Source organism: Odocoileus virginianus, chromosome 8 (genome assembly GCF_023699985.2).
Source record: "Odocoileus virginianus isolate 20LAN1187 ecotype Illinois chromosome 8, Ovbor_1.2, whole genome shotgun sequence".
NCBI lineage: Eukaryota > Metazoa > Chordata > Mammalia > Artiodactyla > Cervidae > Odocoileus > Odocoileus virginianus.
Genome location: NC_069681.1, coordinates 22339805 through 22411893, shown reverse-complemented (window position 1 = coordinate 22411893; position 72089 = coordinate 22339805). Strand labels below are relative to the sequence as shown.

The 72089-nt window shown below is 37.7% G+C and overlaps 1 protein-coding gene and 1 long non-coding RNA gene across 5 annotated transcripts; one reads left to right on the top strand and one right to left on the bottom strand.

The window, feature by feature from the left end:
* Positions 1–36726: 36726 nt before the first annotated feature.
* Positions 36727–43368, bottom strand: LOC139036297 (uncharacterized). The gene is made up of 2 exons (XR_011489020.1): positions 43169–43368; positions 36727–37781 (listed from the first exon to the last, which is right to left on the bottom strand). It is a non-coding gene; the product is annotated as an uncharacterized lncRNA (long non-coding RNA).
* Positions 43369–43376: 8 nt separating this feature from the next.
* On the top strand, positions 43377–70862 carry UFM1 (ubiquitin fold modifier 1). 4 transcript variants are annotated; one of them, XM_070471314.1, is made up of 6 exons: positions 43377–43705; positions 43782–43838; positions 48391–48448; positions 50033–50072; positions 69469–69555; positions 70779–70862. In XM_070471314.1, coding segments are annotated over exons 1-6 (246 nt in total). In that variant the 5' UTR covers positions 43377–43703; the 3' UTR covers positions 70781–70862. The 4 variants fall into 4 exon arrangements, with proteins under 4 accessions (XP_070327415.1, XP_070327414.1, XP_070327413.1 ...); XM_020878212.2 differs by lacking the exons at positions 69469–69555; positions 70779–70862 and adding exons at positions 51454–51486; positions 52921–55003 and having other exon boundaries at positions 43607–43705; XM_070471313.1 differs by lacking the exon at positions 70779–70862 and having other exon boundaries at positions 69469–70743.
* The last annotated feature ends 1227 nt before the right edge of the window (positions 70863–72089 follow it).

Sequence of the window (72089 nt, the reverse complement as noted above, 5' to 3'; positions counted from 1 at the left end):
AACTGCAAACTTGACAGAGAGCATGATAAAGCCAACCTAAGAAGTTAGAAGACTTCAAGAGAAGAGAGAAGGAGCTGGAAAGTGAAAAACCTGAAGATCTTATGGTCAGAGATTGATATACTCTATGTGAAACATCTTCACGTGGTAATGAATATGTTTACTTTAACCAAATTGGAGGGCTAATAAAATCTAGAGGAGCACATGAGCTGATAATGTCAAGAATTGATGGAGTCAGGTTTTTAGCTTTGTTTTTAATAGACAAAAGAAACACAACTTCATCCCATAAGCAATATTTTGAAAAGGCTAGTTCTGATGAGGCATCCTAAATTCTAGTTTATATTTAGAAGAATGTGAAATCACAACTTAAAATTAGTAAAGTAGCATTAATGGTGATAAGTATAAACAAGCTTAAATTTGAGCATCACAGGTGTAAGTATTTTGCTACTCATCCAACACATTTTATTTCAAGCACAATGTCTAGTTCAGATTTGATACAATGTGTTATTTTCATCCATAATTCTAGTTTCTAGTCTTCAATTACAAACAGTTTTATAAATGTAAATTACCCAAAGAATGGATTTTTCTTAATTTAGGATGAAGTACTTATCCACTTTACAAAAGAGTAGACATACACTTTTCTTAACGAGAATAGTCATGGAACAATTTAAATGTCACCTTCTGGATATCAGTCTAGTTCCAGTGAACCAATAAATAGCTCTTTAAATTGCCAATTTTCAGTTCATTGACTTTAGTCTTATTTTTCACTTTTCTTTCTCTGGCAGAGGTTCTCAGATTATTCCATGGGGTCCCTGAGAGCAATATTATCACACACATTGAAGCATGAAAAATTCACTTTCTATGTCTTCAGTCCTAACGAAATCATTTAATGGGCACTTTGTTACAGTTATGGATGTGATTAGCAAACTACACTCTAAGTTGGTTTCAACTGCATGACTACACAAATCTATATAATGGAGGGATATCATTTGTTATCCCTGTTATAGGACTTTCCTGGTGGCTTAGACAGTAAAGAATCTGCCTGCAATGCAGGAAACCCTGATTCGATCCCTGGTTTGGGAAGATCCCCTGAGGAAGGGAATAGCTATCCACTCCAGTATTCTTGCCTGGAGAATTCCATGGACAGAGGAGGCTGGCAGACTGCAGTCCATGGGGGTCTCAAAGAGTAGGACCCGACTGAGTGACTAACACTTTCATTTTATCATCTGTTATACATTCATCAGTTAGATCTCTAAGTGTTCTATAGAAAGTGTCCTTTATAGAAATTACAAAAAAACTTATGTAGAATAATTCAAAATAAGAAAATGGAAGTATTTATATTTTAAAGTTAAATCTGATACATGCAAAAAGTTACAGTAGCTTTGCTTATTTATAACCAACAAAAACTGGAAACAACCCAAAGGTCTTCAACTAGTCAAAAACTAGTCAACAAATAGGGCTTCCCTGGTGGCTTAGTGGTAAAGAATCTGCCTGCCTCTTCAGGAGACATGGGTTTGATCCCTGATCCTGGAACATCCCACATGGAGCAACTAAGCCTGTGTGCCACAACTACTGAAGCTCAAATGCCCTAGAGCTTGTGCTCCACAACAAGAAAAGACACCACAGTGAGAAGCCTGTGCCCCACAACTAGAGAAAAGCCCACACAGCAACAAAAACCCAGCACAGCCAAATAGATTAAAAAAAAGTCAACAACAGTTGAGTCACTCAACCATGTCCAACTCTTTGCAACCCCGTGGACTGAAGCACTCCAGGTTTGTCCATTACCAACTCCCAGAGCTTGCTCAAACTCATATCTACCAAGTCAGTGATGCCATCCAACCATCTCATCCTCTGTCATCCCCTTCTCCTCCTGCCTTCAAGTCTTGCCCAGAATCAGGGTCTTTTCCAGTGAGTCAGTTCTTCACATCAGGTGGCCAAAGTAATGGAGCTTCAGCTTCAGCATCAGTGCTTTCAATGAACACACTATAGTACAACTACCTAATGGAATAGCATTTAGCAAGAAAAAAGAGCAGGCTAGTGATATACACCACATGGATGAATCTACAATACAATCTGGGATGTTGAAGAAGCAAAACTCAAAAGGCTGTGTGGTATATGATTCCATTTATATTACATTCTAGAAAAGGCAAGACCAGGACAGAAAACACATCAATGTTGGCTAGAGAATAGGGAATAGGGAGTGAGGTAGAGCACTTGATGAAAAAGGGACAGAGAGAATTTTTGAGAGATGATAAAATTGCTCCATATCTGTATATATGAATAACTTTGCTGTTCATCTGAAAATGGCATTGTAAATCAATTATATTTCAATCTTTAAAAAGAAAAAAATATACACACCTGCTCCATGTATGGACAGTGATGCTGGTTGTCCAGCAGTAGACATTTATCAAAGTTCATAGAACTCTATATGACCGAAGAGAGTGAAGTTTATTTTGTGTGACTTATACTTCTATAAACCTGACTAAAATAATGAAAAACCTTTATTTTAAAATCATGCAGTTCTTGGTATGATGCTCTAAAAAGGGAACAACATCACATCTGTAGCTTTCTTCCAACTGTGTTACCTCAATCTAATGAGGAAAACATAATGACAAATTAATGGGCATCCTACAAAGTAACTGGCCAGTACTCACCAAAATATCAAAACCATGAGAGAGAAACTCAAGAAGTGTCACAGTCTTGAAGAGGCTAGATCTGACAAGTAAGTGAACTTTAAAGTTCCGAATGCTGGACAAGAACATGTATTAGTAGGTCAATTTGCAAAATTTAAAGAAAATGCATAGAATAGTTAGTAATATTGTGCTAACATTAATTCTCTGGTACAGATCATTTTACTGTGGTCATGTAAGATGTTATCATCAGATAAATCTGGGTAAAGGATAGGGCAACCATGCACACCATTTTCAGCTATTTGTGAGTCTAAAATTATTTTAAATGAAAAACAATAAATGTAAATGGTCTAGAATTTCTCTTTCTTGGTAGAATGTATTTGACAATGGCATTTAAAAATTATTTCTTAAAGTTGTCATACAGTTGTGAAATCAAAAAACACTAGATGACCTCAAATACCAAACAGGACAGGGAAAATAACTCCTTGTATGAGCTGCTAACAGCTGGCCCTTTTATTTTTGAATATTTGTTTATTTATTTGACTGCACCAGGTCTTAGTCGTGGCATGTAGAATCTTTGATCTTCATAATAATTTAGGGTTTTTTTTTTCAATAGCAGCATATGGACTCTAACTCCCTGATTAGGAATCAAACTCAGTTCCCCTGCATCGCACGTGCAGAGTGTTAGCCACTAGACCACCAGAAAAGTCCTTCACTGGTTTACCTCTTCAGCAAACTGGGCATTCCTGGACATGAGATGTGAGCAAACTTTTTTTAGACAAAAAAATGTTCTAAAAGGAAGACAGACCAATGGAGATTTTGATGGCCATTTGGGCTGAATCTAGTGGATGGTCAAATATATCACTTATTTTATCAACTAGGACATTTGCTGAGTCTGAGGTGGCAGAGGAGACTGGGAAGGTGAGCCTAAAATGTAAAGTGAAATCTCTCACAGTCTTGAGGCAGAACCCCTCAGCAGGATTCTAGGTGTCTGTACTGTATTGTCCTCTAAACATTTCCAGAGATTCAACACTTTTTCTTTATATGCCACAGACCTCTCTAATAGCATGAAATACTACAGGTATTATGGTCAAACCAAGTCCCCTGGAAATCCTGAACATGTAACTGAGGTCACACCAGAAAGAACTGCAACAAATCCACAAGAGTTCTCTCCCTCAAGGTATTTGTCACATTTTGAATCACACCTGAGAGTGTCTTCAAAGCTAACTTAAAATATCCAAAGGTCATAACTTTCCTGATGGGAGAGGCAGGAGCTACTGTTTTTTCTGTGAATGGATTCAGACAGTCAGTGTATTGAAAGAACACAACAATAAGATTCGCCCGAGGAAACCACTTAGCACCAAAGATAAACAGAAAATTTTTTTTATGATCACAGGAAAAAAGATATTTTACCTTTAAAGAAGCAATGATCCAAAAAAAAAAAGAAGCAGCAGCAATGATCACAAGAGTGCAGAGTTTCAAGTGTACTTGAGGCATAGAGTAAGAGATCCCCACAAGCTGGGCAATAAAACAAGACTCAATAAATTTCAAACAATTGAAATTTCTGACTATAATACAATTAATCTAGAAGTAAAGAACAGAAATACAGCTAGAAAAATCCCTAAATATTTGTAAGTTAGATAACACATTTCTAAATAATCTAAATAATAAATGGACCAAGAGAGTAATCTCCGTAGATAAAAGAAATATAGTAATTGCATGATAACAAAAATATAGCAAAGGCAACATTGTGCAAGGAGTACTCAAAAATAAATGGATATATACTAAAGATGAAATATCAAAAGCCAGTGATAAAAGTTTCCATTTTATGAAGCATGGTGAAAGCATAGCAAATTCATTGCAAAGAAACTTAAACCAAGGACATAGTATGGAGAATAGCAAAGCAAATTCACAAAAATAAAAGCAAGTGTACAACAGAGGAAAGAATAAGACATATACTTCATATGAAAAATGGCAAAAGACATTCAGTAAGAATAAGACATACTCAGTATGAAAAATGGCAAAAGACTTGAACTGAAATGTCACAAAAGATGAAACCTAAATGGTCCAGAAACATGAAGAGTTGCTCAACTTCTTCAGACAAGAGTGAAATTCAATTAAAACCAAAATGTGACAAAACTACCCACTTATTAGAATGACTATAATGGAAAATGTAGAAAAGAGTATCTAATTTTGATCTTGTGGAGTACTGGAATTAGTTCAACAGCTTTGGGGAAAGTTGTTTGACAGCACCTATTAAGGCTAAGCATGTGCATGCCTATGATCCAGAAAATTCCACTCCAAAACAAATACCAAGCAAAAATGCATCTTTACATTACAAAAGTAAGAATAAATCTCCATTACCACACTATTTATCATAGCCAAAAACTAGAAATAAGCTCCAGATCTGTCAACAGTAGTATGAATAAATAAATTATTCATGTTGTAGAATACTACAAAGCATTGAGGATGAATAAATCAGTTACATGAAGCAACATGAACATGTAACAGGATTTATAAACATGATACTGAACAAGGAGAACCCATCAGGATACTTATTACATGATTGCATATATGCACTGCAAAATCCAGCAAAACTGAACACTGAGTGTTTACATGTTCATACACTGAAACCAAAATTTTAAAGAAAAATGAAATATTACAAAATCTAAGACTGGCCACGGAGAAAGACTTGGTGTGCTCAAAAGTACTAGTATTATGTCAGTTATCAGCCTTGGTCATGGTTTTAGTAGCATTCTAATTGTCCTTTAAAGTGCTTAAGATCTATTTACTCTTTCACAAGTATGGTATATTTCACAGTCAAAAACAGTGTTAAGAAAGTGAACAGTCTTCTACAAAAATAGCCATACTTGATACATTTTCAAAGTAAAAATCACATCTTAGTTGTATATGAAAGGAAATTTAGAATGCCTTTCAAATCTATTCCAATTCTATGATACCATTATAAAAGGTCTTCTTGCTACCAAAGTTACTGTTTAGAGAAGGACTGGATTGAAGTTTTAACCAGAAGGAAATATTGATTTTCTATAGGTTTTAATCAGAGCTGAAAATTAGATGGGAATTAACAAGCTTCAATGTGACAAACAATAAGAAATTAGTATTTCCTAATGAATAGAGTTTGAGGCAGAGATGATAAGATTCAACAGATAAGATAGGGCATGATTATGGAGATCAAGAACCTCTTCTTGGACTTTCGTGGTTGACTCAGAAGGTAAAGAAAAAGTGAAAGGGAAAGCCACTCAGTCATGTCCGACTCTGTGACTCCATGGACTGTAGCCTGCCAGGCTCCTCTGTCCACGGGATTCTCCATGCAAGAATACTGTAGTAAGTTGCCTTTCCCTTCTCCAGGGGATCTTCCAGACCCAGGAATTGAACCCAGGGCTCCGGTAAGGCAGGCAGATTCTTTACCCTCTGAGTCATCAGGGAAGCTCTTCTCAACTCAGGAACTGACACTTTATCTGGCACATGCTGTGAAGTCACTGAACCCTTTGAAACAGAGAACTGCTGTGGTTGGATGCGCATTTTAGGTAAATTAAGCTGGTGGCAGTGTGGAAGCCTAAATATGAAATGCTAAACAGCAACAGATTTTCTCATTCTAAAAGAGGCTATAAAAGCTAGAGTGATAATTTCTCTTTAGATTTTTTGAATCTGTATAGTTTAACTTTCAAAGACTTAGTAGTGCCAACAGAATAAAAGAAGAAGAAAAAAAAAAAAGATCCTTACCAATTCTAAATCCTCCATTCTCTTTTCCAGGATCATTTACTGGTGCAGAGTTTCTCAAGCCTGAATCAAGGACCTCAAGACTCTTTTTGTCTAGGCAAAGTCCATTTTCCACTCTTTGGAAATCCTCATCATCTTCCCTTTCTCCCACTGGGTATTTCCTTGTTCTTCTGAGTCAATCATTTTGTCCCTCAGAACTGTTTCAGCCTCTGTGGGTGCTTGGTGGTTTAGTCACTCATTCATGTCTCACTCTTTGCAACCCCATGGACTGTAGCCTACCAGGCTCCTCTGCCCAGGGGATTTTCCAGGTAAGAATGCTGGAGTGGGTTGTCATTTTCTACTCCAGGGGATCTTACCCAGGAATCAAACCTGCACTGCAGGCAGATTCTTTACTGACTGGGCCACCAGAGGTTCAGCCTCTATTGTGTACCTTACTTTACCCATTTCTTATGTTCCACTTAACGGCTTGTGCAGTCCTTTCTTTCACAAAATTTCTGCCTCACTATTTTCATTTCTGCTACCTCTCCTCAGTACTTTATACAATATATTTTTTCAACAATCTTTAATGAATAATCCTCTATTTAGTTTTTGAAATGAGTGCTTTCTTCTGTTAAAGGAATTTTTTTAATTAATTAAAACAGATGATATGTATATAATACATGTAAATTTACATATATAATAGGCAGATATGTATTATATATAACATAGATGTGTATCATATATATAATATGTGCTATATATATACTATATACACCAAGCACATATCAGACATTCTTCTAGATCACACATGCTCCAGGAAGGTGATATTTCCCCCAAGGAGACAAATTTGGACCTGAGGAGAGGAGAAACTTAGGTATTATATGATTTGTAAACCTCCAAAGGACCTTAATACTCCCCACTGCTTCTTGAATTTGAACATAACACATTCCTTCTTCCTGCCTTTAGCAAGCAATCCAAGTCTCTTTGAGAGGACTTAATTGTCCTATTGTGTAGCTTTTAGGGGAGCTAATGAATCACTTCATATCCTATGGACCTTTCATCATCATCCCTAAAATCAGAAGACACCCAAAATCCAAAATATCAAATAAAACAGGAAGATAATCCATATTCTTTCCTGAACCCCTGTGCTATGCTGACATATCTCTTCTGCTATGCCCGACACTTAGCAATTCCAAATGTATGTAACAGCTTTGCTACTCAGCATGATTGAGATGAAAAGTGAAGATATCACTTATCTTAATTATGGATTGTGTCTGGGACTCTCTTTACTCTCTTTCATGGGAAAATACATTGAACTTCCATCATCTATATAAATATAAAAACATGAAGAAAAGTACAAATAAAAACTATAAGAAATAAGAAGAAAAGGACAAGTGACTTTTTCTAATGGCTTGGGGTCAGAAAGAGACAGTCTGGATCTTGTAACTCATGTTTCATCACCCTTGTGAAGACCTCCAATAAGCACTGTCATTGATTATCTGGCATCTATCCTATGAGATCTGGGCAGGAAGTGACCCCAAAGTAGAAAAATGAGATTTAAAGATTGATGCTTCAATTTATGACCCCAACCAAACATTGTATATACCACCCAATTTTATTACCAAGACACAAAGGGGTGGTAAAAATCACTTATATATATTTTTAAATTTTGGGGATATTTTTCAAAAGTCATTGCATTCAAATGTCTAATCTACATTTATTGTTTCTTTCCCAGTGGCTCAGCGGTAAAGAATCCACCTGAAGTGTAATGCAATACAGGAGACATGGGTTCAATCCCTGGGAGACATGGGTTCAATCCCTGGGTTGGGAAGAGGCCCTGGAGAAGGAAACATCAACACCATCCAGTATTCTTGCCTGGATTTCCCATGGACAAAGAAGCCTGGTGGGCTGTAGTCCAGGGGGTTGTAAAAGGGTTGGACGCGACTGAGTGACTAAATCACAACACGGTCTCTTGAAACAACTTGTTTCAAAATTCTAAGAAAACACGTACATGCCTTCTTCCTTCCTGCCTTTTTTAAAAATTTATGCTGGGTAAGAGTTTGATGCCCTCAGTGTGCAATAATGAACAAAAATAATAAATAATAAATCTGTATTATGTGTGCTCACCAAACTTATTCATAGATGCGGTAAACAATTTTCTGCAGATGAGCTCTCTGGGGAAACCACACAATCTCCCACATCGCTAAAGAGCGGGTATTTAGAGAAGTTCATGCTCAGTTTCACATGTCAGCTCTAAAAGCAAGTGAGAATCTTAACGCCGTTGTCAAAGAAGTTAATAAATAAATCCCAAGGCACTCTAGAAAATAAAATTCATTTTCTTCAGGCCTGGAGAGAAAGGAACATCAATAAAGAAAATAAGTGTTAAATTGGGACCTAAAACAAAAGTTAAAATCTTCAGGGCAGGGAAGGAGAAGAAGGGAAAAAATATAGCCCTGGAATATGACAAACTAGGAGCAAAGCAGAAGAAAACAACACATTTGGTTAGAAAAGCACCTCAGGATGTAATGTGAGATGGATTGTTATCACTTATGTTTCACACGCTGGACTTCATAGACTCGACTGCAGTGTGTACTCTCATGCATCCAAAATATATTTCCCCAATCTAGCTCTCTCTAAAAGACTCAGAGGGATATATCCAAGTGCTACTGAGCATTCTCACCAGAATCTCAACTTCAGTCAAAATTGATGTCTTTACCTGCTTCCCTCTCAAGTCTCTCTCCCCTCAAATGTGCTTCCCTTCTCAGTTGTTTAGTTTACACTCTAATCACTTATTTCTTCTATTACAGTGGCAGCCACCTAAATTATCTCCTTGATTCTCAAGGTATTTCCCATAAGCCAGGGAGTCTTGACCTTTATTGGAAGCATAGAATTCTTTCTCCAGAGAGAGTAAAGAATCCTTTGCCTACCAAAATGCACATATGCTCTTGTTGTGTTGTGCTGTGTTAGTCGCTCAGTTGCATCTGATTTTTGCTACCCTGTGGACTATATACCACCTGGCTCCTCTGTCCATGGAATTTCCCAAGCGAGAATACTGGAGTGGGTTGCCATTTCCTTCTCCAGGGAATCTTCTCGCAAAATCTTCAGCCCAGCACGTAAGGTCTATCATGATGTGAATGGTCTCCATTCTCCATGCTCTGACTTGCCACTCATCCTCCTTTCTCTTCTGAACTGTGTTTTGTTCCTAGACAGTAACTTCCTTGATAATTCCACTGCCTTCGCCAAATTTCCCTGCTGGAAATGGCCCCTTCTTCCATACCCGGATGACTTCTTCCTTTTTTTTTTTTTTTTTTTTTTGATGTGGACCAATTTTAAAATCTTTATTGAATTTGTTACAATACTGCTTCTGTTTTATATTTTTTGGCGGGGGCAGGGGGGGGGGGTGTTGGCTGTGAGGCATGTGGGATCTTAGTTCTTAGACCAGGGATTGAACCCACAGCCTCTGCACTGAAAGGCGAAGTTCCAACCATTAGACCGCCCGGGATGTTCCCTGGACACCTTCTCGTGTTTAAAGGTGAGCTTGGGTATCCTGTTGTCCAGTTACATCTTATCATATTACCTTTGTTCACGTCCATCGTCTGTCTAGGTTAGTTGTCACTCCAATCAGCATGCTGCAGGTTTTTATATAAACCCCTCGAATTTATGAATGATTGACTGGAAGCTTCCTGAATTCACTTGGCTTGAGAAGAAGATGAGGATTACTATAATGGAGAAAAATATCCCTTTCTTTTTCCCTTCCTGTGAGGAGAGAAAAGAAAATTTCTGACCATCTCTAAACCACAAACATTGCTTTCCCCATAAAGCCAATAGATGACTCACAGTGTTCCCTTCCTGCCTTCACCAATTTTCTAATAAAGAATGGGGCGGGGGAGGGGGGCAGTTTTCTAATAAAGAACAGGCATAGTGCCATTGCCTCAAACTAAGTCCTTCAAGAATTGTATCCCTGATCCTTAGTAGCAGTCTTTAGCAGTAAAGAATCTGCCTGCCAGTGGCAGGAAATGCAAGAGATGTGGGTTCAAAACCTGGGTCAGACAGATCCCCTGAAGTAGGAAATGACAACTCTCTCCAGCATTCCTGCCTGGAAAATTCCTTGGGCAGAGGAGCCTGGAGGGCTGCAGTCCCCGGGGGTTGAAGAGGGGGAGGTGTACTGTCACTCTACCTGATTTAAGCTAATTAAGGTGAACTGCAGTCACACCCTTTGCGACTTCTGGCAGGGTCACAAAGAGTCGGACAGGACTGAGCGCACACACACATACACACACAGACACACTCTCTCTCTCACGCACACCAACTGCCTTTATGTATTCAGTTATCTTCGTCATTTGACCTCCAAAGTTTCCCTTCTTGGTTCCCATGTGTCATTAAATCCTTTGTTAATGTAGAGATTTTTTTCCTTCTCCATACACCATGTCTCTGGGTAAGACTCATATCTAACTTATGAGGCTAACAACACACTACGTCATCCCATTCTATTACTCTATCCTTTCCTATCGGCATCCGTGAATAAATATTTCTGTTCCCCCTAGGTCAAAATCCAAAATCTCTCCTGCCTATTAACTTCTGTCAGGTTTCTTCTGTTTTCCCCAATTTTCCAAACATTCATGAACCAGCCATGGAATATACTAAACTGAAACCCAGATCCTTGCTATAGAGAGCTATTAGTGTATTTTCAGAATGCAAAATAATTATCTGTCCATTTTACAACATATGAGCTCATTAAGATGGACAACTTCATACATTCTCGATATCCTAAAGCATAAACCACGTGACTGGCACATTTATTAGAATAATGGTTAGAAGCACCATGTTAGGAAAATTAAACAAGACAATGATTACAAAAATCAGTGACTGGTACACAGTGAGCATTCAGTAAATGTTTGCTTTATTATTATAGTTGGCAGTGATTAAATGTTTGCTGATTGTCAAGGATAAATATAAAAGAAAAGCCTTAAAATGTTTTGAGTCTCTTACAGTTATTATATAACTTTGACAATTTCCAAAACATATTTTTTCTGGTTCTAGTTTCCAATTTGTCATATTTGTTCAGACTCCAGGTGTCCATGTGTCTTAAACAAAGACATGTCTCGGTAGGCATTCGTGTAAAATGGAAAAGTCTCACTAAGAATTACAAAAATGTAATAGCCTACACCTTTTTACAGCTGGGCCCAATTTCCTGAGGCAGTGCAGTGTGTACTGCAGTGACATTCTTAAAATTATGTCGCTAAAATATTAACAGCCTGGGGCAAGGGAACAAATGGAAATTTATAATGCATCTAAGAAATACAGGGAATTGGAGACTTTCCGAGCAATAATGACAAGAGTGTGAGTGTTGTGAACTAACGTGGCAAGTATTCACATATCTGATCCAGAAAACAACTTAGACACCTATGGGATTGCGTAGGGGGATATATTGGAGTGGGTTAATAGATGTTCTTTTCAGTTTTATAATGTCTCTATAGACCAGAATTGTGATTTTTTCGACCACTTTTTCTTTAGCAGCACAATCTTTTCAAAACTTTTTATGTAAAAATTTGCATACAGTTCCATTCTATAACAGGTAAGTGTGAAGATTTCTACAGGTTGTATTTCTTTTTGCTTTTATTCATGCTTCTCAAGAACTCATTCTTCATATATCTTCCAGAATAAATCAGATTATTTTCTTTCTCTACTTAAAACTGCCCAATAGATTTGTTATGCACATAGAATAAAAAGTAGACATCTTATTCTGCCCTACAGAGTCCCAGAAGATCAGGCCCCTGTCAACCTTTCTAATTTCCTCTCATCCTATTTCCCCACTGGCCACAAACTATGGGCTCCTTCACTTACCCTCTCTCTCACCCCTGGCTCCAAAATTTGCTCAGAATTTTGCACTGGCTCTTTTTTCTGCCCAAAACACACTTCTACCTAATTTGTGCACAGCTGAGTTATTCCTGTAAGTGGAATCTTCACTTAAATGTCACCTCCTCAGAGAAGCCTTTCTTAACCACCAAAATAATGCAGTCACCCAGCCATATTCAAACACGGGAACTTATTTTACCTCTCCACATGGTCCTTACCTCTGGCATCTTCTCAGTCTGGGAATGTGTTTGTATTATTATGTCTTCTTCCACTAGAATGTATGTTCTCTGAGAATAGGAACCTTATGTGTTTTTTCCACTGGTCAATAGCAATATCTTGCACAGTGCCTGGCATAGTGGATACTGATGGAAGGACAGAAGGAAGAAAGAACGGAAGGATGAAGGGCTCTTTGGGTATTCCCCCTTCTTTATTTTCCCTTCTCTAACTTCTGCTGGACAGATTTTCTCAAGCACTCTGAATCTGATAAATACACACGACTTTCAAATCCCTCCGCATTCTCAGGAAGAGGCCTCCTAGCCCTCTGCAGAGAGAAATGCTAAGTTTACACGTTGAGAGGAATCAGTTCTCATATTAAGACACAGCATCCCACAACCATGCACGCCCATGCCATCGCTTCTACATGAAAACATTTTCTGTTATGTAAACATGACTTTTCAACCATATCAGTAGACAAAGACTGCGATCGCTGTCAGAAGTCTCATCTTCACACATTAAGGATAATGGGAAATTGATTTGCTCCAGGCAGTTCCGTTTGTTCCTGTAGCTTTAGTGAAAGAGCAGGCGGTAGAAGGAAACCAGATGGCTGTGACTAGGAGGAGGGATGGCTCTGGAAAATAGAGTCAATGCAAATTGTGCAAGAAATACTGAATATTTGCAGATGACTTTTTTTTTTACTCCTGTCTCAAGTTACATAAATCTTCAAATTATACGTGAACAGTATAATAGCGGAGCTATTACCATACTTTTAAAAATTATCCTAAGCACATAATGGGACTTTCTTCTGAAGAGTATAAAGCACTTTACTGATTATTATATATTTATATTTTCCAACACTCCTGTAACATAAAAGCTGAACTTGAATCATGCAAACATACATTTTTAGTTCATCTTGTCCTCCTTTTTAGCCCTACAACCTTGGGTAATTTATTGTCTCTTCTCATTTTACTTACCTATAAAATCATGAGATCAATAGCTCTGCTTAATGGCTGACATAAGCTATAAGTAAACCAAGATTAATATCTAGCCATAACCCAAGACTGGGCATAGAGCAGAGACTCAGAAAATACTAAAGGACTCCTGGTGTTTAGATGAAGAAGTCAAAACATACAATGTTGAAGTCCCGATGTAATAATGAATTTTGGATTTCTTGATTTCTAGTTCAGAAGCACAGCTCTTCATTTTTTCTTATTGGCTTCCTTACAACAATTTAATCCCCCTCCAACTTCCTTCCTTAAGGAATATAACTCTAAACTATTTTAAGAATGTACTGGACCCTGCAAACTGTGGTTACTTCTGTTCAATTAATTATGATGTTTTATGAGTGTTCTTTCTATCAAAAGAAAAATCTCTCCACATGCATCTTTGGCTCCATAATCTCATACCTTTTCAGAATCCCCTAAGAGCTACACAATTTACAAAATCTCTTGCTTCTTTAAATTCTTCCTCTTTACTAGAGCCCTTCTACCATCATACAAATATAGTCTCAGGATCTGGTGGTTCAGTGGGTAAAACTCCCTTCTTCCAATGCAGGGGGGAGGGGGGTTTCAATCCCTGGTTAGGGAACTAAAATCTCACATGCCGTAAGGTACGACCAAAAAAGAAATGCTGAGTTCAGCAAGACTGGTAAATAGAAGATCAACCTACTAAAAAGCAATCCATTTGTATACATTTGCCACAAAAATCCAAAAAAAAAAAAATCAAATATGACTTCATACTTCCCTTCCTTAAACAAAATTCATGAACCCATATTCATTGCTCACTATTTTCATATCTTTCTACTCCCTTCACAGGAGAATTTTCTATTAAAAAAAAAAAAACACCAAACTAATCTTTTTATTTTATATTGGAGTATAGCCAATTAACAATGTTGTGATAGTTTTATGTGGACAGCAAAGGGATTGGCCATACATATATATGTATTCATTCCAACAGAATTTTTTAAGTTGGCTGCATAGTTAAATTGTTTTTTTCTTCCTTTTCTCTCATCTCACTTGCTCATCAACTTTCTCACATGAGTCCTGATCACCCATTTCCCTTGAACCTCCTTGTTAGCTTCACTGGTGATCTTTATATTGCCACTCAGTGAACCATTTACAAATCTCTCTTGATGTTTCAGCATCAAAGGACATATTTATCAATATGTTCCTGCCTTGACGTCTGTGGCACTCATATGTGGTCATTCTCCCACCTTCTCTCTGAATCTCTCAGTACCTGAAGATAGTTGCTTCTCTCTCTAATCTCAAAATGTGAGAGGTTGCATTGCTTTGTTCCAAGTTTTCTTCCTCTTTCTTGTCCTAATGGAACTTACCCAGCTCCTTGATTTTAATGCTATTCATATCAACTTCCAAATTTAGATTTCCAATTGTCCTTTTCCTTAGCTCCTCCTCCATGCTTAGTTGCTAAATCTTGTCTGATTCTGCAATCTCATGGACTGTAGACCCCCCCAGGATCCTCTGTCCATGGGATTCTCCAGGCAGAATACTGGAGTCGGTTGCCATGCCCTTCTCCGGTGGATCTTCCCAACCCAGGGATCCAACCCAGGGATCAAACTCAGGTCTTTCTCATGCTAGCACATTCTTTACAATCTGAGCCACCAGGGAAACCCAAAAATACTGAAGTGGGTAGCTTATCTCTTCTCCAGGGAATCCTCCTAATCCAGGAATTGAACTGGGGTTTCTTGCATTGCAGGTAGATTCTTTACAAGCTGAGCTACCAGAGAAGCCCTTCTAAATTCTAACCTCATGCAATTATTTGCCCATTGGAGCTTCTGGTGGCTCAGACGGTAAAGAATCTGACTGCAATGCAGTAGACCTGGGTTGATCCTTGGGTCTGGAAGATCCCCTGGAAAAGGGCATGGCAACCCACTCCAGTATTCTTGCCTGGGAAATCCCATGACCAGAGAAGGCTGTTGGCCTATAGTCCACAGGGGTCTCAAAGAGTCAGATGTGACTAACACTAACTATGATACCTTTACTTAAAAGTTTTACAGGTATCTCTAACTTAACATATTCAGAAGTAAACTATCTTTTCTTCTTCAAATCTGATTTTTCTATGGTCTTTTTTGTAAATTGCACCCTCTTCTATGCTCATTTGCTATTCTTACTCTTCCACAAGTCTGGTTATTATGCTAAGACTTAGTGTGATGGCAAACAAACTCTATTCTTTTTGCTCCAGGGTCCAGTCAAATCTGATATTTCTTCCAAACTCTTTGGTTGAAGTCTCAGATAGATGACATGGCTATTTTGTCCACTTTCAGCTAAAACTTCAATCATTTAATCTCATAAGAGTTCATTTTGGTAACTGTATACCAAGTCTCATGAGATAGTCACACAAGACATTTCATCAAATTGAAACTCTTCCTTCTTTCTCCTCAGATCTTATTTTAGTTGGAAATCTGCATTGGGAAGAAGCATATGGTAAACTTTTCTCTAGTCTCCTTATGTGAGGCTCCTCTACCCTCAATTCCCCACTGACTTCTGGGTCCTCTGAATTTGGAGGTTAAACTGGTCTAGAAGTAAAGGGTAGAAAATAACTTATTTGACTGTTATTTTCATCATATGGCTTTAATGCTTTCTGGAATTTCAGGTATACAAAAAGCTGTGTTCTTAACAATATGTTCAGATAAGACACTGTTTTTCTGTGTGAGTATATTATAATAAATTCAAACATTTTGCAATGTACATAGAAAAAAATTCTAAGTATTACTACCCAGATATAGCCTTTACTATCATTCTAGAAAGTTTCCTGTGCATGTACATAAAGGACAGAAAATGAAAGTATTAGTTGCTCAGTCATATCTAACTCTTTGCAACCCCATGAAATATAGCACGCCAGGCTCCTCTGTCCATGGAATTCTCCAGGCAAGAATACTGGAGTGGGTTGCCATTCCCTTCTCCAGGGGATCTTGTCAACCCAGGAACTGAACCCAGGTCTGCTGCATTGCAGGCAGATTCTTTACTGTCTGGGCCACCAGGGCAGCCCCTAAAGGACAGAAAGCAGATCATATGTTCATGTTTATCTTTTCAGTATCCATTACTCTCTTATTCTATTTTAAGACTAGCCTGTGTTCAGATATCCACCTGTCCTCTGAAAACTAAGCACTCTTCCCCCATCCAAGCCCGGCTTCCCTGGTGGCTCAGAAGATAAAGAATCCCCCTGCAATGCGGGAGACCTGGGTTGGATCCCTGGGTTGGGAAGATCTCCTGGGGGAAGGCATGGCAACCCACTCCAGTATTCTTGCCTGGAGAATCCCCATGGACAGAGGAGCCTGGTGGGCTACAGTCCATGGGGTCACAGAGAGTCAGACACAACTGAGCAACTAAGCACTGCACATCCAAGTCAAGATATTACGTTTAGGGGAAGACGGTAGGGATCCAATGCTTTCAGGAAAAAAGATCTATTCATTTAATTTACCAACATGGCCTCTAAAGAAAGTAGCTAGGCCCTTGAGAAAGACTAGAGACTTCCACAAGCTCAACCAAGTAGTTCCTCTGATTGAAACTGCTGAGCTAATAAATCAGGTCAATCATATGACTGTGCTAATACAATAATCTGATATAAAATCCTAATATGAGAGCTCACAGATTAGTTAGGGCCTTGGGTGTGTGGTACACAGCTATCGATCAATTTTGTGTTCTAAAATCCACAAAAACCAAACCAATGTAGTAGATGTTGACCTGGTTCTTTTTCACTGTCTCCTTTTTTAGAGAGTGGGGTGGGAGTAAGTAATGAAAGATGCAACATGCAACAATTTGCCTTTTACTTTAAGGAATGCCACTGGACTTTTACTTTAGGGAATGCCACAAACCACTGGACATCTAAAATCTGTACTTAATGGCAGCTCTTGGAGTCTGCAGAGAGCTTATTTCTCACTCGGAATACATGCATCTCTGCCATGCTGTCCTGCACTGTCAACATGAGGCCATGGATGTAATGGGTCAATGTGACGTTCTCTGGGCTGTTGAGACCCCCAAGATCTCTCTAGATTGTATTTTGACAGAGGACCACACAGTTACACATGTAGAGTAAATGAATATCACTGTTCATTCATGCTAAAGCAGATTATTTCTCTTTCCTGATGGGGAGAGAAAAGAAGACAACACAACCAGTTATTTAAAGATGAGTTGATAATATTACATCCTTTTCATATTGGAAGGGCCAGTGGTTCATTAAAACAGGAAGAGAAACCCATGACAGGTATGACCATAGACAGCAAGTATTACTATCCAGAGTCTTACTGAGTGCCTGATATATAGGAATAGAATTCCACACAATACAGCATCTAAGTAGCGGACCCACTTCACTGTGAAGGGGGTTCAGGAGTGAGCCTGTGCTTAGATGTAAGACCAACCAGAAAGTGGAATTACTTTATCATGATGCAACGCTGCACTGAGGATTCAAGTGAGGCAAAAAAGATGACTCTTCCAACAAGGGTATACCCTTAAGTCTATCCAGATTTAGGGTTTTATTCAGAAATAATTATATTTTCTTTTAAAGTTAGTTTTCTTACTTTGGCACATTTCAGTGGTTATTTTGTTACTATTTATGTAGAAAAAAATTTCAAAGTTCAGAGAAAAATTTGTCATCAAATCTTTACTTTTTTCTTAATAAATACATTTTCTAAGCTTGACACAGAGTCCAAAACATGTTGTTTTCCTTTTTAGTGGTTTATACCTAAGAAGAAAAGGAAAACAACTTTTTTTTAAAAGTTGTAAGTTTTATAGCCTGTAAATAGCTACCACTAAGTGGTTTTCCTGATTCATTTGACTTTATGATTAACAAAAGCATTTAAAAACATTTATCTTGTTAAATACATAAAACCAAACAAAATGAATTTCACCACAGAGTCTGCTGAAGTACTATTATAAAATTTGGGAAGGAAATGAATAGCAACTAACGAAAAGTAGGCCTTGGTAACAAGTCATGCAAAATAAAATCAGACCAAATCAGAAGCTAGAGAGTAAAGTAAGTTACAGTTTAACATAGTTATGCTGTCTCAGATGAAAATGTTCATGTACCTACTTTAGACTTCAAGTCCAACCACGTACATCTGTGATACATGTCAAGGATATTGCCAAGGAAAGGGGAAGGGGTAGCTCTCTAAATTATAACATCGGAAAGAAGGTAGAAGAATAACCTTAGGTTTCTATCAATGTCTCAGGAAATTTGATCATAATTTTATCCATTTTGGTCACAACAGCAAGAATATACAAGCAGAATCAATAATTTTGTAGTCAAATAATTATCCTTGTCCTGATTCAGGAAATCCATCTTGGTTGGACAATAACCTTGGGAAACCATTAGGGGTAATGTAACCAGGGAAGCAGATTGATAGAGCTTTATAATAAGGATTTGTTGTTGTTTAGTTGCTAAGTTGTGCCTGACTCTGTGACCCCATGGACTGTAGCCTGCCAGGCTCCTCTGTCCATGGGATTCTCTGGGCAAGAATACTGGAATGGGCTGTCATTTCCTTCTCCAGGGACTCTTCCCAATCCAAGTGTTGAACCCACGTCTCCTGTGTTGGCAGGCAGATTCCTTACTCCTGAGCCATCAGGGAAGTCCTTTTATAAGTATGTGTGCTGCGCTTAGTCACTCAGTTTTGTCTGACACTTTGTGATAGGGCCCACCTAAAAGGACTGATTACCAGAGGAAATTACATCAGGAATTTTAAATACACTCTGAGAACTGACAGACAGCTCTGGCCATCAGGCATAAGACAGAAGAGAAGTTACAAAGAAAGCTTTAGGCAGAGGAGTTTATGAAGAAAGGCTTAGTGTCACAGAATAGGTGTTTAGGATACCGGACCTAGAATAAGAAATGCCTGCTTATTGGGATTTAATCAGTCATTTATAGTTAGGGCATTAGATACATATCATATGTCAAATGTACTAGTGGTGGTTTAAATCCAATGTGGGAGATAAACATGGAGCTTTCCAGGTCAAAGTCATGACCTAGAAAAGTTAGGAACTGGGAGAGGGAACTCCATTACTACAAATCAGAGGACAAATGTAAACTGGGAAAATCTCTACTGAGAAGTCACAATAGAGGAAAAGGAAACAGAATGAATATGGGTAAATTCATTGCATGAGGCAGGTGACTGCCAACACAAAGTCTATTTTGGGTAGCAGTTATGTAGATTTAAGTTTGGTTCTTGTTTGAATGATATATTATGTTCTGTGTGTAAGCATTTGCTGCCAAAGACTTTTATCCTATTCATAGATCCTTCTTGTACCCTCCTTATAGTTTTAAAATAAATCTAAAAGTGACATCTCACAGCAACATTCTCCAACCCACATCCTCAAAAACTTATGGTCTGCTCACCTTTCTCAACCTGCGTGCGTGCGTGCTCAGTCACTAACTTGTGTCCGACTCTTTGCAACCCTATGGCCACTAGCCTACTAGGCTCATCTGTCCATGGGATTTTCCAGGTAAGAATACTGGAGCGGGTTGCTATTTCCTTCTGCAGGGGATCTTTCTAACCCAGGGATCTAACCAGTGTCTCCTGCATTGCAGGCAGATTCTTTACCACTGAACCACCAGGGAAGCACCTTCCTCAACCTGGTGAGGTCTTAATGATGAAGAGAGTGTAATTACTTCATCATGATGTCTGTAGTATTGATTGGTTACCTGACATATACACACTACTATATATAAAATAGATAACTAATAAGACCTACTACATAGCACAAGGAACTACTCTGGAATGAACTATATGGGGAAAATATCTAAAAAAGAATGGATATATGTATATGTATAACTGATTCACTTTGTTGTGCAGCAGAAACTAAACACAACATTTCAAATCAACTATACTCTAATAAAAAATGTTTTTAAATGAAAAAAGAAATTAGATAGCCATGTGGATGAAAAAAATTCAGGCAGCTAGATCCTAGAAGAAAAATAGTAACAATAGATTGGCAAATCCAACTATCAACCAAATTCTATAAAGATGGTGTTGTTAAGTTGCATGCAGAACTTCCATATCTAGAAAACACACTGAACTAGTTTATGATATATGCCAAGATGCCACCAAAATGGATAACCATAGCACTATAATCTAGAAAGCCCTCCCAAAGGAAGCTACATCAGTTAGCTTTTGCTGAAAAAGCAAGCTCTAAAATGTAGTGGTTTAAAACAGCAACTATTTATTTACCTCATATCTCTGTGGGTTTAAAGTCTTACTCCTTAATATTTAATTTCATAGGGATGATAATGATTAGAACAAAATATCTGAAAAGGCTCCTTCAGAGGGTGGTAATGAACCAAAGTTGAGAAACCCTGCCGTGGCCCTTCATCCCTTTACTTAACAATAATTAGGGCACACTCTGTACTTGCCAACACTACCCTAGGCTCCAGGGACATAGCCAGGAAAAAAACAGCAAAATGCTTACCCTGGTATAATCATCATATTTCAAAAGACATCCTAGAATCTTTTAAAATTTTTTAAGAATTTATTCTTTCTTGGGCAATTTGACTATATTATTTGTTGTTTTTTTAAGAATTTTTTTAATGTGGACCATTTTTAAAGCCTTTAATTTTTTACATTACTTCTATTTTTTTATGTTTTTGTTTTTTGGCCACAAGGCATGTGGGATCATTGCATCCCAATCAAGGATCAAACCCACACCTCCTGCATTGGAAGGTGAAGTCTTAACCACTGAACTGCCAGGGAATTTCCCTGGATACTCTTATTTGAGGCAAAGAGTCCTTAACCAAAGCTATGAACCATTCTTTCAGGCAATCAGGAAGATATTTAATCTGGTTTTACATGTAGCTTCTTTGATTCTAATCATTGGAGCTATAGTTTATTGAACACTCTCTGTATGTCAAATATGAATGACCTCCCAGCTTTCCTAAAGGTCCTAAAATTAAGCATGAATTTTCACCATTTTAAAGACAAGGAAATTGAGATTACTTGCTCAAGACCTCACAGTTAGCAAGTAAAAGAACTAGAATTTTTTCATTCATACTGCCACGCTCCAAAATATGCCTTTCCTACTGTAGCAAGCTGCTTTTTGCATGTTGAAGCTCTGCACTAAAAGATAAAACATCCAAGTTGTTTTCATATCTTAACTATTGTGAACAATGCTATGATAAACATGGGAGTAGTGTATACAAAAGATGAAGTATATGTGTATAATGAAATATTGTTCAGCCATGATAAAGAAGGGAAAGCTGCTGTTTGCAACAACTTGGATGAAGCTTGAGGGCATTATGCTAAGTGAAATAGACAGAGAAAAACAAATACTGTGTGATATTACTTACATGTGGAATATTGAAAAAAAGCCAAACCTAGAAATACAAAGTGTAGAATGGTGGTTACCAAGGGCAGGGAGTTGGGGTGAGGGGGTGGGGGATGGTAAGGTAGATGTTGTTTAAGGGTAAAATCTTCTGACTTGTATACAAATAAGTCCTGGAACTCCACTGCCCAACATAGTGATTATAGACAATGGTATTATAAACTTCAAAGTTGCTAAGAAACTAGATCTTAATTCTTCTCACCACACACACAGAAAAAGAAATAATTGTGACGTGATAGGGTGTTAGCTAATGTTATGGTGGTAATCATATTCCAAATATATGTGTATATGTGTGTTAGTCACTCAACATGTATTGAATCAACACATTGTACACTTAAACTTACACAAAGTTATGTGACAATTATATCTCCATAAAAAAAATTTCAATGTCAATCCACCCATTTACAGCAGGGCTGCATGGCCTAATGGATAAGGCATCTGATTCCAGGTCAGAAGATTGAGGCTTCAGGTCCCTTCATGATCACTGTGTAGTTCAGTTTTGGAGAAGGAAATGGCAACCCACTCCAGTATCCTAGCCTGGAAAATCCCATGGATGCAGGAGCCTGGCAGGAGGTCGCAAAGAGTCAGACATGACTGAGCATCTTCACTCACTCACTATCCATTTATAAAAGATATCTAGGTTTCCTCATTCCCTCTGAAACTTTGACAAGTCATCAAACTTCTCTGAGTTTTATTATCTCATCTATATAATCTAGGAATAAATGTAAATATACAAGAAATGATTTCTTAACCTAAAATTATTTATCATTTCTTATGTTTGTGATATAACTAAATTAAACTTAAGGGACCTCATCAAAAATTCTTCAGTGTAATACAACTCACATGAATGGCACCTTGTGATTTAGGAAATTTTTCCTCTGAAATAGAAACCAATATTATTTCTTCAATTGAAGAAGTTGATTACTAGCACATTTTATCTGCTGTTCAATGAATAAAAGCAAGACTCATCAGTTTGTGTATGGTGTCAAGAATTAGCTCATAAACCTTCTACAGCTACACATTTTTCCATGAAATAATACTATACTTCATTTGCTATTGTATCAGTATTTAATTTTATATTATAAAAAATCAGAACAAACCACCCAAGATCTGTGAGACATTTTCAAAAGGTGTACATACCATCAATGCAATTGGAATAGCAGAATACCAGGAGAAGGAAGAAAGAACAATGTGAAAGAAACACGTGAAGTAATAATGGCTGAGAATGTATCAAAATTAATGACAAACACTAAACCCCAGATATAAGAAATTCAGAAAACACCAATCAAGGGAAATATAAACAAACCAAAAACATTATTATAACACCTATACATATCATATTCAAACTGCAGAAAATCAGAGGCAAGGTAAAATCTTGAAAGAAACACAAGGAGAAAAATACTTTATCTGTAGAAGAACAGTAATTAAAAATTACAGCGAACTTTCTCATCAGAAACCATACCCACAGGAAGAAAATGAATGAAATCTTTTTTTCTTTTTTTCTGAATGAAATACTTAAAACATTGAAAGATAAAGATCAATAACCTAGAATTCTATACCTGGTGAAATTATTCTTCCAAAATGAAGAAGATATAGACTTTCTTGGAATAGCAAAACTGAGGGCATTCATTACTCATAAACCTGCACCACAAAATATGTTAAAAGAAATTCTTCAGGCAGAAGGAAAACTTGGTCAGAAATGTGGATCTCCGTAAAGAAAGGAAGCACATTGGAAAAGGCAAAAGTAAAAATAGCATCTGTTATTTTTATTATTCTTCATTAATTTAAAAATAACTGTGCAAAATAATAATAAAAGGTAATCAGGCAATTATGGAATACTGTTCCACTGTGTGTGTGCTCAGTCATATAGTCGTGTCCAACTCTTTGCAACTTCATGGACTGTAGCCCATCAGGCTCCTCTGTCCATGGGATTTTCCAGGCAAGAATACTGGAGGGGATTGCCATTTCCTACTCTAGATAATGGCATAAAGATGGGTGACATAAAGGCTAGCAGTGCCCCACGGGATGGGGGGTAGTAAATGGGAATAATATTCTAAGATATCCTAAGAAACAAAAACTAAGTAGCAACTACACAATCCTAATTAAAATTCCAGTGGGACATTTGTTGAAATATCCAAGCTAATTCAAAAATTTATATCCATAGCGTTTCGAATAGACAAGAAAATTTTGAAAAATCAAAAAGAGAGCTGGAGTATTTACGCCATCTGGTTTTTGGAATACTCTGAAGCTACAGCAATTAAGATGGTGTGGCACTGGCCTAAGGCAGATGCATAAAACAAAAGAACAGGACGGAGTCCACAAGTAGACCTCCACATGCACAGCCAATTGATCTTTGGCCTTGGTGCCAAGGGAATACAGAGGGGAAAAGGTTGCTTACTTTTTCTTTCCATTTGTTTTGTTCTCAGCAAATGGTGTTAGAATAATTTGATGCTTCTATGAAAACAAAACAAAACATTTAACCTTGACTCTGGCCTTAAACCACTCACAGAAAAGGCTTTGAGACAGATTATGGGCCTACTTTGGATTTTCTGTTGGGGTGTAGCCAATTAACAACGTTGTGACAGTTTCTGGCAGACAGTGAAGGGCCTCAGCCATACAAGCGCTTGTATCCATTCTCCTCCAAACTCCCCTCCCATCCAGGCTGCCACGTGACACCGGGCAGTGTCCCTGGTGCTGCCGCAGGTCCTGGTTGTCCGTGTGTCCATCCCAAACTCCGTAACTGTCCCTCCCCCACCCTTCTGCCTGGCAACCATAAGTTCCTTCTCTAAGCCTGTGAGTCTCTTTCTGCTTTGTAAGTTCATTTGAATCATTTCTTTTTAGATTGTGCATATAAGGGATATCATCCTGAGTGAAGTAAAACAGAGAAGGAGAAATAACATATGGCAATGACTTCTTACACCAGATAAAAAAGTGCTAACAATAAGAAAAAAATGTACTTTAAAAGCCCAACAAAGTAATAGGTAAAAGATTTGAAAAGATATTTCCCTCATGTGGATATGTAATTGCAAAATAAGCACATGAAAAAATTCTCAGCATCATAAGTCATCCTAAAAATACAAATTAAAACCACCCATAAGTTACCACTACCCAATCACTAGACTGGCTAATTTTTTCTTTAATGACAATGCCAAGTATTCATGAGGGACAGGAACAGTTGGAACTTCCTATGTAGCTGATGGAATTGTAAATGGTAATATCACTTTGGAAATCTCTTAGGCAATTTATTTTAAAGCTAAACCTACAGCTACCCAGCCATTCCACTTCAGGATGTACAAAATATATATATAACCAAAGTGACTTATAGAAAATGTTCACAGCAGCCTGATTTATAATAGTCAAAAAACTGGAAGCAACCAAATAAAAGAATAAATAAATTCTATATATACAAACTATGTTACACGAGTCAGCAACATGCTGATAATGTGGGTTAATCGTTATATCAAACAAAAGAAAGCAAACACAAAAGATCATATACTATATTACTCCAACTATATGAATTTTACAACAGCAAAGGCTAAACTGTGATGATAATCACAAAACATTAACAGTCACCCTGGATGAGACGAACTGACTGGTAAAGAACAAAAGGGAAGTTTGTGGAGTCATGAAAACTTTCTCTATCTTTATGAAGTGTTGGTTTAATGAACGCATATATTTATCAAAGCTCATTGAATTGTACACTTAAAAACTTTACAACTGTGCATTTCACATGTAAATTATGAATCAACAAATTAAATAAAACTAACTTTACCTTATGTATATTTAAATGTATTCAACATAATTCTCAAACATTTATCTTAGATAGGTTTCATATATCTGCAAGTATGGTTTCAAAACCCCTGCACTAGAGATGGAACTTGCAAACTAGTTGCTTGGCTCCAGAGGCTATAGACATACTCAGTGTAAGATGGAAGAGAAATTTACCAGCTTTATATTCTTTAATTCAGTCATCACTAGACATTTAACAGAAGCCAAAAACTTCAAGCAAGAATTCTCCATTTACTAAGAAATAAAGTTTTTAGAAGACAAACACTAACTACACATAAACCTTGTTAGCAGTTAGGGAAAAGGTTCAGTTCAGTTCAGTTCAGTTGCTCAGTCTTGGCCAACAGTTTGTGACCCCATAGACTGCAGCATACAAGGCTTCCCTGTCCATCACTAATTATTCCAAGAGCTCAAACTCATGTCCATTGAGTCAGTGATGCCATCCAACCATCTCATCCTCTGTCGTCCCCTTCTCCTCCTGCCCTCAATCTTTCCCAGCATCAGGGTCTTTTCCAAAGAATCAGTTCTCATCAGGTGGCCAAAGTATTTGAGTTTCAGCTTCAGCATCAGTCCTTCTAATAAATATTCAGAAATGATTTCATTTACGATGGACGGGTTGGATCTCCTTGCAGTCCAAAGGACTCTCTAGAGTCTTCTCCAACACCACAGTTCAAAAGCATCAATTCTGCGCTCAGCTGTCATTATGCTCCAGCTCTCACACCCACACATGACCCCTGGGAAAACCATAGCATTGCTGGCACAGTAACTTCTCCTCTTTTCAATATGCTGTGTAGCTTGGTCATACCTTATCTTCCAAGGAGCAAGCATCTTTTAATTTCATGGCTGCAGTCACCATCTGCAGTGATTTTGTTGTCTCTCACTATTTCCTTTGTTTCCCCATCTATTTGTTATGAAGTGATGGGACCAGATGCCATGATCTTAAGTTTTCTGAATGTTGAGTTTTAAGCCAACTTTTTCATGCTCCTCTTTCACTTTCATCAAGAGGCCCTTCAGCTCTTCTTCACTTTCTGCCATTAGGATGATGCCATCTGTGTATCTGAGGTTATGGATATTTCTCCTGGCAGTCTTGATTCCAGCTTGGCTTCATCCAGCCCAGCATTTTTCATGATGTACTCTGTATATAAGTTAAATAAGCAGGGTGACAATATACAGCCTTGACGTGTTCCTTTCCCAGTTCGGAACCAGTGTGTTATTCCATGTCCAGTTCTAACTGTGTTTCCTGACCTGCATACAGATTTCTCAGGGGGCAGATCAGATGGTCTGGTATTCCCATCTCTTTAATAATTTTCCACAGTTTGATGTGATCCACACAGTCAAAGTCTTTGGCATAGTCACTAAAGCAGAAGTAGATGTTTTTCTGGAACTCTCTTGCTTTTTCGATGATCCAACAAATGTCGGCAATTTGATCTCCAGTTCCTCTGCCTTTTCTAAATCCAGCTTGAACTTCTGGAAGTTCATGGTTCATGTACTGCTGAAGCCTGGCTTGGAGAATTTTGAGCATTACTTTGCTAGCGTGTGAGATGAGTGCAATTGTGCAGTAGTTTGAACATTCTTTGCCATTGCCTTTTTGGGATTGGAATAAAAACTGACCTTTTCAGTCCTGTGGCCACTGCTGAGTTTTCCAAATTTGCTGGCATATTGAGGGCAGCACTTTCACAGCATCATCTTTTAGGATTTGAAATAGCTTAACTGGAATTCCATCACATCCACCAGCTTCGTTCATAGTGACGCTTCCTAAAGCCCACTTGACTTCGCATTCCAGGATGTCTGGCTGTAGGTGAGTGATCCCACCATCATGGTTATCCAGGTCATTAAGACTTTTTTGGTATTGTTCTTCTGCATATTCTTGCCACCTCTTCTTAATGTCTTCTGCTTCTGTTAGGTCCCTACCATTTCTGTCCTTTGTTGTGCCCATCTTTGCATGAAATGTGCCCTTGGTGTCTCTAATTTTCTTGAAGAGATCTCTAGTCTTTCCCATTCTATTGTTTTTCTCTGTTTCTTTGCATTGATCACTGAGGAAGGCTTTCTTATCTCTCTTTGCTGTTCTTTGGAACTCTACATTCAAATGAGTATATCTTTCCTTTTCTCCTTTGCCTTTATCTTCTCTTCTTTTCTCAGCTATTTGTAAGGCCTCCTAAGACAACCATTTTGCCTTTTTTCATTTCTTTTTCTTGGGGATGGTCTTGATCCCTGCCTCCTGTACAATGTCACAAACCTCTGCCCATAGCTGTTCAGACACTCTTCTTCAGGCACTTTAATGTATCAGCTCTAATCCCTTGAATCTATTTCTCACTTCCACTGTATAATCGTAAGGGATTTGATTTAGGTCATACCTGAATGGTCTCATGGTGGTTTTCCCTACTTTATTTAAGTCTGAATTTTGCAATAAGGAGTTTGTGATCTAAGACACAGTCAGCTCCCAGTCTTTTTTTTGCTGACTATAGAAAGCTTCTCCATCTTTGGCTCGAAAAGTTTGGTAAATAATAATGTTAGTCACCACACATTAAATCTATTTATATTTTGTATCTTCAGTGATGGCTTTCTTTCTGTTTATTCTTTTCCTTGTCTAATCTGAATTTATCAGAAGCACTGTATTTAAATTCCAAAAGAGAGGGAAAAAAAATTCACGAGACATCTAAAATAAAGTTTCCTAATTTCTTATACTTTCCTGGAAAACATAAATAAGAACTACACTGATAACATCAGTTACAATATGAGAGAAAACAATCACACATATGTTTTCTGACCTGTGACTATTTCCTTTTTTATGTTTTATCATTCCAAGCAGTTTGCTCAAAATTAAATACTGAAAAAGTTGCTTATCAGGTGCCTCAAAGCACCTAGTTAGTGAAAGTGTTTTAATAATAAAAGTGTCATTTTACATTGTTGTCACTTTGCACTAAATGAAAAGAATTCATAGAGAAAGGAAAGATGTCAGTTGCAGTATTGAAGAAAGATGTACTTAAATTTACTCATATATAGCAACTTGATAGATGATGATTAGCTATCAAAGCTATTTCAATTTTTGTTGTTATTGTTGTTTAGTTGCTAAGTTACGTCCAACCCTTATGCAACCCTATGGACTATAGCCGAAAAGGCTCCTCTGTCTATGGGATTTTCCAGGCAAGAATACTAGAGTGGGTTACCAATTCCTTCTCCAGGGGCTCTTCCCAACCCAGGGATCAAACCAGTGTCTCCTGCTTGGTAGGCGGATTCTTTACCACTGAAGCATCTGGGAATCCCATTAATTCATTTTTAGTTTTCTTTTAATCAAGGTTATGAAAACTGAGACTGACTTACAGAATTATTTTTTAAATTTTACCTTCACAAAGTAATAAATGTGTCTATATATGATGTACATATATAAATATATATGTCAAGTCCATATGTCTATGTCTGCTTACCAAGAAAGCCAAAGTTTTTACTGTAATACACTTTTAACGAAAATTCCAAAAATTGTTAATTGAATTTTACTACTAAAAAAAATTGTTATTGGAAATCATTTGTTAGAATATTTGTTGCAGAAGGGCTTCCCAGGTGGTCAGCGGTAAAGAATCTTTCTGCCCATGCAGGAGATGTGTGTTCAGTCCCTGGGTGTGGTAGATCCTCTGGAGGAGGAAACAGCACCCTACTCCTGTATTCTTGCCTGGAACATGGACAGAGGAGGCTGATGGGCTGCAGCCCATGGGGTTGCACAGACTCGGACATGACTGAGCAACTGAGCATGTCGTTAGTGTGTTTGTATAGAGGTTAATTTTACCCCCAAACCTTGTGGTAATTAACTCATTACATTCATATTCTAATAAACTCAAGCATTAATAAAAGCATGGTAAATTTTCTTAAAATTAGAAACATGGTTAAAGGCATAATAAGTTTACACAAATTTTCACTTTAAAAAAGGCTCAAAAACATTTATTTCAAAATGTGCAAAACTCATTTTGCCTGGTGTTCTGGACTAAAAGTGTTAGTGGAGTATTATATCAAATGGAGTATTAAATCGAACTCTCCAGGTCAGTAGGTGCCCAATATGCTGCTGGAGATACGTGGAGAAATAACTCCAGAAAGAATGAAGAGATGGAGCCAAAGCAAAACCAACACCTAGTTGTGGATGTGACTGGTGAGGGAAGTCCAATGCTGTAAGAAAAATACTGCATAGCAACCTGGAATGTTAGGTCCATGAATCAAGGCAAATGGGAAGTGGTCAAACAGGAGATGGCAAGCATGAACATTTCAGGAATCAGCGAACTAAAATGGACTGGACTTTGTGAATTTAACTCAGATGACCATTATATCTACTACTGTGGGCAGGAATCCATTAGAAGAAATGGAGTGGCCATCATTGTCAAAAAGAGTCCAAATGCAGTACTTGGATGCAATCCCAAAAATGACAGAATGATTTCTGTTCATTTCCAAGGCAAACCATTCAATATCACAGTAATCCGAGTCTATGCCCTGACCAGTAATGCTGAAGAAGCTGGAGCTGAATGGTTCTATGAAGACCTACAAGACCTTCTAGAACTAATACCCAAAAAAGATGTCCTTTTCGTTAAAGGGGACTGGAATGCAAAAGTAGGAAGTCAAGAAATACCTGAAGTAACAAGCAAATTTGGCTTTTGAGTACAGAATGAAGCAGGGCAAAGGCTAATAGAGGTTTTTCAAGAGAGTGCACTGGTCATAGCAAACACCCTCTTCCAGCAACACAAGAGAAGAGTCTACACATGGACATCACCAGGTGTTCGATACTGAAATCAGATTGATTATATTCTCTGCAGCTAAAGATGGAGAAGTTCTATACAGTCAGCAAAAACAAGATCAGGAGCGGACTGTGGCTCAGATCATGAAAATCCTTATTGCCAAATTCAGACTTACATTGAAGGAAGTAGGGAAAACCACCACGAGACCATTCAGTTCAGTTCAGTTCAGTTCAGTCACTCAGTCGTGTCCGACTCTTTGCGACCTGATGAATCGCAGCATGCCAGGCCTCCCTGTCCATCACCAACTCCCGGAGTTTACTCAAACTCATGTCCATCAAGTCGGTGATGCCATCCAGCCATCTCATCCTCTGCCATCCCCTTCTCCTCCTGCCCCCAATCCGTCCCAGCATCAGGGTCTTTTCTAATGAGTCAACTCTTCACATCAGGAGGCCAAAGTGTTGTAGTCTCAGCTTCAGCATCAGTCCTTCCAATGAACACCCAGGACTGATATCCTTTAGGATGGACTGGTTGTATGTCCTTGCATGAGACCATTCAGGTATGACCTAAATCAAATCCCTTATGATTATACAGTGGACATGAGAAATAGATTCAAGGGATTAAATCTGATAGACAGAGTGCCTGAAGAACTATGGATGGAGGTTCATGACATTGTACAGGAGGCAGGGATCAAGACCATCCCCAAGAAAAAGAAATGAAAAAAGGCAAAATGGTTGTCTTAGGAGGCCTTACAAATAGCTGAGAAAAGAAGAGAAGATAAAGGCAAAGGAGAAAAGGAAAGATATACTCATTTGAATGTAGAGTTCCAAAGAACAGCAAAGAGATAAGAAAGCCTTCCTCAGTGATCAATGCAAAGAAACAGAGAAAAACAATAGAATGGGAAAGACTAGAGATCTCTTCAAGAAAATTAGAGACACCAAGGGCACATTTCATGCAAAGATGGGCACAACAAAGGACAGAAATGGTAGGGACCTAACAGAAGCAGAAGACATTAAGAAGAGGTGGCAAGAATATGCAGAAGAACAATACCAAAAAAGTCTTAATGACCTGGATAACCATGATGGTGGGATCACTCACCTACAGCCAGACATCCTGGAATGCGAAGTCAAGTGGGCTTTAGGAAGCATCACTATGAACAAAGCTGGTGGATGTGATGGAATTCCAGTTAAGCTATTTCAAATCCTAAAAGATGATGCTGTGAAAGTGCTGCCCTCAATATGCCAGCAAATTTGGAAAACTCAGCAGTGGCCACAGGACTGAAAAGGTCAGTTTTTATTCCAATCCCAAAAAGGCAATGGCAAAGAATGTTCAAACTACTGCACAATTGCACTCATCTCACACGCTAGCAAAGTAATGCTCAAAATTCTCCAAGCCAGGCTTCAGCAGTACATGAACCATGAACTTCCAGAAGTTCAAGCTGGATTTAGAAAAGGCAGAGGAACTGGAGATCAAATTGCCGACATTTGTTGGATCATCGAAAAAGCAAGAGAGTTCCAGAAAAACATCTACTTCTGCTTTAGTGACTATGCCAAAGACTTTGTGTGGATCACATCAAACTGTGGAAAATTATTAGAGATGGGAATACCAGACCATCTGATCTGCCCCCTGAGAAATCTGTATGCAGGTCAGGAAGCAAGTTAGAACTGGACATGGAATAACACACTGGTTCCGAACTGGGAAAGGAACAAGTCAAGGCTGTATATTGTCACCCTGCTTATTTAATTTATATACAGAGTACATCATGAGGAATGCTGGGCTGGAAAAACACAAGCTAGAATCAAGATTGCTGGCAGAAATATCAATAACCTCAGATACACAAATGCCACCACCCTCATGGAAGAAAGCGATGAAGAACTAAAGAGCCTCTTGATGAAATGAAAGAAGAGAGTGAAAAAAGTTGGCTTAAAACTCAACATTCAGAAAACTAAGATCATGGCATCTGGTTCCATCACTTCATGGCAAATAGATGGGGAAACAGTGGAAACAGTGACAGACTTTATAATTTGGGGCTCCAAAATCACTTCAGATGGTGATTGCAGCCATGAAATTAAAAGATGCTTGCTCTTTGGAAGAAAAATTATGAGCAACCTAGACAGCACATTAAAAAGCAGAGATTATTTTTTGTGTATGGTGTTAGAAAGTGTTCTAGTTTCATTCTTTTACAGGTGGTTGACCAGTTTTCCCAGCACCACTTGTTAAAGAAGTTGTCTTTTTTCCATTGTATATCCTTGCCTCCTTTGTCAAAGATAAGGTGACCATAGGTTCGTGGATTTATCTCTGGGCTTTCTATTCTGTTCCATTGATCTATATTTCTGTCTTTGTGCCAGTACCATACTGTCTTGATGACTGTGGCTTTGTAGTAGAGTCTGAAGTCAGGCAGATTGATTCCTCCAGTTCTGTTCTTCTTTCGCAAGGTTACTTTGGCTATTCGAGGTTTTTTGTATTTCCATACAAATTGTGAAATTATTTGTTCTAGTTCTGTGAAAAATACCGTTGGTAGTTTGATAGGGATTGCATTGAATCTATAGATTGCTTTGGGTAGTGTAGCCATTTTGACAATGTTGATTCTTCCAATCCATGAACACGGTATACTTCTCCATCTGTTTGTGTCCTCTTTGATTTCTTTCATCAGTGTTTTATAGTTTTCTATGTATAGGTCTTTTGTTTCTTTAGGTAGATATACTCCTAAGTATTTTATTCTTTTTGTTGCAATGGTGAATGGTATTGTTTCCTTAATTTCTCTTTCTGTTTTCTCATTGTTAGTGTATAGGAATGCAAGAGATTTCTGTGTGTTAATTTTATATCCTGCAACTTTACTGTATTCATTGATTAGCTCTAGTAATTTTCTGGTAGAGTCTTTAGGGTTTTCTATGTAGAGGATCATGTCATCTGCAAACAGAGAGAGTTTCACTTCTTCTTTTCCTATCTGGATTCCTTTTACTTCTTTTTCTGCCCTGATTGCTGTGGCCAAAACTTCCAAAACTATGTTGAATAGTAGTGGTGAGAGTGGGCACCCTTGTCTTGTTCCTGATTTCAGGGGAAATGATTTCAATTTTTCACCATTGAGGGTGATGCTTGCTGTGGGTTTGTCATATATAGCTTTTATTATGTTGAGGTATGTTCCTTCTATTCCTGCTTTCTGGAGAGTTTTAATCATAAATGGATGTTGAATTTTGTCAAGGATCTAAATGTAAGACCAGAAACTATAAAACTCCTAGAGGAGAACATAGGCAAAACACTCTCTGACATAAATCACAGCAGGATCCTCTATGACCCACATCCTAGAATTTTAGAAATAAAAGCAAAAATAAACAAATGGGACCCAATGAAACTTAAAAGCTTTTGCACAACAAAGGAAACTGTAAGCAAGGTGAAAAGACAGCCCTCAGATTGGGAAAAAATAATAGCAAATGAAGCAACAGACAAAGGATTAATCTCAAAAATATACAAGCAACTCCTCCAGCTCAACTCCAGAAAAATAAATGACCCAATCAAAAAATGGGCCAAAGAACTAAACAGACATTTCTCCAAGGAAGACATACAGATGGCTAAAAAACACATGAAAAGATGCTCAACATCACTCATTATCAGAGAAATGCAAATCAAAACCACAATGAGGTACCATTATACGCCAGTCAGGATGGCTGCTATCCAAAAGTCTACAAGCAATAAATGCTGGAGAGGGTATGGAGAAAAGGGAACCCTCTTACACTGTTGGTGGGAATGCAAATTAGTACAGCCACTATGGAAAACAGTGTGGAGATTTCTTAAAAAGCTGGAAATAGAACTGCCATATGACCCAGCAATCCCACTTCTGGGCATACACACCAAGGAAACCAGATCTGAAAGAGACACGTGCACCCCAATGTTCATCGCAGCACTGTTTATAATAGCCAGGACATGGAAGCAACCTAGATGCCCATCAGCAGACGAATGGATGAGGAAGCTGTGGTATATATACACCATGGAATATTACTCAGCCACTAAAAAGAATTCATTTGAATCAGTTCTAATGAGATGGATGAAACTGGAGCCCATTATACAGAGCGAAGTAAGCCAGAAAGATAAAGACCATTACAGTATACTAACACATATATATGGACTTTAGAAAGATGGTAACGATAACCCTATATGCAAAACAGAAAAAGAGACTCAGATGTATAGAACAGACTTGTGGACTCTGGGAGAAGGCGAGGGTGGGATGTTTCAAGAGAACAGCATTGAAACATGTATATTATCTAGGGTGAAATAGATCACCAGCCCAGGTTGGGTGCATGAGACAAGTGCTCGGGCTTGGTGCACTGGGAAGACCCAGAGGGATCGGGTGGAGAGGGAGGTGAGAGGGGGGACTGGGATGGGGAATACATGTAAATCCATGGCTAATTCATTTCAATGTATGACAAAAACTACTGTAATGCTGTAAAGTAATTAGCCTCCAACTAATAAAAATAAATGGAAAAAAAAAAAAAGCAGAGAAATTACTTTGCCAGCAAAGGTCCATCTAGTCAAAGCTATGGTTTTTCCAGTAGTCATGTATGGATGCAAAAGTGGACTATAAAGAAAGCTGAGTGCCAAAGACTTGATGCTTCTGAACTGTGGTGTTGGAGAAGACTCTTGAGAATCCATTGGACTGCAAGGAGATCCAACCAGTCCATCGTAAACGAAATCAGTCCTGAATATTCATTGGAAGGACTGATGCTGAAGCTGAAACTCCAATCCTTCGCCACCTGATGCAAAGAATCGACTCATTGGAAAAGACCCTGATGCTGGGAAAGATTGAAGGCAGGAGGAGAAGAGGACAACTGAGGATGAGATGGTTGGATGGCATCACGGATTCAGTGGACATGAGTTTGAGTAAACTCTGGGAATTAGTGATGGACAGGGAGGCCTGGCGTGCTGCAGTCCATGGGGTCCAAAGTGTCAGACATTTCTGAGCTGACCTGAACTGATATCGAATGTGGCAAAAACCACAGTTTTTTGATATGTCATTACCAGTCTTTGTAATGGCTGGCAAATGATAGGAGATCAAATATATATATACATATATTTAAAAGGTAAATATGGCACTTCTTAGTAAAAGTAGGAAACAACCTGTTAAAAGCTTATGAACTAGTCAAGAATTATAGTCTCATGATCCTCTGAAAATTGTGAGCCATTTTAGAAGTCCAAAATTAGGAAAACTTTATTAAAATTTTGAGAAGAAAAAGTTGGAATTATAATCATATACATATTAAAATTTTTCAGGATAGATGAATTACTAAGGAATTAAATTTTGTAACATTAAGGAAAAGATGAAAATTCTAAAAAAGGAAAGTAAGAAAGTGTTAGAAGGCAAAGCAATTAATGTTTATAGCCAAAGAATTTCAATGATTTTTGGCTTGCATTTCTAATCTCAGACTGCTAGACCATACTTCCATAGCTCCTAGAATAAAAAAAATCAATTAAAATTCATTTTGTGTCATATATATTCATTCTAAATTATACTATTAAGCCAAATGTTTAAATCTGTTTACTTCACTACAAGGAAAAAAAAAAGCCTTTCAGAAAATCTTTAAATCTTTGAATATCTCACCCATTAGCTGCCAAGCAGCTGGTCAAGAAATACTCAGTAGAAAAAAATAAAAGAAAGAAAAGAAAAAGAAATGCTTGATAGTACAGAAAATTTCAATTTTAGAAACTATTCTCAATCAACAGCCTTGCCTCGGGTATTCAACATATCTGGAAAGTGTCCCAACAATGGAACAGATGAACTATTTCTTTTTTCTCCTGCTTAGCTACAGGCAAAATCTAAAATTATAAAAATGATAGCCACCCAATTCTTAAAAGAATATGATGCTGAAAATCACAACAAAACAAAACAGCTGCCCTCCTTCCAAATTTTCAGATCTCATTCCCTAACTTTTGTGTAAATTCCTCAAACAAAAGCTTGAAGCGTAGTCAGGAACTAAAGGGCATTGTATTAGGTCTGTATGGTCTTACACATGAATTAACCAATTCCTTTATATGAAGAAATATATGCTCTCTTAGGCAAGTTTCTGCATAGTTATCTGAAATTTTTCCATTTTATTCTCTTTGGAGGTAGGTTTATCTTAATCACTGCATTGCTATTGATGTGTTTAAAACACATTCAATTTCATTATCAACATGGTAAAATGGATAAATCTATCATCTTGTTATTTATTTTCCATTTGTCACTTTTTTCTTATTTTCTTTTTTCCTACTTCCTTTGGGACTGATTGAATTTTTATGATTTTATTTATACCTGTTGTTGGCTTATTATTTAAGTTACTTTATGTTGTAGTGGCTATGCTAGTGTTTGCAATATATATCTTTTACTTATAGTCTACTTCCAAATAATATTGTATTATTGCTTATACTGAAAGAGATTATAATGTTACACTTCTACTCCCCACCTACTTAATTAATGTTCATTATGCTAGTGACATCACACACACTCTTTCTGCATTGTTATAGAACTGCAAGACATTTTTATTATTTTTGCTTTGAAAGATCATCTTTTAAAGAACTTTTAAAAATTAGACAAACTCACCTGTATTTTTATTTACATAATCACCATTGCTAGCACTTCTTATTCTCTTGTGTAGATTAAAATTTCATTCTAGTATCTGGTATTTTTTTACTTCTGCCATAAAAACGTCATTTAGTATTTCTTGTAATGCAGGACTGTTGGCCTTGAAAGTTCTTTTGTTTATCTGAATAAAATCTTTATTTTTTTGGTCATTTTTGAATAATTTTTTTGCAGTTATAGAATTCTAGATTGACAGTTTTTTCTTCCAGTACATTAGAGATGTCACTCTATTATCTTCTGGCTTGCAAATTCTTTGGCAAAAAGTGGGCTGTTTTTCTTGGTTTTGTTCCTATGTTTTTCCCCTCTAATTGCTTTTAAGATCTTTTTTTCCTGTATTAGCAGTTTTCAGCAATTTCATTTTTAGGTACCTTGTTGACTTTTTTTTTTAATGTTTCTCTTACTTAAGTTGGTTGAACTTCTTGAATTTCTGTCCCTAAAATTTTCATCAAATTTGGAACATTTTCAGCTATGATTTCTTCAAATATATTTTTGTACCCATAAACTTCTGCATACCACCCTTCCTCTAATATATAAAGTATATTTTATATTTCCCATAGGTCATTGAAATTTAATTCATTTTTTTTTCTGTATTTCATTTTGCATAGCTTTTATTGCTAAATTTTTTGCAGTGTCTAATCAGTTAAGTATTACTGGTAAGATTTTCATTTTACACAGTGTCATTTTCATCCAGATGTTGCATCTGGATCTTTTTTATGTATTCCATTTCTCTTCTCATCATGTTCAATTTTCCTCTATCTTCTTGTACTTACAGAGATAATTATAGCAACAGTTGAAGATCATCATCTGCCAAATCCTTTTTCTGTTGTCACATGGGTCTTTTTTAATGGCTGATTTGTCTCCACTTCTTTGAAATCCTTCTAAGGTTTTTATTGGATGCTGAACCTTCTGGGTGCCACATTATGTTGTATTCCTTGGAAAAGAACAGAGTGATGTTAAAACATATATTTAAATTACTTTGAATCAGTTTGAACCCTTTGAGGCCCGGCTGTTGAAGCTTGTTTGTGTGAGTAAAATACACCATTGAGCCTATAGTTAATATAGAACTACTACTAAGGGATATCGCTCTAGAAGATTCTAATTAATGGCTTGTGTATTAAGGTCTTTTCACTTGGTAAGTGGAAACACAAATTGTTTCCACTTCTTTGTGCACCGGTGGTTGTTAGGCTTACTGCTTTTCAGTTTCAATCCCCTCTGCCTGTATCCCTAGCCTAAAGGAATTTCCTCATATGCATATGCAAATAAACACTCAGTGAAAGACCCTCTGATAATCTTACTTTCTCTTTGCAACTCTCCCCTCTCTGATTTCTGCCTGGAAAATTCTGTACATCCATGACTCAAATTCTAATCTCTGGTCTCCTGAGAGCACGAGACTCTGCTTGCATTCCTTTCCATGTGTCATGGTTCATAAGCAGAAAGCTCCAGTATTCAAAGGACTCATATTGCTTGTTGTTCTATAGTCTATAGAAAATAGGGGACTTCCCTGGTGGCTCAGAGGTTAAAGCGCCTGTCTGCAATGTGGGAGACCTGGGTTCGATCCCTGGGTCGGGAAGATTCCCTGGAGAAGGAAATAGCAACCCACTCAAGTATTCTTGCCTGGAGAATCCCATGGACAGAGGAGCCTGGTGGGCTACGGTCCATGGGGTCGCAAAGAGATGGACTCGGAAATAGGTCTATAGTCTATAGAAAATCGGTCTATAGTCTATAGGAAATAATTGTCTCATACATTTTATTTAGTTTTCTAGTCATGTAATTGTGGTGGAGTAGATCAGCTTCTGTTGTCCTATTATACTCAGAAGTTTTAGCTTAGTAATAAAATTTCAACTCATTTATTTCTAATTTTCATGCACTTAAAATTTCTGCTTAATCTGTATATCTTTATTTACAGAATTTATCTTTTTCTATTACAAAATTTCCTGTCTTCATAATGTATTATCTTTTTTTAAGATTAAAATGATATTTTGGTTTAAACTAATTCTTCAAATTCTTGGGAGCCTAAGTTTGTTTATTCCTTTTGCTACAAAGTCATTGCTCATGTTTTCTTTAAGGCTTTCATCAGTGTTTTCAAAGTAAATTTAGAAAGGCTGTCTTACAGATAATTGGCATCATACTTTATTAAACCGGAAATGTATTTTGGTAATTTTACAAGATAATGAATTGCTATTCCTTTACTAAAGACAATGTAAATTCACTCATTTATCAAATAATGTCCCAAGTATTGTACCCATGGGATTTACATTTATAGAGATAACCGAATGATGACACAAAGAGGTTGATGCCATTAAAAATTTTTCAATTCACTTTTCCCAAGAGAAGGGGGCACACCAACCACACAGGGCCAAATGAAAATCACCAGGTTTTGGTCAAGAGGCAAAAGCAGGAAGGAATGAAGGGGAACGCCTAGACCAGAGTCTTCATGGGAATTTCTGCAGGAAAGGCAAGGCAGGGGCAGGTAAACAGTTTAGGATTGGCTAGTTTGAATAGTTCTGGTAAGTTTTGGGCTATGGGAGTGGCACCTGGGTTGATGTCCCCAAATCATATCATTCACACTAAGGGTCAGAAATTCAAATGACTGCAGGGGATCAATAGAAAACATGAAAGTGTGATTAGGACAACAGGTGCTGAGCCATTTATATCTGCACCAAACAGTAATACTCACTTAGCCACACTGTACAAGCCAAACACCAAACTTCCCCCGGGCCATATTACCAGCTCACAACCCCTGCTATTCCCCACCACTACCATACAAGAAAGGGTGCTAATATCAATATTAGCAAAGCAATTGCTAATATCAGTGAGCAATTCCTCATCTCTAAGAAGTATATAATCCTAAGAAAACCAATAATGAGATTTCCAGTGCAAGGACTCTTGATTCATCACAAACATGTCACACAAAGTAATGGTGTGGGAACATGTGAGGATATTCATGTAATTTTATTTAAATGGCTTCTTTATTTGATAATATCTGATAAGAATCTTTAATTAGCTTTTTCTAACCTCTGCTGTCACCAGTAGCCTTAAATTGAGTGAGGAGTCTTTCCTTTGAATAGATAAGCCTTAAAATAAGAACAAAGCAAGAATCAAAGTGTATAGTCTACTGCATTAAGAACATTGATGACTTCAGTTAATGGAATGTAAAAACATTACTGTAATTAGGAAGCATCTACAACATTTTTAAAGTAACATTAATTAATTCAACAAATATTGATTGAGTACCTGCTATATGCTAGATACTGATGAGACATAAAAATTGAGTAACAACTCCTTGAGAAGCTCATCAAATGAATTTACCATTCAATTATTTGTATTTTACTACTAAAAATAAACTTTGTATACGATCAAATTTTGTAAAGAAACATCAGTAACTATGCACTGTCACTATTTCCTCACAAATCATGTGTGTTACCCTAGGCCTGTTCAAAGCCTCTTTTGTCCATTTTCTCATTTTTAAAAGAGATAATAGTACACATCACAAGTGCTTTGTATGTTTTATTTTAGACATCAAATAAGACAGTGAATGGAAAACTTTTCAAAAAGAACAAAATGTTGTATAAATATAAGAGAATATTATCAATGACCATTTCTTGCTCTGTTTAGGTATGATGCAGAGTCATAAATAATTTTAAAATATATTTAAGGCCAGCAATATCAATTAAAATAATATTAATATTTTAATGATCATCAGTGGTGTGATCTTGAAAAATTACTTAGCGTTTTTGTGTCTAACTTCCTTACTTGTAAAATAAGGATAAAAATATTTCCTACCTCAAAGATTTGGTTGCCACTAGTTAAGGATATGACTTAAATCCTTAACCTCTTGTAGTGTTAAAACTCAGTTTTTAATACCAGATATCTGAGTTCAATCTCATTTCAGTCACTTACTTATATTTAGGATAAGTTATTTAATTTACATGAGCTACTTTCCTCTCCTGAAAATAGAATATTACTAGTAATGACCTCACAGAGCTACTGGTATGTAGAAGAAACACAATCCTGTGTTTGGAGTAGATTTGTGAGAGAGGACTCTAATTTTTTCCAATAAGTGTATTTCCATTAGAAAATTCACATAGTATTTAGAGAAAAAAATTTAATTATGCAAGACTAGGAAATTCCTCCTTTATACAGTTTAAATGCTTTTTGGTAATAAAGGTATTCTATAATTTCAGTAGTTAAAATACTGCAAATTTTGTGATTAAGTCTCACATTTATAAGGCTGATAGTCAAACAGTGACCTTCCTAGGAAACTCTTGTTCATTTTATTTTCCTTCATTAAATTTCAGGAAATAATTGGGAAATGTATGTCACCATAGTAATCAGGGGCAGCACATTTCAGGGTGTAATCTCCTCTAAGGCCATTGCCTGGCCTTGCTAAGCTCTAATCTCAGCTATATTTCATTGTTTTCAAGTTTGCAAGGATGTAAATGGCAACCCACTCCAGTATTCTTGCCTGGAAAATCCCGTGGATGGAGGAGCCTGGTAGGGCTACAGTCCATGGGGTTGCAAAGAGTTGGATACGACTGAGTGACTTCACTTTAAGCACTCTCTAACCTTATAGTACTTACAAGGATCAACACAGTATCTACATATTTTCCCATACTTCTGTCTACCAGATCATTCTCTTTGAATAAGACTTCTTGTCACTGAATTACTATAGCTAAGGTCAATGAAAGTTTAAAGTCTGTATTTTGTGATTTCACTTAAACTAAATGCTTAACATAATACCTAGCACAAAAAATCTTGATATATTTTGAGCTATTATTATTATCATTGCCCCAGTAATACCAATGTTTGCTAGAGGATTGGGGGGAGGGGATATGACCAAATTAAACCTCTATTAAAAAATCCATTTATTGCTAAAGTAATAAATATAATTATAATTTGTTTCCTGTAATATAAAATGTTTGGAGTAGAAGACCCTAAGATTTACCTAAGCATAAACCATCCAGGATTAAAAATCTTGACTATCAGGTGATTTTAGTCATAATTCCAAATACAGTCAAATTAGGGTGAAAGAGTTAGAAAGATAAAAATGAATTGGCATCTGAATCTGACATGTTTTCTATTTTATTTAAATCTGGTTACAGAAATAATTGGTAAGAAGAATTTTATGACTCTGTCAGCATATTCTTTTCATCCTTAAGTAAATTTAATTTCCCTCCCATTTCTTCTTAATAATGAGAGCTGTATATGCATTTCAAAAAAGAATATTGGGATGTATCAACGATATTTAATGAGTTCTAATATGGTCACACCATGTAGTTCCACAATCATTTCTGCCTCTGCATTATGGTAATTGGACCTCTTCCAAAACACATCAGTCCACTTATGCTGTTTGTTGTCCTAAAATGTTACATTTGCCAATTACCTCCTAAAATCCAGTTTACTTCTGTTTAGAGTTATCAAATATATTTTGACACAGCAACTTTTCAATAAATAAGAAGATCCTTCTTTTGTTATATTTGCCAAATTTTGCTAGATGTCTTAGCAAAGTTAAAAAAAAAAAGAGTAATATTGAGCTAATGCTATAACTGTTGATCCCCAAATCAGTAGACATTTGCTTCTATGCTACTACATATATGGCAAGACCTACATTTTTAAAAGTGGAGAAGACAGTGACTGTCATGAGAATATCAAGGTCTTACTTTGATAAGTCAGAATCATGCATGGATAGATACCAACACAGAAAAGTAGTAACCTATGAAATTAAGACAAAGATGAAATTTGTTTTCAGCACTGCCACTACAGTTGCTCCCCTATTCCTCTCTTAGATTCCTCTTCTTAATAATGTAACATAATATACTCAATGTTAACCATTTTCTCCATTATATTAGTCTATTAGTCTATATTAGTCTATTCCCATTTTGTCTATTCGTTGCGATGTTTCTTTTAAAATGGCATTACAGACAACGTTAAGAGGATGTTTTGTCATCCAGACATAGAAGCTTGGATTTGTAATAAAAAATTAGAGGAAATACAGTCTTCTCTCACTATACAAGAACTTCTGATAGATCCCAGAAGGTTGGACCTACCTACCTTATTCAATCCAGCATACTCAGCATTTAGCTTTAGTGCCTGACACATAGAAAGCATTAAAATATGCTATTAAGCTGAAAAAATGTAACTGATAATAGGCAACCTTATTCCCTGGTTTAATCCTATTAGATCACAAACTATTGAAATCTGTTTACGGGATTTCTCTTCTCAACTAGATTTCAGGTTCCTCTTGTCTTTCCCACCAACTTGGTAAATTTCTCATCTGTGGCAATTAGAAACTTGAGAGCTAAATTACGAGAAACGTACAACATGATTAGGTAGCTGGGCAGGTAGAAAATACTAATATTAAAGCTGAGTGAGGACTCCCGCTTCTTGAGCATCACTGGAGCTTCTCCGCGCTCAGGTTGCCTCGGCAACGTAGGAGCGCGCCCGCCTCCAGCCCCGCCTACAGGCCTGCCCTCCGCTCAGCTCTTCCCCTGCCTCCCGGGACCCATACTTCCGCCCCGACTTGCAAACTGGGACCTTGAGTCTCACTGTCTCTGTGTTGCCTGACTAAAAATACGGCAGAAAAATAATTTCAAGTAAAAGAATATTCTTTCCATACGACCCGAAATTGTGTTCCAGAAATATACATACAAAAGCATTAGCTATTTTGATCTTGTAAGCTCCGCCCAACTTGAGCATCTGGGTCCAATGTTCAGGCAGTGTTTTGGACAATCGCATCCTCGGAGGACCCCAGCTTGCGGAAGGAGACGTGGACCTGATTTGGAAGAGACGCCGAGCCGGAAGTGGAGCTTCCTCACGGGTTTGCTGCGAGGTTTCGGTCTCGAACGGCGGCACCATGTAAGTGTTGGCTTTCCATACGCCCCATTCCGCGGTCCCGCTGCTCGACCTTAATCTCTCCCTCTCTCTCCCTCAGGTCGAAAGTTTCTTTTAAGATCACACTGACGTCGGACCCGCGGCTGCCATACAAAGTGTGAGTAGCTCTGCCGCGGTGGGAGGTGGAGGGGTGGGAGGTGGACGACTCGAGCCTTCCCAGCGGCAGCCCCCTCAGCGGTGCGCATTCCTCTCCTCTCCCCGAGACCGCCCCATTCTCACCTGAACCGAGTTATCGTATATCAGCTTGCCAGGGTGCGAGGCCGTGCGGGTGTGTGTGATTGGAACGTCGTTGTTGGGTTTCCCAGCTCTCTTCGGAACTCGTTTCGAGGGTGGTGGAGCGGGGACACGTGTGGACCGGGCCCTGGTGGTTTGATGGGATCCTTAATGTAGTCTGGAGTCCGCTTATAACGAGACAGGCCTTTCCCCGCATTGACCAGCTGTTTGGGGAGGTGAGGTGAGGCCTCCCAGCCCAGGTTCCAAAATAACCAGAACGTCAGGCCGTTGATTCCCGTTGGTGTGTCTCCCGCGATAGTTGGGCTTCACAGAGTAGAGCTCTTAACTCCCTCTTCTCATCATCTCTGATTTCTGCCTTTACACCGGGGTATTCTCATCGGTGTGTCAACTGGCTCTGGAAAACAATGAGGAGGGGGGAGGGAGGAAGGAGTAAGGCAGCATCAGTAACTATGTAAGATTGCCTGAAAGTGGTACCAGTTCAGTTAATACATATTGACTGAATGAATTTGCTGGCAGGCCTCTAGAGTGTGTGTGTGTAGTTGTATGTATAGTTTGTATATGGATATGTGTATATAAAGTGTATATAACATGTATGATTTCAGTTCAGTGGCTCAGTCGTGTCCAACTCCTTTCAACCCCATGGACTGCAGCTTGCCAGGCCCTCCTGTCCATCACCAACTCCCAGAGTTTACTCAGACTCATATCCAATGTGTCGGTGATGCCATCCAACCATCTCATTCTCTGTCATCCCTTTCTCCTCCTGCCTTCAGTCTTTCCCAGCATCAGAATCTTTTCCAGTGAGTCAGTTCTTCACATCAGGTGGCCAAAGTATTGGAGTTTCGGCTTTAACATCAGTCCTTCCAATGAATATTCAGGACTGATTTCGTTTGGGTTGGACTGGTTGGATCTCCTTGTAGTCCAAGGGACTCTTAAGAGTCTTCACCACCACAGTTCAAAAGCATCAATTCTTCAGTGCTCAACTTTCTTTATAGTCCACTCGCATATCTATACATGACTACTGGAAAAACCATAGTTTTGACTAGACAGACCTTTGTTGGCCAGGTGATGTCTCTGCTTTTTAATATGCTGGCTAAGTTGGTCATAACTTTTCTTCCAAGGAGCAAGCATCTTTTAATTTCATGGCTGCAGTCACCACCTGCAGTGATTTTGAAGCCCAAAAAAATAAAGTCTGTCACTGTTTCCACGGTTTCCCAATCATTTGCCATGAAGTGATGGGACCGGATGCCATGATCTTAGTTCTCTAAATGTTGAGTTTTAAGCCAACTTTTTCACTCTCCTCTTTCATCAAGAGGCTCTTTAGTTTTTCTTTGTTTCTGCCGTGAGGGTGGTGGCATCTGTGTATCTGAGGTTATTGGTATTTCTCCTAGCAATCTTGATTTCAGCTTTGCTTCACCCAGTCTCTCATGATGTACTGTGCATGTAAGTTAAATAAGCAGGATGACAATATACAGCCTTGATGTACTCCTTTCCCGAGGTGGAACCAGTGTGTGATTCCATGTCCAGTTCTAACTGTTGTTTCCTGACCTGCATACATATTTCTCAAGAGACAGGTCAGGTGGTCTGGTATTCCCATCTCTTGAAGAATTTTCCACAGTTTGTTGGGATCCACACAAAGGCTCTGGCATAGTCACTAAAGCAGAAGTAGATGTTTTTCTGGAACTCTGTTGCTTTTTCAGTGATTCAGCGGATGTTGGCAGTTTGATCTCCAGTTCCTCTGCCTTTTCTAAATCTAGCTTGAACATCTGGAAATTCACGGTTCACATACTGTTGAACCCCGTCTTGGAGAATTTTGAGCATTACTTTGCTAGCATGTGAGATGAGTGCAATTGTGCGGTAGTTTGAGCATTCTTTAGCATTGCCTTTCTTTGGGATTGGAACGAAAACTGACCTTTTCCAGTCCTGTGGCCACTGCTGAGTTTTCCACATTTGCTGGTATATTGAGTGCAGCACTTGCACAGCATCATCTTTTAGGTTTATGTGAGTAAAAGCAGCTCTGAGATTTGTGGGAAAACATGCTTCAACTTTTTAAGGCCACTTTTCACTTGTCAGGCAGGTAAACATGTAGTGTAATAGAGAAGCACCCTTCTGAATTGCTAATGGTTGCATTCTAGAAAGGATGTTGCAGTTGTAGATTCATTCTGGGGGAATGCCCCAGTTTTTATGGTTAGTTTTGTTGATTGATTCCTTGTTGATGCTGCTACTTGGTTATAGAAATGTTGAAATCAAGCATTCTCTGTCATGTACAGGATGCATTAGAAACACCGTAGACTCTCTCAGCTCAGATGGTAAAGAATCTACCTGCAATGCGGGAGACCTGGGTTCCATCTCTGGGTTGGGAAGATCCCCTGGAGAAGGGAACGGCTACTTACTCCAGTATTCTTGCCTGGAGAACTCCAGGGACAGGGGAGCCTGGTAGGCTACAGTCCTTAGCGTCACATAGAGTCCGACAGGACTGAGTGACTTTCACTCTTGACTCTTGCAGTCTAATTCCAGTCTTTCCAGTCTTAACTCCGTGCCTCACCTCCCCAGCCCCCGCACTACCACCATCATTTAAAGTTTCAGCCATCCTAGTTGCATATTGACAGCAAATCTTTTGAATTCTGCCTGCTCTGGCACACCTTCTCTTCTGTGCTTGGAATGTAGTTTTGTGAATACCACTTCCTGATAACATCCTTTAATAATTAAAATGGTGAAATTTGGAATTTCTGTGATGGTATAGAAAGTTCATGTCACCCTTCTCTAAGTGTCCACTGGTCAAGTTAGGCCATACTTCTGTTTATGTGAGATTTTTAATTTAAAAAAAAAAAATGCCAGTAGTTTACTTTAAAAGTTCACCTCAGTATACAGGATGGTTCTCATCTTTTCAAAATACCAGTATAATGTAAGAGTAAGTGATGTGACTGGCAAACTCAAGGATGTCAGATATAGATAAAGTCTCTGGAATGAAAGTAACTCCCAATCCCTGTGCAGTTTTCTGTCAGAACATTCACTAAAATATGCTTTTATGTTTTACTGGATTTTCTTTGGATAGTCTTACCAATTTAATCTATGAAGAGGAACTTTTGTTAATGAGTATCAACATGGCATTTAATTGTATGGTACAAGGACATTGCCTGTCTAGTCCAAAAGTGAATTGAAACCCCAAAGTTTAGAAGTTCTCTACAGGCAAGTTTTAGGACAGCGATTCTCAGGTTCTGAACTGTAAGTAAACTATAGAAATACTTGCAAAGTACTATTCCTGGCTTTGTAAATTTTTACATTGCCAGTTTATTAGTTATTTTTTAAATAAATAGCTATTCTTTATAATTTTATTTTTCTCTTTTTATTCCATGTAAAAAAGGAAAGGGAAGAAAAACATGTTCTATTTTCACTCTTTAGCAGTATTTTGGGGGAGTGGAATATGGCAGCCAAGAAATCTATTCACCCTTACAAAGTCATTGTAATGTGCAATGTTAGATATAATGATTTTTGTATTCAGCAGTCAATCTGTAGACTGAGTGAGGAGATGGTATATATACCTGAGAATGTTACATATAGTAGTTGGTATTAAATCATTAGAGAACAGTACAGTGGTGATAGAGAAATTTCAAAGAGAAATGTTAACTTTCTCTGCTTTGAAAGAGATTCTTTGTTTCTGTCTTTAATCACTGTAATTTGTTTTACATTAAGAATCTTACATAGCTTATTTTTTAACCTATTTCTCTACTTTCTTAAGGTATAATGTCAATTGTTTTTTATGGTTAAGTTGAACAGTTGATACAGATTGTTTGTTTATCAGTGATTTTGAATATACTTGCCACTATTCAAGTCAAAACCACACATCACTTCAAAATGTTATTTCAGATTGTGTTGTATGAGCTCTTTTTCATATAGGTGGAAAGTCACTTCACATTTTGCTGTAGTAAACATACTCATTTTTACCAACTTGGACTATTATTTTTGACTTGATGATTGAAAGTGCACAGAAAAGTCCATGAAAAGATGATGCTCCCCAGGTAACCCGTTCTTCTAATGAAAACGATCACATTCCTGCATAGGATGAACTGAAGGTGGCAAAGTGTACTTAAGATTGAGGAGAGATTCCACTTTTTGAAATCCATCTTTAGAAACAAGAAGCAACCTACATGCTAGACCTATTTGTATCAAAGTATTAAACATGTACAAATCCACACCTGTATAGGTTATGCATTTTCAAGTGGACCTGAGGGTACCATGTCAGCTATAAGGCTAATCATTGCTTTCTTTTTTAGAGTTAATGCACATAGTGTACAATCAGAACAGCGAACCTCAGACTCAAAAGACAGCTTTGCCAAGGTCTGCTATAGTAGCTGAAATAAGTAACAAAGGACTTAAAAAATCAGCCTTTCAAAAAAATTCTTTTTTAATTCTTGCAGACTCAGTGTTCCTGAAAGTACACCTTTCACAGCTGTCTTAAAGTTTGCAGCAGAAGAAGTAAGTATAGAAATTGGAACAGCCTGTAGAGAATACAATTTGTGTCTCAAAATGTGTCTCAAAAATCTGCATGTGTCTTGACCTCCCACTTCCACTTAATTTCATTGCTAGGTTTATGCTGTCAGAAGTTAAACCTTACTTAAAGGTAAAAGAAGAGTGAAAGTTGAGATCCACAGATACAAGAATGGGTTATACAAATTGACACATTTATTTAATGTAACTTAAATTATAAAGAGAATCCTTGTTGAAATTGAAAAGATAGTGATATGTCAATTTTTAAAAAACTTCACACTGTATGCTTGTATTATTACTAACTTTGATTCTGGAAGTATAATTTTATTATATACTTATCATGTTTTTCAGCTTTTCTCTATAAGCATGTGGAGTGTCAGTAAAATTTATTGTTTTTGAAAATATGGGTTTCTGTTTTTAAGAAATAAAATTTTTCCAAAGATTTTCATCAGAGGCATCTATAAAGCAACTGTTTGTACTTGACAATTAGAAGAGAAGCTTGTGACTTGGGAGACTTAGCATTCCTCTTTTAACTGTGTCATTAATTATTTGTTTGACATGACAGTTTCTCTCTTCCTGAAATTTCTTAATCTGTAAAATGGAAATAGTTAATGCTTATCATTCCTGCCCGGTTACATGATTTTGAGTAAAAATATATTAGCATTTATATTTAATGTTGTGGAATCTTTCAGTAAGAGTTGACTTGAGAATCCAAAAGTCCATGGATGTAAAACCCTAATATAATTCTCTTAATAAAAAATAAAATCCCCCAGCATAGGACTGGAAATTAAATAATGAGTAATCAAAGCCTGAGAGGAACTTCTTAGCATCCTAAATTGTAAAACACAATGGGATCTGAAGTAGAAATAAATGAAAACTGAGGAACATAAAATGCACTTCACATATAGGAAAAAACTTGTCAGTACTGTAGAAAGAAGTGGTAGTTTCTGTATGTACATCACTAGTAAAGCTTCCCCCAATTTCAGTTAAACAGCATTGTTGCTGTAGGCTGGAAAAGGGAAAAATTGTGTCTGTAGTTGCTTTTGATTTTTATTGTCATGTAATAGGTTACCACTAAAGAAAATACATAACTTAAAATGGATATAACCAAGAAGAACAACTAGAAACTTTGTCATATTTAAGTTTTAGAAATCTGAAATTGCCTATAATTTAGGTGTTTTAAAAAGTATTTAAAAGTTTTAAATATTACAACCTCTATAAAAACTTAACTTTTAAAATTTATTAAAGTATATTTTGAAGTTACTTTAAGTTTATGTAAAATTTTTGAAACATAAAGGACAATTAAGAATGTAGTAAAATTGTTTTTTTAGGTACGTAGGCCTGTAACAAATAATTGTTCTCATGTGTAGTTAAGTTCTTATTTTAAAACTTGATTGTTCAATTCATAAGTTAAAATGAGCTCTTAGCTTTTTCTCAACTATTGTGTGTGATTATTGTAAATACTGAGAGCAGAATTTCCCAGAGAGAACGTTTTCCTCAAACCACTGGAAATATCTTTTATAATTAGCATTTTATACACTTATATGTATTTTTTCTTCTCTTCCTTTTTAGTTTAAAGTTCCTGCAGCAACAAGTGCAATTATTACCAATGGTAAGAATTCATCTTAAACCTATTTATTACACAAACAGCTATTAGCTGTTGAAAGAAACCAAATTAGTTAAAATTGACTTAAAATACAAGAATCCTAAACCTTATATCAACATAAATGATGTACATAATTGTAAACACCAAGTCAGAGTTATTGTTCATAATTGTGTCTTCAGTTTTTCTGTGCTTCTGTTACGTAGTACAGTACTTTATGGGCTTTCCTGGTGGCTCAGATGCTGAAGAATCTGCCTGCAGCGCAGGGACCTGGGCTCATATCTGGGTCAGGAAGATTCCCTGGAGATGGGCGTGAACCCATTCCAGTATTCCTGCCTGGAGAATCCCATGTACAGAGGAGCCTCGCAGGCCACAGTCCGTGGGGTTGCCAAGAGTCAGACATGACCAAGCAGCTAAGCACAGCACATTGTAATATCATATGTCCTTATGCCAAATTATTGCTGAAAATAACTTGTCATTTAACAAAGTGTTTTTTATTGTATCATAAATGGTTTTAGAATATAGGAAGCTAAGCAGAAATGTACCTTTGCTGTCCCTTGCTGTTGCTTTCCTGATAGAAAACAATTCTTACAGGCTTGTAATAATGAGGATTTTATCCAGTTAGATAATATAAATTAAGTTCTGACTATCTTTGGATACTGCAAATAATTAATGGAACCTGCCCAAAGAGAAAATACTGAAATAAGATGAGGAACAAACATGGCAGGAAAGGCTTAACTATTAAGAATACAAAGTCATAGTCCCAGGTTCTGGTGAGTAGTTCACATATAGTTAAGAAAGACTAAGAGAAGGTGGTTTTAAAGAGCAGTAAGTAGTATGATTTAGTTTAGATAATGATGGAATTTCTCATTCTGAAACATTGTCCGTGCTGCCACATTGAAATGTGTTTGTATTTGGAAGAAAGCTATCCTTCCTTTTCTGGAACGTTTTAGATTCATAAATGAATAACTATTGGGAGAGTGCTTTGTCGACTTTTATCAAGTGTCAGTGGAACGTACATCACTCTGGCTCTTCAGCCTTAAGATTTGATGCCTCAGAGCAATGTTAAGTGATGACTGACATACTTAAGGTATTTTGGCTTTATTTTTCACCGGATGTGACAAAACAGTATGAAAAACTCTGCTCTGTCGAACTTCCTGGGATCGTTTCACTGATAGACATTGTCTAGTCCAGCAATATGTGTAAAGGCATAATAGTGAGAGATTGCAGTAGATAACCTACCTGCCAGATTGTCATTCGTGTTCTTGGTGTAACTGTTTGGCTTATGCCTGTATATACAGCAGCGTTGTTTTGGCACATTTCTTCTTGTTACTGTTAAAGCCTTTTAGCTTCAGAAATAACTTAGGTCATTTTACAACTTATTTTCTAGATGGAATAGGAATAAATCCTGCACAGACCGCTGGTGAGTATCGGCAATCCTTGGCAGTGTAGTGAAACTGTCTACATCATCAATTGATACTGAATATGTAATTCATTCTAATTAGACTTGATAGGATTTTACCAAGATAATGGCTGATTTTCAGGGATTATGGGGCAGTCTTTACCTGTGTGTGAATAATTTGTTACATTCTGTGTATCAGTTATATGCTTTTGGCTACAAGAAAGAAAATCTGACTAATGAGCATTAAAGTTTTTTAACTAATACATGTAACAAAAAATTTGAAGGTAGATTACTCTAATGGGAATAAATGTTCTGTAATAACTATCTCATTAGATAGTTGTGAGGTTGTGCATGTAAGTGCTTAGAAGTTTGCATTATTCATAATAAACATTCAGTAAATACTGACTATTATTATTTTGAAGAAGTACAGTCATTTAAATTTCATGGGACTTAGCCTGCACTGTGAGTTTCAAGCTGTTAACATTATGTAGTGCTATATATTGATACCCTAACAAGCAGGAAGGGTAAAAGTAGTCAAACTTTTTAACCAGCAGTTATGTATTTGTTTGGGATGTATCTTCTTAGCTTATAGTTCGGTTAAAATATTTTTAAATTAAGCATGATTTAATATAAATGCAGTCTTGAGACGTAGTTATTTTTAACTGTTATTTTTTAAGTATATCTACAAAATTATATTGTCCTCATAAGGCCTGGGATTGAAATGTAAATGTAGCCATATAACAAAGAGGGATTTAAAATGATAATTTCTTTTTACATAAGTCAGTTTTTCTAAGTGTATAATTTATTAAATCAAAAAGGCTATTTTTTGAAAATTGTGAGGCATTTTGTTGTGTAGATACTTTTAAACTTGGGTTTAAAGATTTGCGTTTTCTTACTCTATAAATGTCCAGTAGTTTATATTAATTTGAATTCCTTCTTACTCTGACATGTTGCCTGTTGGATTCCCCTTTAAAGTTGAATTGTGGGCATCATAAAGTGTGAAGAAAATCTCAGTAGGCAGCCCAGACCCAAAATAGGTCAGGATTGCTAAACTTTTGTCACTTGTGGTAATTTACACTTATTTTTCCTGCTCCCAAGTATTTTATTATATATTAAAGCAAATATTGATGATTGTGTTTGGTGGTATTTCTTTGAGTAGTGTCCTTCCTTTTTTTATTTTTGTGGATGGTAGTCTTATTTCAAATTCTCAGACATTTGTTGGGTTGTGAGGATGTGAGAGGAGTAAGAACAAGACATAAGAAGCCTCAACTTTGGTTATGAGGATATGAGAAGCATAAGAGCAAGAGTTAAGGAGCCTAGACTTGGGTTCTAATATTTTTGAGCTTTGCACCTACTTGACACTCCTTTGTTTCTTCTGCATATTAATTGTTGAATTGTTAATGATAGCGTGTCATTTTTTAAATACCTAACGTTTTGTTCTGTCTGTTTGTGTAGGAAATGTTTTTCTAAAGCACGGTTCAGAACTGCGAATAATTCCTAGAGATCGTGTTGGACATTGTTAATATCCGCTGCTTGGAACATAAAACCCCCTTCCAGAGTAAATTTGGTAATGTTATTATTGTAAAATTGGAATCAGGCGTTTGAAATCCTATGAAAACACCAGTAATTGATGACATAGTGAAAGGTGACTCTCTGTCTGTGCTGTTGACACTTCACGTGAGGAGAGAACGCATCCAGGCCTAGGGCACCATGACCACAGAGGATCAGTCTTTCATTGCTGCCTTGCTGCACACACAGGTAGTTCATCAGGGGTGAATGGATCAACCATCTGTGTCTTATAATCTGAGGGTGCTTCTGGTCATTCTTTCTGAGAACATCTGGAAAATTAAAATTTACTGAAACTTCCTTCTTGTCCCTGCGTTAAAAATGTAAAAAAGATTATGGATCTACACATGACGGTTGGCTTGTTAGCATCTGACTCACAGACAGAAACATAGTTGACTTCCTCCTTATATATCATTTATGATAAAGGATCATATCAATGAATAACTATCTTATCATTTAGCTTGTTTTAAAGTTTTAGACTTCTTGAGTTCTTATAAGTTTTAATTTGACATCAAAGAGCCCAAAATTGCATTTTCAGTCTAGCCCTTATGGGTAAAACTGGTTGGTATCCCACACCAAAGAGTTTTAGCGATGATCTTGCAGACTCCAGTACTTGTAATGATGAGAATTAAGAATAAGTAGAAGCATCAGTTGCTGAACTATGCATTCCTTTATTGATCTCTTTTAAAACAACTTTTAAAATAGGAATCCTCGAGAAACCATCATCTTTTTGAGGATAATCATAAATAGCATTCAGGGAGACAGTGTAAAGAAGAACATCTGAAAGTTCACAACAGCGTTCATAGAAATGCTAATTTAAATTCTGGTTGGTTATACATAATGAAGACCCACCATTTAAGGAAGCATTAAGATTATAGTTGTGGTTTGGGTAAGAAGCTAGGAAAGGAAAATGGGGAAGCCCAGATGACCAGGCTTCTAGCAAGAAGGAAAGAAACAAAAGGGAAGGCAAGCAGAAACTTGTAACAGGAGTGTCACAGAAAAGGCCAAAGTGGTTAGACAAAACTGCAGAGGCTATGGAGAGAACTGAAGGGAAAACAAAATACTTGACATTGTTATAAGGAGCCAAAGATGATCAGAGAAAGCACAGCATGGGCATTGTCAGCATGTGGTTTTCAGAATTCCCCTTAAAGAAAGATATACATAGGGAAGATTATGTTTGCCCTTAGTGAGGGCATCAGTATCTATGCATATCTTGAAAGGAGAAGGCTCATAGTGATTGAGAACCAGCACTTGACTTGCTGTATTCTAGAAGCTGCAGTCTCTGGAGGCAGGCCTGGTTGGTTGGTATCTGTTCTGCATTTTGGAGGCCTGGAAATGTAAGCTTCAAGATAGAGGTGTTGAATTATTCATGAATAAAGTGTTTCTAAAACCAGTTTTTATTGAAATGTGCATAGGCCCTAGGTTCATGGGGGGAAAAAATTATGTAACAGACTCAGTATCAGAAAGATGATATTGGTTAAGACCAAGACATGGTTCAGGTATTTGATAGTGACTAGAAGTCTTCTGAATTGTAAAGGGCAAAAAAATTTGTGCTGAGGTAGAAAAGTATGTTTCTGATGTTTGTGGAATTTTTTATTTTTATAAGCAAACTTATTTTCTGATGCCTAAAGACTCCTGGTCTTTAACAAAATTAAACCTCCATGAATGAGAAATTTTCTGACTTTTTTGTCTTATTTAGATTTTCCCTCATTCTGTTTCTAGCACAGAATTCTGCCTGATTTGTCACACACATAGGTTTTATGATGTCTCATAAATTATTTAATATTTTTGTTTTGGTTGGAAAATTTTATTACAGTAAGGTCTTAAAAATATTTTCTTGTATAGAACTAGACATGTTATTAAATATGATCTGTAACTTCTTTGCGCAGAATGTTTCAAAGTGGTGTATTTAAAGTGCTTTATTGGTCCATGATTCATCTTGTGAAAATACATTTTCTTATACCATAAACCATATTGTCTACTCTTATTTTATTATTGAAGTGCTTAATTAGCACACCTGTTGAGGCAGTATATAACAGATGTAGCCCCAAAAAGGGATAGGGGACAAAGATGATTAATGGCTATAGGTCTTACAAATGAGTGTATTCTTCCAAACACCAGTTCATTTTCAGATAAAACTGAAAGTGTAGTTAAGTGTCTATAGTAAGTGTTTAGGCTGATAGATCCTAAACCTGTGTGATTATCAAAGTGACTTAGAAAATTATGAATACAGACTTACAGAAACTACCCCTAAAGTTCTTACTCTTTAAATGTGGGATGATGTGCAAGCATTTCTGTATAAAAAGCAGTCCTAATGATTTCTGCTTTTCAGCTTAGCTTGAGAAACTTTTCACTTTGTGTGTGTGTGCTTAATCGTTCAGTCCTATCTGACTATTTGCAGCTCCGTGGACTGTAGGCACTAGGCTCCTTTGTCCATGGTTTTTCCCAGGTAAGAATACTGTAGTGGGTTGCCATTTCCTCTAGGGGATCTTCCTGACTCAGAGACGGAACCCACATCTCATGTGTCTCCTGCATTGGCAGGCAGATTCTTTACCACTGAGCCACCTGGGGAACCCTTTCATTTTGTAGATGAATTAAATGAAGTCTGAGGGGTCAGCGTGAGTAGAAAATGTTCTAGGATCTTGGAAAGTATTCTTGCTACTGCCTGCTTCTCCAGTAGCTAAGTGCAGAGATGCTGTAACAGTCTCTTGAGACTCAGTGGGAATAAAGCCTCCTTAAAGTGTTCCAAGTCCAGTTGTTTTTTTTTTGGGGGGGGGCGGTTAAAAAAAGTGTTTTAGTAACAGTTATTTGAAAGAAAAGCCAGTGGAAAGAAAATTCAGTCCAATTTAAGCCCTTAGTACCCAAATTAAGATACTAAGGATATCTACCATGTCTCTACTCAAAGACCTAGAAATATTTATAACTTGGAAGCATTTATATACTGAAATGGAGCACTTGTAAGTTAACTGACTATATATTGGTGTTCCCAAGGCTATTTATAAAACTGCATATTATGTAGGTAAATCATTTATATCTGTGTGTATACTTAGGAGCCTCTGGACTACAATCCGTGGGGTTGTGAAGAGTCTGAGCGACACGACTGAGATGCTAACACTTTGGGTTTCCCAAATGGCGTTTGTGGTAAAGAACCTGCCTGCCAGTGCAGGAGACATAAGAGACATGGGTTCAATCCCTGGGTTGGGAAGATCCCTTGGAGAAAGGCACAGCAACCCATTCGAGTATTCTTGCCTGGAAAATCCCACGGACAGAGAAGCCTGGAGGGCTGCAATCCATGAGGACACAAAGAGTCGGACACAACTGAAGTGACTTAGCACACACACATATACATATATGTGTTTTATGTATTTAACTATAGAATTAGTGGATATATATACACATTATGAATTACATATGTAACTCATCTGAAGTGTACATATATATTGAATATGAACATGAATACCCATTTTCAATATATTGAACATCAAAACATCTTGATAGATACTTTGACGTGTCTCATTCTTCACTACAATGCCAAATTATTCTTTTACTGAAGAAAGAAGATGCTTAAAAGAGGTTGAGATTTAAAACTTGACTCCTTGTTTGACTTTGGAACTCTCCATATCATACTATGGGGATTTTTCAGTATTATTTTCACAATACTAGATCTATATTGAATTATAAATTAAAAGAAATGTGTCAAGCTTAAATTCTCACTTCAGAGTATCAACTATGTACGTAATCATGAATGGCATTTTCACTTTTGGGGGCTTCCCTGATGGCTCAGATGGTAAAGAATCTGCCTGCAATGCAGGAGACCCAGGTTCAATCCTTGGATCATGAAGATCCCCCTAGAGAAGGGAAGGGCAACCCACTCCAGTGTTCTTGCCTGGGAAATTCCATGGACAGAGGAGCCTGGCAGGCTACAGTCCATGAGGTCGCAAAGAGTCAGATACAACTGAATGACTAACTTATTAAAATATGGTGTAAATATGGTAAGATCATAGGACATTAAGTAAAAGCCAGTCGAAGATAACTTTGAGTCTGGTGCTGCTCTAGAAGATGGTACAGACAATTATGTTTTTTTAACCTGTGTGTCTTGATGATACTGCTAAAAGACAAGTTCCTGGTAATCTTCTCCTCCAACCAGACTGTTGTGTATAAGCCCTTCCAATATAGAAATTCTGGAATTATACTCCGAAAGTGCCAGAGATAGATAAATCACTATTTAAATCACACTGTTTAATTAAACCATTAATTAAACATTCTTAACTCGATCTATCCAGTCTATTAGCCACATCCTAATTGCCTAAACCAGGTGTTTGAAACTCATTAGATTCTTGATTCTCTCTTGCCTTATCAAACCAATCACAAAATTGACAAAATGGGATTGATTCTGTTTACAGAATACAGCTCATAACCATCTCCACCGTCCAAAGCCCTCATCATCTCGTATATGCTCTTATAGAAGCATCTAGCCTCCATTTCCTTTTTCCACAGTTATGAGATATATGACATGGAAACGTGATCATGTAGTTCCACTAGTCAAAATCACCCTGAACAAAAATCTACGCGCTTCATGACATGTGCAGCCCTTCATGAACTGGTCTTTGTTCAGTCATCTGTTACTGCTGCTGTCTTTGTTACAGCGTCTTTCTCCAGTTCACACTGCACCTACACTGAACTACCAAAAATATTCAGTATCTTGGATGCGCCTTTGCTTTCTCCATTTGTCTGCCTGCAAAGCTTGGGACTCGTTCATCAAGTATGAAAGATGTGAAGCCTTTCCTCACTCCTCCCAAGCAGTTAGGTGTTTTAGCTGTCTAAGCACCCATTGTATTTTGTAGACTCCATTATAGCCATTATTAAATGCAGAGTTATATTTGTCTCTGATTGAAACTATGTATTTTATAAAAGCAAAAAATCATGACTGAAACTGGATGTTCAAATTGCCTTGCTCATGGCAGGTACTCAATAAAGACGTCAGAAGATTATGGTAAAGAATGAAAACTGAAAATTTCCAACTCTTCAGTTCAGTCGCTCATTCATGTCCGACTCTGCGACCCCACGAATTGCAGCACACCAGGCCTCCCTGTCCATCACCAACTCCCGGAGTTTACTCAAACTCATGTCCATTGAGTTGGTGATGCCATCCAGCTATCTCATCCTCTGTCGTCCCCTTCTCATCCTCTGTCGTCCCTTTCTCCTCCTGCCCCCAATCCCTCCCAGCATCAGGGTCTTTTCCAATGAGTCAACTCTTTGCATGAGGTGGCCAAAGTATTGGAGGTTCAGCTTCAGCATCAGTCCTTCCAATGAATATTCAGGACTGATCTTTAGGATGGACTGGTTGAATCTCCTTGCAGTCCAAGGGACTCTCAAGAGTCTTCTCCAACATCACGGTTCAAAACTCTTAGTCCCTTACAAATAATTCCTTTAGCCAGAAGAGTTGATGAACCTATGTACCCATATTTCCTCACTGCTTGAAGCAGGGATTTACCCTGTCTCAGAAATGAATTAATCATTCTTTTAAAAGTGTGGTACATTCTCCCATTTTTAAACAAATATATTAATCATTAGCTGTATTATTGATGTAGGGCGTCCCTTGTGGCTCAGTGGTAAAGAATCTGCCTGTCAGTGCAGGAGATGCAGGTTCAATCTCTGGGTCAGGAAGATCCCTGGAGAAGAAAGTGCCACCACATTCCAGTGTTCGTGCCTGGAGAATCCTATGGAGAGAGGAGCCTGTGGGTTACAGTCCACAAAGTCACAAAGAGTTGGACATGACATAGCAACTAAATAACAAAAAATCATGGATATTGGTAAATAGTATCTATGAAATGTGATTAAGAGTCATTCCTTTTTCTTGAGTTCTCCAAAAAAACATTTCAAATCCAGCAAAATCTACTGAAGTAATTACATAAAAGTGAGGATATGTATCAATCTTTTTTAAGGGAATGAGCACAGCTAGGAAATGTACTTACGTTTATCTCATTGAATCACTCTCTTCAACCATGTTCATTTCTTTACTGTTAAGGGAGCCAAGATTTAAGTTAATCTGGTCAAAGTTACAATAAGATTGACTTCTAGGCATATTTTTGCTTATGGGCTTTTGATCTTTCCTAGAATTATAATGAGATATTTTTCCAAAAAGAAAAAGTATACATCTGGGAAGGGTGTCTAATGCTTTTGAACAGGAATTGATGCTTTTCTACTGTGGTGTTGGAGAAGACTCTTGAGAGTCTCTTGGACTGCAAGGAGATCCAACCAGTCAATCGTAAAGGAAATCAGTCCTGAATATTCATTGGAAGGACTGATGTTGAAGCCAAAACTCCAATACTTTGGCCACCTGATGTGAAGAACTGACTCATTGGAAAAGACCCTGATACTGGGAAAGATTGAAGGCGGGAGGAGAAGGGGACGACAGAGAATGAGATGGTTGGATGGCATCATGGACTCGATGGACGTGAGTTTGAGTAAGATCTGGGAGTTAATGGACAGGGAAGCCTGGCATGCTGTGGTCCATGGGGTTGCAAAGAGTCAGACACGACTGAGTGACTGAACTGAACTGGGAAGGATCTCATAGCTTGCTATTGAATATTTCTTAGCACTTTCACTTTGCTTGAAAAAATTGAACATTCAATAATCTACAGACACATTGAAGACTTTTAGTAAATATGTGTACACTGATAACTACAAAGAGATTGTGAACATTGGAAAAGAATGTTTGTGGCCCTGTAAATAACCTGCTTTGCTATATCAAGGGTGTGTGGAAATTCTGTCTGGATGCAAATCACTGGCCAAGGTTGGCAGACATATGCAGAGAGCCAGTTTTTTGGCATAAATCTCTGATTTTCTGACAAAACTCTTAAGCAATGTAAAAGCTGTTATTGAGAGCATATTGTGATGATGCATCATGTCAATATTTGTTTGGTTGAGTAACATTGTGGATTTAATAATTCTTAAATGCACAATTTATCACCAATGAGCTATTTAAGAAAAAAAAAATTCTATGTGATGTTTGTTGTGAATGCCACAAACATTTTGACATTTTAAGTGGAGATGCTAGCTTCTGTGATTTTACTAAATAAATATTGGACAGATTAGGGCTTTAAAAATTATCATTAGGTGTGCACGTTTTGTAGAAATAACACATAAGAGACAATGACCAAATGATTAAGTCATAGAGGTCTTTATCCTTTCCGACCTCTGCTATAAATCCATATTACCTGCTAGACTATTTTACTCAACATTTTCGGTTCTAGCATAGCATTAGAAGATATAATCTTCTATGGTGTAGAAAAATAAATCAATTATTTATTGGGTTTTTTATTTTTTTATTTTTTTGGTATGAGCGAAAGATACACCTGGCACTTTGAGCCTTACACCTGGCACTTAAACCTGAAGTCTTAAAAAGGAATCATCACTATTAACTTCTTCCTGAAAAAGATAGCACACATGGATAACTAATATTATTTACTGAGCTTTAGCTTTGTATAAGGCAATTCTGTGTTTTACATGCTTATTTGACCCTCATTATAGTCTACGAGATCAAGAATATTTTTTCACAAAGTTGAGATTAAGAAGCTGGAATGTTCAAATAGATTTGGTAATTTTTCCAAGGTTACACAATGAATAAGCAGCAAAGGTATATGTAACTCAAACTTCCCATGAAGCCGCAGGATGCAGGACATAGCTGATTGGGCCCCTGACGAGTTCATCTAGTTCAAAATCCAGAAAGCTGGTACCTGCCCCAGTGCTACCTCTTCTTTGGCCTCTCTCCACTTTCTTCATTATTCATCCTGACCTATCTCTAACCCTTCCATGTAGCTTAAAGCCAGTAAGAAAAGAGGGTCGTATGAGCAGAAGACTCTGTAGGTGCATCCATGCTTCATGCTGCTTCATATCTCTCTGACATTCTTTCATTCCTTTGTTCAGGCATTTACTCACCAAGGATACAAAGATGAATTAGACCAATTCACTGCTTTTAGGAGTTAAGGTCCATGCTCCGAGGCTTGTTGTGTTGGCTGCAGTTTCTAACTTCCCACCATTTTTCGTATGTCGCATTGGATGTTCTCAATTTCTTGTTTAAAGCCTGATGACCCCCATGCCCACCCCTCACCCATCACTTCTTCCTCTTCACAGTTAGCCTACATTGGTAATGTAAATGGTGTTTACTGGGACTTCCCTGGCGGTCCTGTGGTTAAGACTTTGCCTTTCAGTGCAGGGGGGTGTAATTCCATCTGTGGTCAGGGAGCTCAGGTACCACATAGCTCATGGCTGGAAACACAAAACATAAAACAGAAGCAATATTATAACAAATTCAATAAAGATTTTAACGAGTGGTCTATATGGAAAATGAAACATAAGTGGTGTTTACTAAAGAGTTGAAGATAACTGAGGCCAACCAAGGTCAATGGATCTGGAGAAAAAGTAAGAAGCCATGTTTTAAAGCAAAGGGGCTTTCCTGCTAGCTCAGATGGTAAAGAATCCACCTACCAAGCAGGAGATGCGGGTTTGATCCCTCAGATCCCCTAGGGGAAGAAATAGCAACCCACTCCAGTATTCTTGCCTGGGAAATCTCATGGACAGAGGAGCCTGGTGGGCTACAGTCCATGGGGTCACAAAAGAGTCAGACACGACTGAGCGACCTAACACACGTAAAGCCAAAGGCAAGGTAGTAACCAAAGGCGAGGGACTAAAGTAGGTAGAGCTTAGAATTCAGGAACTAATGGAATTTGAAATCCTAAACTGGTCAGGCATCAGGAATCGCACTGGTAACAAAAAGGTCATGACATACTGGGCATTTGGCGGGTATGATTTGGCAAGAGAAAGATGAGTAAATTGGTGTAGGTATGTCATAGGCAGTTGTTAAGAAATGTGAAATTTAATTTGACACAACTACTGTCCCAGTCAAGAAGCAGGAGAAAATCTGAAGTCAAGAACCCATTTGTTCAGTTTCCTGTTGGGAACTAAAGAACCACATCAGAAAGATGTTTCAACAGGTTGAATATAGTATAGGCTGGGCTTCCCAGGTGGCTCAGCGGTAAAGAATCCACCCGCCATTGCAGGAGATGCTGGTTTGCCCCCTGGGTCAGGAAGATCCCCTGGAGAAGGAAATGGCAACCCACTCCAGTATTCTTGCCTGGGAAATTGTATGGAGAGAGGAGCCTGGTTGGCTGCAGTCCATGAGGTCCCAAAGAGTCAGACACGACTTGGTGACTAAGCAACAACAACAATCCATCATTCAACTATCTGTTTGATACAAAACCGTGTGGCGCCCAGAGCATCCTCTCAGAGAACAAACAGGGAGAAGCAGAAAAGGTGGAGGCTTCATATTAAATGGGAAATGGAAGTCACAGAGCCAATTATAGGTACATTTCTGCTTGTTAAAGAGCCTTCAAAATAGAAAGTTTAAAAAATCTGCCTCTAAAGTTTTCAGTGAAATTGGAAAAAAAAAATGTGATAGGCCATATATAAAAAAGAATATCCATTCTGCCTGCCAAAGTAATCATTTTCTTCCTCTTACCAGATTCAAGGCACAGGATAATTGCCTCTTCGTGATGCTTTGTTATGAGTGTTCTAAATAAACCACTCTCAAGTGGCCCCCTTAAGAGCAGCACCCCCTAGGAATGTACCATTGAGCCTTGAAACTATAATTTGTTGCAGACATTCTGAGAAGAATGCATGCTTTCCCAATGTCTAAACTTGATAATTAGGTGTGTTTAGTTATAGTTAAAAATAAAATGAAGTGGAAAGTTATCCAGGTGCAAGTTATTAACCTGAAGTGATGGCAGGCAGAAAGGAACTTCAAAAAGCAAGCTCATTTTTGGTGCACATTATGTGATTCAGACACTTTGCTAAGCGCTGTAACAAACATACCTCTTCATCCTTCATATTGATCCATGTATACATTTCTTTTATGGATCATGAGAGAGGAAAGTGACTTATTTACCAAGTAAACAGTAGGACAGAACTCAAACCCATGGTGGTTTGATTCTAAAGCTTATATTCCTTCCATTCAGTTCCAGCAACTGAGACATAAGTAGAGAATGTGCACAGCAGCACATCAGTCTAATTTCTCAATCCATCAAGTTTCTTCACATTCTGGCCCCTGGTGTCTTTATCAGAATCATATCTCTGCTATACCTCACCCTACACCCTTTTCTGTAACCCTTCTTGGGTAACCCGTCATCCTTTTGGTCATGCTGTTCTTGCCTGGAATATCCATTTCTACTCTTCTCTGCCCGCAAGGTTCTTAACCAGGTACACTACCACTCTCCTAGGAGATATTTGGAAATGTGTACCACTTTCATGGTTGTCAGAAGGGGGCACTACTGGCAGTAAGCACCTGGGAGCTTGGGTTAACAGCAGTCTCCATGCCCTGATGTGTGGATAGCTGCACATGGCAGAGGACAGAGGACTGCTCTGTGCCAAGTGCCCATTGACCCCCACTGAGTGCACAGATCATGGATCTTGCTATTCCCTCCAGCCCCATCACCTTCATGAACTTTTTGACATTCTGCATGCTTGGTCCCAAAATGGTCTTTCCCTTTTCTAGAATGCAGAAAGATTTCCTGTCTATTAGTCTGAATGTTTAGTGCTAATGTAGTTTGACCTCAATTATGAGTTTTCCTTTCTTGTTACATACATTCTTTGTGTTTCTAGTAGTTCTTTGAATGATCGTTGAGGTCAGGTTCATGTCACGTGTCCCTTTAATTGCAATCACAATAGCAAATATTTCTATAGCTTATGTAGCATGGATATGCCAGCCACAGCTCATATACATATATATAAACTCATTTAATCCTCCCCAAACACTATAGAATATTATCATTCCCATTTTATAGGCAGAAGAATGGAAGAAGAGAGAGGTTAAGTAACTCACACAAAATCACACAGTTAAGCCAGCAGTTCAAACCCAGAGAGTATGGCTTCAGAGTCTGATGCTCTTACTGCCAAATTCAATGGACTTTCCTAACAAACATGTCCTGAGCACCTACTATAGATCAAATGCAAAAATAAGACTTTAATTTTTAGAAAATATTAATAAAACTGTTTAACTATAATAATGGAGTAACAGAGATCTAAAGATGGGCACTTGACCCAGTTAAAGGGGAAAAGGGAGGCCTCCTAAAAGGATGAGGTAAACCTGGAGCATCAGGTTCAAGCCAGGGTCAATGGAAAAGCAGGGTAGAGAGTAGGCAGAGACAGCTCACAGAAGAGCCATGTCAATTAGCTTAAGTTTAACCTTGTAGGTAGTAAGTTTCAAGCAATGGGTGACCCAGTCAAGTAAGAGTTTTACAAATGGCATCTTGGAATCCAAGTGAGGATGATCTGAGGAGAGAAAGTTTATAACACTGACAGTGGTTGGGAGGCTGTGGCAGTGCAGGTGATGATAGTGATGATGGTGGTGATGGTGGTGATGATGGTGGGGATGGTGGTGGTGGTGGTGATGATGGTGGTGATGGTGATGATGGTGGTGGTGATGGTGATGATTGTGATGATGGTGATGATGGTGGTGGTGGTGATGGTGGTGATGATGGTGATGGTGGTGGTGGTGGTGATGGTGGTGATGGTGATGATAGTGGTGATGATGGTGATGATGGTGGTGGTGATGATGGTGATGGAGTTGATGGTGGTGGTGGTGGTGATGATGGTGGTGGTGGTGATGGTGATGGTGCTGGTGGTGGTGGTGGTGGTGATGATGGTGGTGGTGATGCTAATGATGGTGGTGGTGATGATGGTGGTGGTGATGGTGGTGGTGATGATGGTGATGATTGTGATGATGATGATGATGATGGTGATGTGGTGATGGTGTTGATGGTGATGGTGGTGCTGATGGTGGTGGTGGTGGTGATGGTGGTGGTGATGGTATTGATGGTGGTGGTGGTGGTGATGATGGTGGCGGTGATGGTGTTGATGGTGGTGGTGGTGGTGGTGATGGTGATGGTAATGCTGATGGTGGTGGTGGTGGTGATGGTGGTGGTGATGGTGTTGATGGTGGTGGTGATGATGGTGGTGGTGATGGTGATGATGGTGATGATGATGGTGGTGATGATGGTGGTGATGGTGGTGATGATGGTGGTGGTGATGGTGGTGATGATGGTGATGATGTTGATGGTGGTGGTGGTGGTGGTGATGATGGTGATGCTGATAATGGTGGTGGTGATGCTAATGATGGTGGTGATGATGGTGGTGTGTGTGATGATGGTGGATGTGTGTGATGGTGTGGTGTGGTGGATGGTGGTGGTGGTGATGGTGATGGTGATGTGATGGTGGTGATGATGGTGGTGGTGATGATGGTGGTGGTGATGGTGATGATGGTGATGATGATGGTGGTGATGATGGTGGTGATGATGGTGGTGATGATGGTGGTAATGGTGGTGATGATGTTGATGGTGGTGGTGGTGGTGATGGTGGTGGTGGTGATGATGGTGGTGGTGATGATGGTGATGATGATGGTGATGATGGTGCTACGGTGATGATGGTGGTGACAGAGGCCTGCCTGAACATGGATATCTCTACCTTGGTGGTGGTGTTCAGTCGCCTCCACAACCCAATGGACTGCAGTACACAAGACTTCCCTGTCCTCCACTATCTCTACCTTACATGTCCTATTGTGGACTATCCCCTCAACTCCAGGCTACACTGAATTCCCCTTCTTTCACTCACTAGCATCCTCCTAATATACCAGCATCCACCTAGTATATCCCAATATGGCCCATATGCCTTTTCTTGGGTAGATGGATTACAAATCAAGCCTACACTTCATGTACTTCAATGGGAAGCAACATGGTGCATGAAGATGAGCACTAAGCCAAGGATCATAATATTTGGATTCAGCTCCAGTGTTGCTTTTGACCACCTGTGTCACTTAACCTCTATGAGCATATTCTTTTTTCCTGGGTAATTGAGGATACCCTTGAAAAGGCCAGAAAATGTTAGAAAAGAAGGTGTCTTATCCCTTTGCCAGGGACAAATGTTACTTATCCTCTGAACACTAAATTGTTATTTTATTATAATCCTAGAAAATATTTGTGTTTCTTATTTTGACACAGACACCTCTATTTTATCATTTTGTGACAAACAAGTTTCATTGTTATTATTTTTTAATCTGCCCATGAGCCATGCTGTGCCCTTGGTTCACTTCTTTGGAAATTCTGCTGAAGTCAGTGGGACATGGAATGATTATCTTACAGCTGAGCCTGGCCTGTGTTCCTCTGTGATTAGCGTGGCAGGAGGCCAGAGAGAACTTAGGAAGCAAAGAGCTGTATCTGCGTGAGCAGTGTCTCTGGAACATGAATTCCAATGGGGCTGCAGAAAGGAAATAATGACTCTAACAGACCCGTCTTGTCCTGTTTCCATCGTCACTGACCATGCTGCCTTTTCTGCAACATCTGTAAAAAAAATATATGAAGGGAGGTTGTGTGTGTGTGTGTGCTCTGTGTTTGTATGGTACATCTACCTATGTGATGTCAGTGTAATGTGTATATGAGTCTATCTTCTGAGCAAAATAAGGTTTAAAGGGAATTCAATTACAACATCAGTTGCCCTCACTTCCCCAGAGAAGCCTCATAGCATGTAAATATCTCAGGCCTTAGCAACACTGCTTAATTAGCAACATTTCTTAATTATGGACCTGCATCTCCCTGTGTCTAGCATATGACAGGAGCACAGGGTCTTTGTGTTCACACTCTATATCCAGTGTGGTTCTTGGCACATAGAAAGAGACCAAAATTTGTTGAATTGCTTGTGATCAAATCAACCCAAATTTCGGTAATTAACTTGGAACAGTTGCTTCTCATCGTCATGTGAGCCCCAGAAATTTCTGTCAAGCAGCGGAAAAAAGTTGCTTTTAATAAGGATGGCAAGTTTAGTGTCAATCTTAATGTGTATGAGTCTTTGCAATTCAGTGAGATAAAAAGTACTCATTGAGGAATACAAATTCATAAAACAGGAATTCAAATGGCTTATGTGTTTTTAAACATTTTCAAACTCACTAGAAATCAAAGAGCCAAATATAAGTAAAAAAAAAAAAATATATATATATATAGTAGTATAAGATTCTATTTTGTCCATCAAAATATCATGGATTAAAATTAATAGATGATATCTGAGTTGACAAAAGATGCAAGACATAGATCCTCTTATACAGAGGGGGTATAAATGTAAAGTGATTTGATCTTTCTGGAGGACCACTCCTAATATTCTCAAAAGTCTTAAATAGATCATTTCACCTGGTGATCTCCATTTCTAGGGAATTATTCAATGCAAGTAATCAGAGATGTGAACAAAGTTTTCTGCGCAAGAATATTCATCATAGCATTATTTATAAAAGCAGAAAACAAAAAAGAAATAACCTCAATGTTAAATAATAGAGATTTACGTATAATGTATATTATGTAAAAATGTAGTAATACCATTGGGAAAATTAGTGATTTTTAAGTGTAATATTTAATTAAAATTGTATTGTGTGTATATATACATATATACACTGAATATTATAGACATGCTTATATTCTAACAGTGGTTAGGTGATTTTAATTTTTTTATATTGTCTAAATTTTAAGTTTTAACAGTTATTGATATCTCTTATTCAATACCAAAAGAATATAAGTTATTGAGAATATGTTAAGATTTTGGAGATCCTAAATATTTAGTATATTATCTTTAAATTTCAGGAGGAAAGTGCCAGAGGCAATCTCTTTTCTTCTGCTTTCTTGCACAGTTTCTAATGCTTCAGTTGCTTGCTGAGTACCACATCAGCTAGTAATTTTTTCTTACTATGTCAGAACCTACTTCTGATGCATTTTTTTAATCTTTTTTAATTCTTATGTATCTCTAGCTATGGCCCCACGGATGAGACTCTTCTCTGTAATGTCTAAGGAAAATGCTACTTGTTCGCAGAATGACAACAGAAGTAAAACCTTCTCTTTGATCTGGACCAAACTTCAAGAAAATTGGTTGAGCATGTATGGTGTTAAAAAGGCTCTGTCTATAAACATTTTTCTTAGTTTAAATGAAGAATCAAGCTCTGTATCTTTGACCTTTGAAATGAGCTCATCCTGCCAAGAATGTTATTAGTGTTTTAGACAGGAGACAGCTTTGAGTACCACTAAGTCCATGATCAGGAAATTTTTTTTTCATTTATTTTTATTAGTTGGAGGCTAATTACTTTACAATATTGTAGTGGTTTTTGTCATACATTGACAGGAATCAGCCATGGATTTACATGTGTTCCCCATCCCGATCCCCCCTCCCACCTTCCTCTCCACCCGATCCCTCTGGGTCTTCCCAGTGCACCAGGTCTGATCACTTGTCTCATGCATCCAACCTGGGCTGGTGATCTGTTTCACCCTAGATAATATACATGTTTCAATGCTGTTCTCTTGAAACATCCCACCCTCGCCTTCTCCGACAGAATCCAAAAGTCTGTTCTATACATCTGTGTCTCTTTTTCTGTTTTGCATATAGGGTTATCGTTACCATCTTTCTAAATTCCATATGTATGTGTTAGTATATTGTAATGGTCTTTATCTTTCTGGCTTACTTCACTTTGTATAATGGACTCCAGTTTCATCCATCTCATTAGAACTGATTCAAATGAATGCTTTTTAATGGCTGAGTAATATTCCATGGTGTATATGTACCACAGTTTCCTTATTCATTCGTCTGCTGATGGGCATCTAGGTTGCTTCGATGTCCTGGCTATTATAAACAGTGCTTCAATGAACATTGGGGTGCACGTGTCTCTTTCAGATCTGGTTTCCTTGGTGTGTATGCCCAGAAGTGGGATTGCTGGGTCATATGGCAGTTCTATTTCCAGTTTTTTAAGAAATCTCCACACTGTTCTCCATAGCAGCTGTACTAGTTTGCATTCCCACCAACAGTGTAAGAGGGTTCCCTTTTCTCCACACCCTCTCCAGCATTTATTGCTTGTAGACGTTTTGGATAGCAGCCATCCTGACTGGCGTGTAATGGTACCTCATTGTGGTTTTGATTTGCATTTCTCTGATAATGAGTGATGCTGAGCATCTTTTCATGTGTTTTTTAGCCACATGATCAGGAAATTTTGTCAGATATTTATACTTGTGGATGTGTGCATGCATGCTCACTTAGTCGTGTCCCATCTCTTTGCAATCCATGGACTGTAGCCCACCAGATTCCTGTGTCCACGGGAATCTCCAGGCAAGAAGACTGAAGTGGGTTGCCATTTCCTCTTCCAGGGGATCTTCCCAACCCAGGGATGAAACCTACATCTTCTGCATTGGCAGGTAGATTCTTTACCACTGAGCCACCTGGGAAACCCCATATATATGTATAGTGAAAGTCACTCAGTCCTGTCTGACTGTTTGCAACCCCATGGACTGTAGCCTGCCAGGCTCCTCTGTCCATGGACTTCTCCAGGCAATTCCATAAATCTACTGCTGTTCCCTTCTCCAGGGGATCTTCCCAACCCAAGGATCAAACTGGGGTCTCCTGCATTGTGGGCAGATTCTTTACCAGCTGAGCTACCAGGGAAGCCTATATGTATGTATACGTATCTATAAATCATGGAAATATATGTCTTCCTATCAAGACATTAGAAGTCTTTGAATAGTTTTATCTATGTATTCTCTTTGTGTATTGAATTTCCAAATAAATCCTTCACGTTAAAGTCCATATCCTGGAACTAATCAGCAAACAGAAAAGTGGAAAGTTAAAAGGAGTCCATTTTGTCCTATCTCTATAGTGATTCACAATGAAAGGAGAGAATATCTGATTGTCTAAGCTTTTGTAGTAAGGCACAGTTTTATTCAGGTGTGCTTGATAAAAGCAGTTAAAAATTGGCATGAGTGAATCTTTTCTTACAGATTTTATCGACAGATTGTGGTGGCTTTATCTTTTTACTAAAGAGGGATTGTCATAATGTTTATCAGCTTTGTGCATATTGTAAATTGCTTTATCTTGATTTTACATTGTTTGCACATGCATTGTATAGATAAATAAAAATCAATTTTCTTTTGTAAAGAATAGTCTTCACTCTAAATATTGATTTCTCCTTTACAATTTTACTGAGCCCAGTTGATCCAAGTTGTCTCTATTTTGATTATATGTTTTATTTTTGGCCAATTATGACGCAGCTGCCTTTAAAACTTGGAAAACAATCTTTGCTACCAGGTCAGTGTCACTTGCTAGGCTGGAGATATCATCCTAGATCCTTATATGGAGAAGGAATGTTGCATAATTGAAAGACAGGTTTGGAGTCAAATCATAGGTTACTTTGTTTCTTCCTAAGTAAAATAAAATTTTTAAATGATGACACCAAGCATGAAGCAGCACTTGTGGAAGTAGCTGGAAGGATACTCAGTAAAAATTAGCTTACTTCTTTGTCCTGCATTACCTCTCCTTGCCCCATCCTCTTCACAGCAAGATGAACGAGAATTGTATTTTTATTGTCTTGTAAAAATAATTTTAAAAATTGGACATTTATATTCTCATTTAAAAACATGTAAATGTCTTTCATTCCTTTACCATCTGTACTCCCATAAATCCTCTGAATCACACATTAGATTTCCTGCGATGCTATTTTTTCTTTCCCCGGTTAAGTAAATGATTACCTTATTCCTTCTTTCTCCTATTTGATTTTTTTTTAATGTTGGCTCTGTTCTCAGGATCTAAGAAAAATACATATTACCAGTTATGGTAGAAATATATTTATCTACAAAATAGGTTTGTTTGCAACAATGAAGTTTATTTGTCTTCATTAATAGGAGGAGTAGAGGAACAAGAAAGACCTCTAAGAAGCAAAGCTACAGCATATTACCTTATATATAGGACTCCTGGATGGGAAATCTGGCAACTAAATTTCTAAATAAATATATATACATATATATATATATATGATACCATATTTTGCTTTTAATTGATTATTCTGTCATAAAGCCATTGATTAAGAATTTTTCTGAATTATTATATAATTCATTCATTCTACTAGCTAGTTTACTAATCCCTACTAATAAGCAACACTTTATTTGTTAAATCATTTTGTGACACTCTTATATATGTATTCCTGTTTTAAATTGAAAGTAACTGAAAGTAATATAAAGTTATTTATATTAACTATTTTCTAAGATGCAAAGCCTACACAATTATGAACTTATGAGTATGAAAAATGTGTATTGTTATCATATATATTCTGAATTTCTAGCAAGTACTCAGTAAATATCTATTAAACCAGTACACAAATGAATGCATAAAACAGGGGCACCAGAACTATCCCTGTGATACATTTGCAGAGTAACCAGAGGCTGAACACTGTAGATTATATCTTAAGGTAAACAAGCTTAAACAAATGAGAAAAACTTATGAGTTAGAGCAATTGAAGAAAATATAATGAAGAGGTAAACTTAAATGTGTCTTTAAATCTTCATTTAAAAGTTCAACTTATATATTTGAAATGAATTTTACTAGATTCCGTATCTTTTGTTTGTTTATTTTGCCCTTCTTCATCTTTCTGCTCTTATTCTTATTCTTTCTGCTCTTATTATTATTATTATTATTACAAAAAAGAATGCATTTTTCAGCATCCAAAGAGAGGATCATTATACCACTGTCGTAGAAAGATTACACGTACAACCTTTCAGAAGTAAAAGCAAAAAAACTAAATTAATCCAGGATAATCATTGTTCCTAGTGTTTCATCTTGGACAATCTGTTTAATTAACTGTATTTCCAAGTAATGATGGAACTAGTGAATAGCCATATCTTATTTTCCCTCTGTGAAAAATTCTTTTTCATCATTACATGAGCAATAGCAATGAACAGCAATTATCCCAAATACTGGTGAGGAAGGAAGCAACTTACTTTGCACAGTTTGTTAGGAGAAAAGTAGATCTCTCCTGGAATGAACCATTGAAATTTGCTCTGGTTGGATCTATATGTAAGAGTTCTGTTATTGTGTGGATTTTAGAATTTTTTGTATCATAGGGTTACAGGGGTTTGTTGATTTATGGAATTACAAAAATGTATTGTATCATGAAGTTCTGTTGTTGTTCAGTTGCTAACTCATGTCCTACTCTTTGT

Excerpts from the sequence above, each read along its gene's own strand:
- UFM1 (XM_070471312.1), top strand. Across the intron at positions 43,839-48,390 it reads CCGCGGCTGCCATACAAAGT|ACTCAGTGTTCCTGAAAGTA; the intron begins GTGAGTAGCTCT and ends TAATTCTTGCAG. Across the intron at positions 48,449-50,032 it reads TAAAGTTTGCAGCAGAAGAA|TTTAAAGTTCCTGCAGCAAC; the intron begins GTAAGTATAGAA and ends CTTCCTTTTTAG.